The sequence below is a fragment of the Pinus tabuliformis genome, chromosome J (assembly GCF_031772625.1).
Source record: "Pinus tabuliformis cultivar Carrire ecotype Pingquan chromosome J, CPIR1, whole genome shotgun sequence".
NCBI lineage: Eukaryota > Viridiplantae > Streptophyta > Pinopsida > Pinales > Pinaceae > Pinus > Pinus tabuliformis.
In genome coordinates this window covers 316591299-316663387 of record NC_142295.1, presented here as the reverse complement: position 1 = coordinate 316663387, position 72089 = coordinate 316591299, and positions in this window count along the sequence as shown.

The window sequence follows — 72089 nt, the reverse complement described above, 5'->3', positions numbered from 1 at the left end:
TTCAACCAATAAAAATACTTCTACAACACTGCCACTATTTTCTCTACCCCAAAATGTCCAGCGACCCGACTGTAGTGCGCCTCCAAAATCATCTTGGCACACTCGCTTGAAGGAACATAGAGGTGTCCCAAGTGGCATAACAGTGCATCTTGGAGGTGAAAATTTGGAACTTGCTTTCCTTTCAAGAGCGTCTGGTAAGTGTTGCTGAATTCTGGATCGCTCTTGTAAAGATGTGGCCACCCCACAATCTTGTGCCCATAAGAGTTAAGCATAGTGGTCAATGCCATCACCGGTAGTTAGTTGAGGTAGTCTGCAACATTGTTGGTGTTGGTGTTGCCCTTCTTGTACTTAATGTTTAAATGGAATTGTTGCAGGTATGTGGACCATTTCTGATGGTGATCGTTATGCAACTTCCCTTGTGTCTGTATGAACTACAGGGGTTGGTGGTTTGTGTGGATGACCGTTTCCTTGCCCAAAATGTAATGCTTCCATTGTCAGTAAGCCTGCATAATGGAATACATCTCTTTGTCATAGATGGGATACTTTCAGACTGTGTCTGAAAGTGGCTCATTATGATATGCCATTGGATGCCCCTGTTGAGTAAGAACTACACCAATAGCATAGTCAGAGGCATCTGTCTCGATCTCAAATGGTTGTTGCAGGTCCGGTAATGTGAGTACTAGTGCAGAGTAGAGCCAATGCTTCAACTAAGAAAATTCCTTTTGTTGTGATTCAGACCAAAATAAATTTTCTTTCGCTCCTCCCTTGGTGACTTGATTCAAGGGCCAAGCGATATGACAGAACCCCAACACGAATCTGCGGTAGAAGTTGGCAATACCCAGAAATCTGTGGAGATCTATTAGAGTGGTTGGGGTTGGACAATCCCGAATGACTTGTATCTTGGTTGGGTCCACATGCACACCCCAATCATCAATGATGTACCCCAGATGTTGAACCTGGGTCATACCAAAAGTGCATTTCTCCAAATTGGCATACAACTTATGTTGTTGCAAGGTTTGGAGCACCTATCGAATATGGTGGAGGTGGTCTTCCCAAATCTGGTTGAAGATGAACTTGGCCTGATGTGACCTTTCTACAACAACTCATGAATTTTCCTCTTGATTTCATTGTTCTCCAAAACAGAGCGTCGATAGATCGATCCATTGGGTAGCGACACGCCTGGGATTAGATCGATGGGGTGCTTGACCTGACAATGTAGAGGTACCCTGGTGGGTGACGTGAATATGTCCCTGTAATCCTCCACAACCTTGTCCATCTGTTGCGGCCATGCTGAGGAGCCCTGTCTGGAGGTCATGGCCACAATCTTCTTCTTGTCCTAAGGGCGAATCATAAGGAATTTTTTTTTACCGGTTTAGGAAATGATCTTACTACATTGCTTCGCAGTGATCAAAGAAATGGTGGTAGGCATGCTACCTCTGGTATCCTGTACAACTTATCACCCAAAGTAATAATAGTGTGAGGCCTAGACTCATACACAACATGTCACTTCCACAAGTATGGTTGGCCTAATAATACATCACAAATTCAAGAGGAGCAACATCACACAATACCTCATCCGTGAAGGGCTTGATGCTGTAGGGAAGTCAACATTATTGGCTGACGCAGAGATATTCCCCTTGGTGAAGCCACTTGATGGTCTATGGCTGCAGGTGTGGTGTATTCGGTAGGCCCAACTGCTTCACAACCTCTGTTGAAATGAGGTTCTTTTGGTTCCCGCTATCGACAATGAACTAAAACTGAGAACACTTCACCCATATCTGTGAGTGGAAGAGTTTCTCCCCCTCCTATGGATCTTCGGGCTCATCCTTCTAGATCTTGGTGGTGGTAATGGTGGCACTAGGCTCCACATTGATAATTTTCTTCCCTTTTTAATTCCCCTTGTTGGTTTCTGACTCAGAGTCAAAACATGCATCTGATTCGAAAGCCTTCATCTTGGCTACCAGCGACAGCTTGGCTTGGCACTCACCTATGTCGTGAGTGGGGTTCTTATGGAACTCACACCATTTCCCTGTGTCTTTTATCTTTGTGGTGTTGTTCTTCGGTTGCGGATTCATCGGGTTGTCCCAAGTCACCCTGCCTTGGCTTTATCCTTTGTTCTATGGCTTTGGGGCACCTTTCCCTTGCTTCGGATTCGCAGATCCAAAGTCTCACTTCTACTATTTAAATTTTTGCTTGACCTTAATAACGCATCGATAGGTAGCACCAAGCGAGCAGATGTCTAGGAACTCCATCTTACCTTGGATGTACTTGTGTATACAGTCATGGTACTTGAGTACCAAATGCCACTTAAAATCCTTGATACCCAGCTTCATACGAAGGGTATGGAAAATGTTTGTGAACTTCGGCACATCTTGGTTCCTTCATTGTTGCAGTGTGGTCCACTTTATGTATTTATCTTCATAGCTCCCGAAAATGTAATATTGTTCCTTGGTGGCATTTCAGAAAGAATTCCAAGTGGGTGCGGCTAAAAATAGTGAGGATTCTCTCTCATCCTTTTGTTCACAGTAGGTTTCCTACTAGTCCTTGACGTGTGGGGTGGCTTTGAGAAGTGCAAAAGTAATATTTTCCCGATTGGAAAAGTCATGAACTGAAAAATATCCTTCCAACAGATTTAACCATCTATCTATCACGTCTGCATTTATCTGGCACTCAAATATGAGAATAGCAAAGTTAACTTGTACCTTAAAAGGAGTGGCGCCTCTAGAGTGGTTGTTGGATGAAGATGTGTCGCCTGTGGGTAGCTTTCGAAGGATCTGGGAAAAGTTATCCATCATCATGTTCCTCTATCGTTTGAGTGCTTCCTCGAGCAATATTTTGAAAGAATCTACTTCCCCCTCATCTTTCTTTTCTTCCGCCATGGGAGGTCATTGGGGTTTGCGAGGTTGGTCTTGCAAAGGTTCCACCAGTTCAAGCCCTAACTCCTTATACCCTGACCTCGTTGGAGATATGCAAAGAAAAATAGAGAAAGAGAAAACCATTCTGATACCACTAATCCATACTTATGCAAGAACACAACAAAATACAGAGATACACATATACATAAAGATGTATCAGAAATAAAATTTTATTTCATTAATATCAAAGAATTGAAATATGCTTACATACAAAAATAGAAATAAACTAGCTCGGGCGATGGTAGCTTATCTCTAAGAAGATATGTGGCAGCTACATGCCTCTGAATTGTGTTACAATGAGGCTCGAAGGCATATTTATTATTGAGAAACAATGAAAAACCTAAACATCCAAAAACCTAACCCTAGGGGATGAAGCACCAAAACTATGGGCCCTGTTTGTGTAAATTGATACATCAACTTCCCGGGGTTGTAACTTTGGCATACGATCTTCGTTTGGCACACACAATACCTCGTTAGAAAGACCTATATGAGGAATACGAATTTCAACTGCAACCATGAGTCAAAGACTCATGTTTGCCTATTTTCCCCAAAAAAATGCCATTTAGGGCCTCAAAACGGCACTAGAAGTTCAGGACCCAAAAAACTACCAAAAATAGTAAATTGTGCTACAATTAAGGAAACTGAAAAATTGAAAGAAGCAATGGTGGGGTTCCAAGTGGAATAGGAAGGTGGCCACCAATATCCACTTGGATCACTTTCCATTTTGAATTTTTTTTTACTACCCACCTCCTTGCTTCGAATCTTCTAACACTCAGGGGTTGTATAATTTATCTTGTAGGCTATACAACTTGCTATAGGTAACTTTTCCCTATATATTTCTTGAAGGATTGCTCTTTAAAACAAGTTCTACTTGAGACCTTGCTCACGGGCTGCTCCATTTTCTTGCTTTTAGGTCCTAAACCCTGTCAGCTAGGTCAGGGCTACCCATAATTAAAATCCTGAAGAGTTTTCCTTGTGTAGTAGTTATTCTAGCACAGTCGATTCGGGAGAGGGGTTCTCGCTGTGTAATTTTTTTTTTATTACAACTTAGTTTAACTTGAGAGAGAGGGTGCCTCTTTGTATATTTTATTTAAGAAAAAAGGTTGCAACCATTAGGTGGCCTCTAACCCTGTTCTTGGCTTATTAAATACTGAAATAAAGAAATAAAGAAACAAATAGTTTTTAGGCTCTAAGTAACTACTGTAAAAAGGACTCTGCAACTATGTGACTCCTCCTCCAGTTCACTATGGCAGATTGACATTGCAGGTGAGGCCTTCTTCTTCTTCTTTTTAGCCAGGTCCATTGCAGTCTCTCCTAAATTGCTTAGGTTTTTTTTTGCATTCTTTCTAGGGTTTTCATTGTTACCGTACATGATACAGTGGTTGGTGTGTCATTTGGTCAAAGCGCCGAGTAGTCAAGGTATTTCCTAGCGACTACCTGGCTACCAGTTTACTCCCTCCTTATGAATTTTCGATTGGAAAATGAGTTCCTCTTGGTGTTTGCAGGTTTGGTACTTCAATAGAGGTGCAGTTAGCCGAGTGCTATGAAGTATGAAAATACGATGCACCCATTATCTCTATAACGTTTTGGAGCCAATGAAAGAAAATACTAAGCTAAGACAACAAACATGTTATATCCCACTACATTTTTCTTTTAACATTACAGATGTTGTATTTGTGGTTAATATATTTTTCTTTTAACATTATTGATGTTGTATTTGTGGTTAATATAAGCTTCTTTTAATTCCAGATAAGAACATCTCTTCAACGAGAAGAAGCTCATGCACTATATGAATTTCTTTGAAGAGGAAGATGCAGATGGGATGAATACAATAAAGAATTACTTAACTGTAGCTTATGTAGAGCTCATTCTTGTTGTTAATTTTATTGTTTATTATGGTTATCATGGAAGTATTAGTATTTGAGTTACTATATGAATTTCTTTGAAGAGAAAGATGCAGATGGGATGAATACAATAAAGAATTACTTAACTGTAGCTTATGTAAAGCTCATTCTTGTTGTTAATTTTATTGTTCATTATGGTTATCATGGAAGTATTAGTATTTGAGTTAAAAGAAGAATGCGTCTCCTTTTAACGAAGACAATAACTAAACTCGGATGGAAGAGAGAAAATGAACCAAAATATTAACTTAGATTGCATGGTTTACAAAGATTGACTTTGTTCATAATTTTTAGTAAGTGCATTTAAAAAGTTAAGGGAGTGAAATAGTTAATTGGGTATGAGAAAAGAGTTATATTCTCTTAAGCCATTTCAATTTCTTTTTTGAATACCATTTAAAAAAAAAAGTGTTGGATAAAATTCTCCCAATTAAAAGAATACTTTATTGTATATTCTCAAAACTATTTACTCTTGGATTTTTTCTTATTAGCAAGGAATCTTTCGAACATATAATTTGTTTAGTAATTATTGACTGTACATATGTAAAATTCGATTTTTTTATTTAATTGCTTTTTTGCATGCAACGGATTTTAGCAGAGATTACCTAATATAATCTAATGTATCCACTTGTAAGAGTTTATTGCCATTCTACAATGTTATGCCTTATGGTTGTAACTCTGCTCTCTTCTTACAGATCTCCATTATGATGATGAAAAATATTGATTAAATAAATCTATGATCTATGATGATGAAAAATATTAATTAAATAAATCTATTATTGTTTAAGATTGATGTAGTGATATAATTAGGAATTTCCTGCTTCAATATATATGAAAAGACTAATCTATTGCTTCAATATAATATTAAAAAATGGGAGGTGGCATTATCAATGTTTAAATCATAATTGTGATTATAACTTTGGTGTATTACTTTGTTGTTATTTTGATGATGTTTGGGACTACAAGATCTGGTGGGTTATCTAAATCTTCGAGATCACATGAATTTGGAAGCACTCAACTCATCATATTAGACTATCTTATGGTTAGATTAGCACATCATATTATTTTTCTAAGTTTAGAATGAAAAATGAAAAATGTGTCACAAATTGATTGGATGTCTTTCCAAAGAAATACCATTTTATAACTTTGCTTAAATTTAATTTATAACATTTTATGTTTTAGAAATATGAAATTAATGAAATACTATGATTGATAAAATTTGGTAACAGGGAAGGGGTTTGAAAATCTCAGGTTTTTGTTTTTTTTTATAAATATCATTATTTTTTTTCAATAACAATTATAAAACATGATAATAGGTAAATAACTAATTTTACTTTGGGATAGTTTGGTATGTGTTTACTTGAGTTTTATTTTTGTATTTGTTTAATGAGAGTAGTTTCTTTGCTAGTAATATTATATATTGTAGTGGAATAAATTACTTTTGCTTTTTAATTGAAATTAATATTACTAAATTATAAATATTTAATTTGTTTTTTATTTTGCTGCGGTTTATATTATATAGTGTATAATTTAATTTTAATTGAAATTAATATTTATAACTATATATATATATATATATATATATAATTTTAAAATTATTTTAGTTATATAAGTTAAATGGTTGATGAATGTTGAAAGTTTGAGACACCACTGAAAATAAGAAAAACCATGGTAAAAATAAAGTTCACAAAAATTCAAAAATTTTAGTATTAGAAATCAGTATTTTTTGTTATTTAAAATTGTTTTTAATAAATTAATAAATTTTTCTTTTAATTAAGGTGAGATCAACCACTTTAACTATTACTTCAAATTATTTTTAGACATTTACCCAAAAAAAATAAAAAAAAAAACTTTTACTAAAAGAAACAGTCGGGATCAGTGATCAAATTTGAAGGGCATGTATTAATTTCATTTAGAAGGGCACATATTCAGGTCGCACTTCTATAATGAAAAGCATAAAAAAAAAGAGCAATTCAATTGACAACAGTAAATTATTTTCAAATTTCTTTTTATTTTTTCACAGGAGAATGGTGGAACAACAACCATGGATGTTGTGTATAAGGCAAATCTGATATGAGCCGCAACTAATATATCGGATGCATTTACCATTAATGGATAAACAGGAGACCTATATTCCTGCTCCAGTTCAGATAAGGATTAGTTTTGTAGGAAATTTTTGTGACCAGAACATTCAAGCCAATATACAAGCAGCTCAATCAAATTTAAGTTTATTGCATGAATGAAAAAATTTAGTAAAATTCTAAACAGGTTTAAGATTCAACAAAAGAGTGTACAAAGGTGTATATGTTTTTGGTATCTCCTTTTTTAATATTAAAACATACCAGGAATTGAGAATCCACAAACAAATCAAATCCAGTATGTTAGTACGTTAGGAAGCCTCTTGAATGTGCTCCTCTCCAAGCATAAATCGTGCTTAAACCTTGCGTGACAGGCGTTTGCTGAATGATGAATCTATGCTCCTCTCCAGCTTAAATCGTCGTCAAACCTTGCTTTGGGCAGCCTTCAGGCACCACCCAGTGATATTACAGACCTAAGACATGGCCCATATTGACATCTAATCGATCTCAATTGAAACCACCAAATGTAATGGTATCAAAGGGTAATTGTGACATAATAATTAATAAGAACTTCCATCATATGCACAATTAGAAAAAACAACTCAAAAAGAAACTGTTGTTTTTGAAATGAGAGCAATTCAGAAACTACCAAATGTAATGGTATCAAAAGGTAATTGTGACATAATAATTAATAAGAACTTGCATCATATGCACAATTAGAAAAGACAATTCAAAAGGAAACTGTTGTTTTTGAAATGGGAGTTTCTGAAATGGGATTTAAGTTTTAACATAAAAAGAAATTTACAAATTCAACATTCCTAAAATTCTAATTTCAGAAAAAATGAAATTTTAAAAAAAGGTTGACAATTTGACAGCACTTCTTAAAATTTTTTAAGATATTATTCCAATTTTTTTTAAATGACAAAAATCAATTAAAAATTTTTTTTTGACTGGTAAAATTTTCTCCCTACTTCTCTGACGTGGCAGAGACCCTTTGAAGGGCTCTGACGTGTTCAATTTTGATCCCTGGTCGGGATACCTGTAACTACAAATTAGAATTCGAATAAAACCTGGGCTTCCGAGAGTGGGACCCGTTAACTTTAGTAATTGAAAAATGGCTGAGTTTAAACATTTGAAGTTTGTTATTATTACTCACACTTATATAAAAGTGGTTATTTAATTAATAAATATTTTTATAGTGATATAATAAGTGAAATTTTTTTTGTTATTTAAAATATATTTTGAAATGTAAATAAATTCTGAAACTTAATAAAATCTTAAAATTTTAAAATTTTATAGATTACACAATTTAAATTCATAATTTCCTATATTTTGTAAGAATTTATAGATTATATAATTTAAATTCATAATTTTCTATATTTTTATTATTAAAGAAAAATAAACTCTTAAATTATACAATCTCATTAATTAAAATTTACAATTTTAAAAATAAATAAATTTTAAAATTTCCAATATAAAATTGATTGAAAAAATTCCAGCTTCCAGTGCAAAAATGAATATATATAATAAATGAAACGGTGGGAGTGATAAATTCTTGAAGAAAAGCCATAATCTTCCTAAACAATTGATAATAATAATAAAAACTTGATGACTAAAATTAATAAATGTCGTAGTCTAATTAGTTGGAGGAATTGTCCGGAAAGTTATGGAAATTTGGGTCATATTTAGAGAAATTCTGGCAAGGATTTTTATAAATGCAAGTTATAGTTGTTAAACTTCAAAATTTTAGGTGACTTAAATGTTTTTGATGGTGCTGAATCCATTCCCACCATCAAAAACAACATTCAAACATTGCCTCTATAAAAAATTTTGAATTTTTTTTTTTCAAATTCTGGCTCTTTTTGACCATCGGGCAATTCCTCTATCGAGGTAGACGGCTCCTTAATAAATCTATAATTAAAAAAAATCTTGTTGGCCTTTAATGAGATTGTTTCTCTACCAAATAATTGAAAGAGACCGGAAATTACTTTCCGCATCTATTTTTATACTATTAATTCTTCAAGCAATTTTTCAATTTAGAATTTAATTAAAAAAAATTATCCAATCACATAAGACAAATGTAGTATATTACTAAATATAATATAAATTTAAATTATTATTATAATGTGTTTTTAAAGTTAATAGTTATTTATATTAATAAAGTATAAAGTAGAATATAGTTAAGTATGCAATTTATTTTTTAAAAATCAACATTTAAAATTGGTTAAAGGATTTAGATATCATATATAGGTTTTCAATGTTAAGTATGGTTATATGATTAAAAGTATGATTTACTAAGTGAAATTTAGACAATTTTTAAATGAGACTTTTTTCATTTAAAAAGAAATTATAATTTTAAGTTGGGTTTATAATATTAATTTTTTTGGTCTGAGACAAAGATTTTCTCAATATGGAATATAATTATGGTCAACCATGGTCCAATGCTATATTGTGACAAACATTGTCTTAATATGAAATTCTCAGTATGAAAATCAATAATAGTATATCATGGTCAACAATGTTTATTTTAGGGTTTATAATATTTATCTAAGGGTTTTTGTACCTTGAGTTTATAATATTTATCCCTTGGGTTTAATATTATTCTCTTGGGTGTTTAATCCATTGGGTTTTTAGTATTAATCCCTTAGGTTTATAATATCAATACCTTGGGTTTATTAATCTAAGGGTTCATATTCCTAGAGTATAATATTATTCATAGGGTTTTCAATATTAGTCTTTGGGTTTAATATAGATCCATTGGGTTTATAATCATGGTCAACCATGGTCCAACGTCACATTGTGACAATGATTTTCTCAATATGAAAATCAACCAATATCGCATTGTGACAAGGATTGTCTCAATATGAAAATCAACCATGGTCAACCATGTTCCAACGTCACATTGTGACAAAGATTGTCTCAATATGGAAATCAACCATGGTTAATCATGGACAACCATGGTCAATAACCATGGTCACATTGTGACAAAGATTGTTTGTTGGTCCTATGTCACATTGTGACAACCATGATTCAACGTCGCATTGTGACAAAGATTGTCACAATATAAAAATCAACCATGGTCAGCGATTGTCCAATGCCACATTGTGAAAAATGTTGTATCAATATGAAAATCAATCATGGTCAACCATAGTCCAATGTCACATTGTGACAAAGAATGTGCCAATATGAAAATCAACCATGGTCAACCATGTTTATTTTAGGGTTTATAATATTTATCCATTGGGTTTAATATTATTCCCTTGGGTTTATAATATTTATCCCTTGGGTTTAATATTATTCCCTCGGATTTATAACCCCTTGTTTTTTAGTTTTAATCACCTAGGTTTATTATTCCTTTGGGTTCATAATGAAATAACTTTATTAAATTTTATTAAAAAATAACAACAACAACAAAAACCAAGAAAATATTGAATTTGTTTTTTAAGTAAAGAATTAAATTATATGTTAGATTTTAGACTTCTGTGGGAGTTTTTTGATTCATGATCCGGATTAAGGAAATTATAATTTTAAGTTGAAATTTTGAAACACAATTTTAAGTTTTAATAAAAAATAATAATTTATTTTTTAATCATGCACATTCATATTCATTTTAGAATTTAAATATTTATAATATAAAAATTTTGCAAAAATAGTTTTGAAACTATTGATCATCTATTCCTTACTTGTCCGATCATTGTGGACCTCTGGAACTCCACCCTTTTGGCCATCAACTCCCACTGCACATGGCAGGGCAGGACTGTGCTAGATGCTTGGATCGCATGGTGGACCACAACGACCCTGATCAAAGCTAGGAACCTTCCCCTTCTCATTTGTTGGGCAATCTGGATCGCTTGTAACCGCTGCATCTTTCAGGAAATCATTCCCCATTGGCCATCCATTATCACCCGCATTTTGGCTGACTATAACTCCATCCCTGAAGATGATAATATTCCACCCCCTAGGAACATTGTCCCCGAGGACATTAACCGAGAACAACCTTGGGCATACTTCGATGGCTCAACACAGGAAGCTGGGTGTGGGGGGGGGTGCTATACTATACCTTACAGACTCTCATTATTATAAAATACAAATGGGCCTGGGAAGGGGTACCAACAATTATGCAGAGTTGATCACTCTAAAACATCTCATACATTTTGCTTTGGAAAAACATTGCAGGAATATTCAAATTTTTGGGGATTCAAAAATTGTATGCAATTGGATAAACAATACAACTAACTACTCTGCATACTCTCTGAGACCTATTCTGGAAGAGGCGCATAGACTCATTGCACAATTTGACCACTTTTTTTGTCGCCATATCTATAGGGAACACAACCAAACTACTGATCAACTTTCCAAGGAAGCTGCGAACGGCCTCGTGGCACATGGTTGATCCTGGAGCAGAGGGATGGTGTACATTACCAGTACTATCATCATCCATACATGGATTATATAGCATAACTGGCTCAGAAGGAGCCTGTCTTTTTTTACATGTTTATAGTTTTTTGCTTTAAGTTATCAGCTGTACATACATGACAGACATAAGTACTCCCTGCGTGGAGTCTTTTTTTAATCTCTATTATGAACAATACAGAAGATATATCCTCCCTACATGGAGAACATAGATCTATTTTTTGATACTCTCTTTCTTGATAGGCAATAGCCTCACATACAGCATATGCGGAATGCATCTACAATATGTAATTTTCCTTTATTAATGAAAATTACGATTTTTCCAAGGGGATTTATAATATAAAATTTAAAAAATTTATATGTAATTATTATATAATTAACTTAAAACAATTATTTAATATTAAAATTTTGAATTTATTTCACAACTCTAATTTACCAGTTACTAGAAGTTTTTCAAGTGTATTATTTGTAAGTGAATTATTTGAAAAAGGCTAATGTTTAATAATTGTATTCGGGTGGAGTGTTTAAAGTTGAGTTTCATATCAACCACATTTAAATTGTTGTTTGATTTTTATTAAATATTTATTTCATAATTACTTCATTATTATTTATTAAATGATTATTAATAGAATTTTTGTTATTATATTTATTTATTCTTATTATTATAATAGTTATAGTATAATAATAATTATTATTTAATATAATAGTAATTATTATTTTATGGTCCAACGTCGCATTTTGACAAAAATTGTCAGAATATGGAGATCAACCATGGTCAACAATGGTCGACCATTGTCCAACGTTGCATTGTGACAAATGTTGTCTTAGTATGAAAATCAACCATTGTCAACCATAGTCCAACGTTGCATTGTAACAAAGATTGTGTCAATATGAAAATCAACCATGGTCAACGATGTTTATTTTAGGGTTTATAATATTTATCGTAGGGTTTATATACCTTGGGTTTATAATATTTATTCCTTGGGTTTAATATTATTCCCTTGGGTTTATAAACCCTTGGGATTTTAGTATTAATCTGTTTGGTTTATAATATTTATCTTAGGGTTTATATACCTCGGGTTTAATATTATTCCCTTGGGTTTATATTATCAATCCTTTGGATTTATTAATGTAAGGGTTCATATTCCCAAGGTTTATAATCTAAACCCCTTGGGTTTATTGATGCCTTCATTTTATTATATTAATAATCACTTACATTTATAATATCAATCTCAATGGTTTATAATAATATTAATCCCAAGAGTTTTGAAATTTATTAATCTATTATTTATTAGAAAAAAATGAATTAAATAACTATTATTATAATCAAATTCAAGCTTCTGTGATCCATATTTTGATTTCAAAACAATTTCGGAAGAAATCACATTGGTATATTTAGGCTGACGCTTTTCGAACCAACCAGTGTGGATCAGGACAAGAAAATTCAGATCATAATGGAAAGTTAAATAGGGAGTCAAGACCTTCTAACAACTAAGGGTAAAAACGGCTAGATAACGACTATGGATAGGAAAAAATGCCAAAATACTAATTTATTTAATATTATTTATTAATTTATTATTATTATTATTATTTATTTATTTATTTATTTTACTTTATTTTTATAACTGAATCAATAATAAATACGTTATATAATAATATCTAACTAACCTGACCCTTAAAATAAAAATAATAAGATAAGGGAATAAATAACCAAATAAAACAACAACTAAGTCAAAGGAAAAATATAAATTATTAATTAGTTATAAAAAGAGAAAAAATAATTAAAAAGGTTAAATATTAAGTTTAAATGAAATATAAAGGAAATAATTAGTTATAAAAAGGAAGAAAATAATTAAATTGGTTATACATTAATGTATAATCAAATTTTATTTTAATTTTACTTGTTTATTATTATATTATTTTATAGTTATTAGTTATTCAAAAAAAAGTGGGAAGGATAATTGAACAAATTCCAGGTGGGAAAATTAAGAAAAATAAAAAACCGAAGGGAGGAGAAGGAGAAACGAAAGGAAGGAAGCTAAGAGGAAAGGGCCAGAATCCAACAGCTACTGATTTTCCACCCATCGTCCCTATTAAGATAATTATGCCACCTTTTAATTTCTATGGCTTCCCTAAATTTACGGTGATGAAAGTGAAAAATATTCGCAATGACCTTCACCTCCTCAATGCATATATGATGATTGGTCTTCTCAGCATGCTCTGCTAAGGTTTAAGAGCACGTCCTTTCATGCTTGATATCAACAACGTGTTCCTTAATCCTTTGATTATGGATCAACATGTTTCACCAATGTATGATGTTCCAAAGGAGCATGGGATGACATAAATGCCTTTCAAATCCTTAGGGTCCACAGGGGCTTTAGCTGATTTTAAGGAACTTCTTATGGTGTTAAGGGGTTGAAAGGTTGAGGGAACATTGTGTTTCCTTCAGTCATCCCTTAGTTGAAGGGGAGGTGAAATGAACTTATAGGTGAAAATAAAAGGAGATTTACAGGTGTGAATTGAGGTTACAAGTGAAAGTAAAAGGGGAAAGTAAAAATGGCTTTACCAACCATGGCAAAAGATGACATGGGTTTCAAAATCCATGGGAAAGAAAAATAGGACATGGTTTTAAAAATCCATGGGAAAAGAAAACAAGGCATGGATTTAAAAACAACACATGGATTTCAAAACAAGATGGTTTATTAAATCATTCAAATAAATATGTTGAAATTTTAATTATGAAATTCATTTACAGGTTTAATCAAAATATTTGGAAATATTATTCAAAATATATATTTTTCCCCAATATTTTGTGACAATAATGAAGTATTCAAAAGATGATGAAAGACAAAAAACGACAGAAATATAACTCAAAGGGACAACTAGTTGATACAGGTGGTAGAGTTAATCAAATTTGAGAGGGTAGCTAGCAAGTTTTGTGAAGACAACTTCAACCTTTCTAGATTCCAAGGTAGAGGATCAACATTAATGAACCAATTTTCAGATTTGAAGGCTGAATATTTTCCAGCAGTTCTAGATTTCTTGCAGTTTTCCAGTGATTGATTTTATTTTTAGTTTATTACTTAAATTTTTTCCAGAAATTGTTAGATATTATTTTGTAATTATTTCCTTTTTGGAATCTGATATTAGTTTAGCATAAAGTATATAAATATATTGTAATAAATTTGAACAAGGGTTGGAACTTGTATGAAGAAAACAAACCTTTTGATGTAAGTTGTGCATGTACTGAAGTGATCAATTTCATCAATACAAAAAGTTTGTTCCAGGATTCCTGTGTTAGGCAATTGGTGATGTCTCCTCTCATGTGAAATTGTTATTTTCCCAGTTTTCCATATGTTTTTCTGTCTCTATTGTTTAAAGAAGATTAAGGGCTGAATTTGTTTAAATACACTATGCTCTGGCTTATAAACAATATTTATGTTTTCACTATGATATTAAGTATAGAATTCATCCTACCATGCTCTATATTTAATTGAATCTAAATATTTTCATCCCATTCACTCCACAAATACTGTAAAAAGCCAAAAGCTTACCTACCTCTCCCTGTTACATCTGTTCTGTCATTTTTATATTTGATCATCCACACACTCATGACTCCATGCACAATGGACTTTCTTTGTATTTTCCAACCAAATCTTTAAAAACCAAACTTAGAATTCAATAACTAGCTTAATACCTCAAAACAGAAATCTAAATCAAATATATATATCCCTCTTTGAAGCTAGAAGGGCTAGATCCCACCTTCGCAATTGGTTTTATGGTTACCTCTGGGTTTCTCTCCACAACCTTCGGAAATTACAGAGTGATAACATTGAGGCAACCATACTAGGGATTGAAAGGTTTCATATTCCCTAGGGAAGACTATCAAGTTTAAGATCTGGTTGCTGATGGTGAAAAACAGTCAGACACATGAAGGTTAAAACATTCACCCAATGACTCCAAAAAGTTTCAAGCTGATCTAAAGAATCCACTGGCAACAAGATCCAAAAATCAAGATGAGTTCTCAATCTATAAGGTATGATCCTATGCATTGCATTCATATTCCAAGCTTTCCATATCATATGCCTGGTGTAAGTTGGCAGACTTATTTACCTACCTTCAAAGATAAAAAAGGAGATGATGATGTTTTGCATCTGATTAGGTTTCGTATGCGCATTTGTAAGTTTAAAGTTAAATTTCATGAAGATTGTCTTATGAATATGTTCATGGTGTCCTTGGAGGGAAATGCAAAATCATGGTATGAAAGCTTGCCAAGTAATTGTTTATATTCTCTTAGAGATTTTCATACAATATTTTATGAGAGATATAAAAAACATCATCCTTCTTTGTTGTTGGTCAAATATTGTTGCACACATGTTGATAATTTTATTGAGGATTTATGAAGATGATCAATTTATGGATGATGAGATTATAGAGGCTATTCATGAGAGACCTTTCAACCATGAAGAAGATGAAGAAGTTGGTTGCTATGACACTCAAGAAATTTTTTAGCAAGTAGTTATTTCTCCCATGATTGAAAATGAAACAAATATGCATTTAAATGACCTACTTTCTCATGAACTTGTTGATGACATTTCACAACCTTTATACATTTCAGAAGAACAAGAGAACAAACAACCCAGTTGTAATGAAGAAACAAAGCTTATAGATGATAGTTTGCAACAATCTTCTCAGATTTTCAGAAATGAAAATGATCATTCTAGTTGCCTTGCATTCCCTTCTTCTCTTGAGTTTTTAATTTAGGAAAAAAATTCTGAAAATCAGAATTCTGAGTTTGCTAACATAGAAACTCAGGAAAGCCATGATCCATCCATTATTTTCAGCAACAATATGCATCAAGTTTGTAATATTAATGTATAAATTTTTGAAGAGCAGATTTATGAAACTACATGCACAAAGATTCTCAACAATGAAATTATTTAGAATAATTATGAAGTAGAGAAAATTGTTCTAGACACCATGGGTGTAGACCTTTTTTTAATTCAAGATGTAGTTGCCTCAATTGAAAATCAGCCTCCAGGTTTAGATAATGAAGAGTTTGATGAAGAAGAGTAGGTCAATCTGTTGCATTCATCAAGGAAAATGGTTGTTCTTATGTTTGGGGATAATGGTCAACAACTTCAGTGGCAGTTTGGGTTTCTAGTCTCATATCTTTTCTGCCTACTCATGAGAAGTATGAGAAGAACTCAGTCAAGTAGCCATTTACTTGATTGGATATATTGGAAAGAAGAGATCACATAGTGTATATACTTTCAGTATGTGCCGACAACTATCACCAACGTTTGAAGCAAAAAGAACAAGGCCCTAAGACTTTGGTAATGTGCTGTCAAATTTATGATTTAGCTTTAAAGTTTGCAACATTTTTTAGTTTGCAGTGTACATTTCAGATTCTAGTTTGAAGAATGGATTTGGTTCAGTTTGAGGATTGGAACAAATTACCAATAGGTTTTCAGTGGCAATGGTTTTAGGGTAGAGCATGTTGCAGGTTTGGGATCAACCCAATAGACAAGGCTACTGATCTACGATGTTCTTGACACCTCATAGGGAGGATGCCATCCCCATTGGAGCCAATGTTAGGTTCCTATAAATTATAGTGATCAATTGATGATTATTTGGTTATTTATTTTGGGAATCTGCTGATAAAATTTAGCCTACAAATACACCAGGTCTTATAGTCTAAATTGTCTTTGTACAGAGGTCCCTAGGAGGTCATCATTGAGATGTCATGAGTCAGTTGTTAGAATCCACCCTTTCCATTGCTAAAAGATGAAATGTCCCTAAAGTTATTTCTAATAGTTTTGATTTTAAATGAGTTTTAATTTTACAAAATATATATGTATTTTGTAAAATTATTTATTTGAAATATTAAACTTAAATCTAAAATAACTTAGAAAACCCAAACTCTAAACTATGGAACCATATTTTCCTTCATGCGTCACCCAAAAATAAATTTTGAATTAAAAAATCCAAAATTCAAATGAATGGTTGCATCCCCACCCACACTTAATGCATTAATTTTCCCTAATAAAAATTTTCCTCGAGATTTGTGAATATTCACATGGATGGATATGATGCATTTCGGGGGGTCTCTTCTTTGACTTTTAACTTCCCCCTCCCCCAAAAAGTTGTTTTGTTTTATGAAATGATTTTTACGGATGGGAGGCTAAGCAAAAATGATACTAATGTAAATGAGTTTTATGGATAGGAGGCTAAGTTAAAACAAGACTTACAGGTGAAATGAATTTATAGGTGCAAGTGAAATGAATTTACAAGTGAAAGTAAAAGGATATTTACAGGTGTGAAATGAGGTTACAGGTGAAAGTAAAAGGGAAAAGTAAAAATTACTTTACCAACCATAGCAAAATAAGACATGGGTTTCAAAATCCATGGGAAAGAAAAACATGACATGGTTTTAAAAATCCATGGGAAGAGAAAACAAGGCATGGATTTGAAAACAAGGCATGGATTTAAAAACAACACATGGATTCAATACAAGATGGTTTATTAAATCATTCAAATAAATATGTTGAAATTTTAATTATGAAATTCATTTACAGGTTTAATCAAAATATTTGGAAATTTTATTCAAAATATATATATATATATATATATATTCTATATATATATATATATATATTTCCCCAAATATTTTGTGACAATAATGAAGTATTTAAAAGATGATGAAAGGAAAAAAATGACGGAAATAGAACTCAAAGGGACAATTAGTTGATACAGGTGGTAGAGTTAATCAGATTTGAGAGGGAAGCTAGCAGGTTTTATGAAGACAACTTCAACCTTTCCAAATTCTAAGGCAGAGGATTAACATTAAATAATGAACCAATTTTCATATTTGAAGGCTGAATATTTTCTAACAGTTCCAGATTTCTTGCAGTTTTATTCTCCTCCTCTGGATCTTTGGGTTCCTCCTTTTGGATCTTCTTGGTGGCAACTGTGGCATTGGGTTCCACATCGATAATCTTCTTCCCTTTGTCATTCCCCTTATCAGGTTTTGACTCAGAGTCAAAACATGCATCTGATTCTGAAGCCTTCAGCTCGACCACCAATGACTACTTGGCCCGACACTCACTTGTGTTGTGAGTGGAGCTCTTATAGAACTCGTAGAATTTTTTTTTTAATATTTATTACTCAGATTTTTTCGGGAAATTATTAGTATATTTTGTAATCAGTTCCTTTTTGGAATCTAATATCAATTTAGCAGAAAGTCTATAAATATAGTGTGATAAAGTTGAATGAGGGTTGGAACTTGTATGAAGAAAGCAGACCTTTCGATGTAAGTTGTGCATGTACTGAAGTGATCAATTTCATCAATACAAAAAGTTTGTTCCAAGATTCCTATGTCAGGCAATTGGTGATGTCTCTGCTCATGTGAAATTTCCAAGTTTTCTATATGTTTTTGTCTCTATTGTTTAAATAAGATTAAGGGTTGAATTTGTTTAAATATACTCTACTTTGGATTATAAACAATATTTATGTTTTCACTCTGATATTAAGTATAGAATGATTCCTAGCATGCTCTATATTTAATTGAATCTAAATATTTTCATCCCATTCACCCCACAAATACTCTAAAGATCCAAAAGCTTGCCTACCTTACCCTGTTATATTTGTTCTATCATTTGTGTATTTGATCACCCACGGACTCATGACTCCATGCCCAATGGACTTTCCCTATAGTTTCCAACCAAATATTTAAAAACCAAACTCATAAGTCAATAACTAGCCTAATATCTCAAAACAAAAATCTAAATCAAATAGAGAGATCCATCTCTGAAGCTTGAAGGGCTAGATCTCAACTTTGTAAGTGGTTTTGTGGTTACCTCTAGGTTTCTCTCCACTATCTTGGGAAATTACGGAGTGGTAACAGGGGGGTTAGGAGAAATCCTAACATTGCTTGAATAAATATTATTTTCTCTTGATGTGATAGTTGGTATTCCCAAGAAGCTTCTAGCAAAATATTGGGAAGATGAAGGGTCAAGGTGTGATTATAAAAATAATAAGGACAAACCATCAAGGGGTTCTTGGTTCTTAATTTCTCCTTAGAATTTCTCTCATTATCTCTCACTCAAAAATTCGATTTGGAAAGAAAAATGGTGGCAGAACCCAAAGAGGTTTATACCTTGTTGGATAATATAAAATGAAGGATTGGTTGTTTCTCAGTGGGTGTAGCCCAAATTGGGTGAACCACGTATAGCTGTGTCTCTCCCGTTCTTTTATGTGTTCCATTGCTCTATTAATTAATTTTTGATGATGGTATTATAGCCAAAGATCTATTTGGCTGATAAATGCGCATGAAAGAAGGGTTCTTGTTTCGAGTGGGAGCAATGGTGAAAGATGGTAGGTTCAGGGTTAAGAAATTCAATGGTCAAAACTAAAAGCTATGGAAGATGCAAATGGAGGATTATTTGTATCAAAAATATCTTTATCTACCATTGAGCACAAAAGAAACGAAGCCAACAAGTATGAAGAACAAATAATTGGAGATTCTTGACAAAAATGCACTAGGAACAATATGGTTGTGCCTGACAATGTTTGTGTCCTTCAACATTTAAAAGGAAATGACAACAGAAGGTCTAATGACGACATTTTCCAATCTATATGAAAAACCCTTGGCTTTAGACAAGGTATTTCTTATGAAGCATTTATTTAATATGAAGATGTCAAAAGGTGGATATGTTGTTGATCATTTAAATGAATTTAACACGGTTACTAGTCAGTTAAATTTTGTAGAGGTAAATTTTGATGATGAAGTTAGGGCTCTATTATTTTTGTGCTCATTGCCAGAAAGTTGGAATGACTTAGCCATGGCCATCAGTAATTACGTCTCTGGATCTAGTACTTTAAAGTTTGATGATGTTGTTGGTGCTATCCTTAACGAGAAAATGTGACGGAAAATCTCACTTGAGACAACATGTAATGCTTTGACTATAATACTAGGGGAAGAAAGGTAGATAGAGGAAAGAGAGCGAGACATCGCAATAAGTCAAGAAAAGGAAGATCCAAATCCAGATCGAGGATAGTGTGCTAGAAATGTGGGGAGAAATGACACCTAAAGAAAGACTATAAATCTTGAAAGGAAAAAGAAGGAGATGGACAACAAGAGAACAATCATGAAGTAAATGTGATAGGTGATGTGTTACAATATGCTTTGATTATTTCATTAGAAAATATTATTGATGTCTAGGTGGTAGATTCAAGGGCTTCATTCCATGCCACACTTGATAGGAAACATTTTCAATTCTATGTCCAAGGAGATTTTGGACAAGTTCGTTTGGGTGATGATAAACCCTGTAAAATCATTGGAATGAGTAAGGTGCTTATAAATAAACAAAATGGAAACCTATTGCTATTAAAGGAGGTAAAGCATGTTCCAAATCTAAAGAAAAATCTAATTTGAAGAGGGAAATTAGGAGGTGAAGGATGTGTAACTACATTTATAGACAAAACCTAGGAGGTCACAAAAGGAGCCCTGGTAATAGAAAAATGAGAAAATGTTGGTACATTGTATTTATGATATGGTATTTCTAATTTTTTTAATGCTTTAACCTCCACAACAATAGATATGGAACTCTGGCATCATAGGCTTGGACACATGACTAAGAAGGGGAGGTAGATTCTTCACTCAAGGAATTTATTGCCAAGTTTGAAGAATGTTGATTTGGATTTATGTGAGAATTGTGTTTATGGAAAATAGAAGAGAGTCACATTTCTTAGAGTTAGGAAAGAAAACAAGAGTGAAAAAATAGAGCTTGTGCATACAGATCTATGGCGTCCTAATTAGGTATCAGCTTGCAGTGGATCTTGTTATTATGTTACTTTTATTGATGATGCCACTAGGAAAACTTGGGTATATTGTATTCAAAATAAATCTGATGTCTTTTGCGAACACAGATAATTACTTAAGACATGCATAAATATGATAGATTCATTAGATTATCGCAGCATTTATACAATTTTCCACAAAAAACATATTATAAAGCGACAGATCACAACATACACGTAATAGACAATAATACTCAGATGCATGATAATTCTTCAAAATTTGTCTTTATTAAGATTCAACGTTCAGATTACAGACTTCTTTACCATGCACACTCAGCTGCAGGGGTCTACACACTCAGTTGGGGACTTACCAAGGCCTCCTGCGCACTCAACTGTACGAGCCTTCCCCTTTCGCCGAAGTACAGGAACAGAGATTCCTACCTTAGGACTTGCCTAAAACAATATATATCTTGACTTACTTATCCTTTCTTCCTCTTAGAATCGATATGACTCAACTATATATAGATTTATTTAATACATACCATTGTCCGCAAACCATGGGTGAGTCTCAAAACCAACCTATTTACTTATCTAAACAAGGGGTTAAAACCCCTTTGATTCCTATCTAGCTACACACTCCACATCCACATTTCGTGGAGACTTTACATATTTTACAAAACTTATACAAAATTTGGGTTAACTAAGCCCAAAACTGACCCTAGGGACCCTATCCCAACACCGTTGTAGAAAATTCTCTACAAATCCAGCTACAAATCTAGCTCTTATACCATGTAGAAAATCTGTTGTAGGTTAACTCGATAATGCAATATAAATCAAAGCAGAATACTATAACCTACTTCTATTATCAATTTGTGGAAGCTTAAAGATCAAGCTGAACAATATAACCAGAAGAAGAAGAATCAATGCACAATACACATGAAAATAATTTGGGGAAAGCCTCAGCTAAAAACCACACTATCTGTATTATCATACAAGGTGGAAATACATAGGAATTATACATAGCCTTAGCTCTCGTAGCTAGCCAGCTCTCAGTACAATCCTCACAGATGCTCACAGGCAATCATGTCTTCTCTCAAACCTTCCTCTCTGCCCTCCAAGCTCCTATTTCCTTGCGCTGTTCCTCTGGGATGATTCACCTTCAACCAAGTGGAACACTGCTCTCACACACTGTGAAACTGCACAATCCTCAAGGAATTATCCTTCTGCATGCATGAGTTTTCTTTATAAGAAAACACATGCAACTGATAATACATTGTCCTTGACTTTAATCTCAATTGGGTCTTTATCAGAATAGACATGCATGAGTTTTCTGATAAGGGAATCTTTAGTTAACTGGAGTAGCACTAGTTGAGTGCATGCATGCATCAACTAACTGTTAACTCACCATCAGTTCCTCAAACAGTTTGGAACTAATTTAATTGGACTTAATTCAATAAACTGAGTTAACTAATTACAACTCAAATATAACTCAATCTTATCTCCTTAATTAAGGGATAATCTCCTTAATTTAAGGGATAACTGTTGCATGACTTTAGAAAGACTTCTAACTTGAATTTCTCCAACTAATTAATGCATAATGAATTAATTAATTATTTCCAAGTAGTTGGTGAGAGTAAATTCGATTTTAATTCAAGGACAAATTAAAATTGGAATATTCTGGATTCTATTTTTATCATTTCTTGTTGTTATTTTCAACACTCCCTCTCAACAAGAAAGGAATTCAACTCGATCCTAATCGTGAACCTTTGGAATGTTATGAATGAAACACTTCTCTCTAGTATTGCTGCTCCAGCAACTTCAAAAACAAAAAAACATCCAACCTGAATCAGTATGATGCATCTGTCATCAAAGTCTCTGACTGCTATTGCCTCTGTCAACTGAAAACTTTGCGCTTCTGTTGACTCTGCCTTTATGCACTGTTTTCAATCCTTCTCTTCACTCTTCAGTATCTAACTTCTCTAGCCTCTGTCACTTTGATCTCTGATTGCATCAATCCCATTGATTCCTCCCGCTACTATATACTTTGGGTTCCCGTAGCAAGGTACAATCCATGAGATAAAAACTCTCAATGGACCCTACCCAATTTCAGCCTTCTTGGGACTATCACTTCACATCGCCCCACCTCACACATGGAGGTATGGCTGCATGTGATCCCTCTGCCCACTTGGGTCGAAATTCCCCCCTAATGGAGGTATCTGCATGAGTGGATCTCTTCACTCGGTCTCCTCTCTGCTTCTCCAATTGTGGCTCCTCCACAATTATCTGAGACTTCTTCTAGGACTGCATGTTGAGAGGTAATTTAATCTCCCTCTCAACCACCAAGTCTCTAACATTAGCCTTGCTCCTTGAGGCTTTGCATGCATCTTGAACCTCAAGGGCATACAGGTTCTTAACTCATGAACTGATTTGTTTCACCTGTCTCGTGGTGATGTGTCTAAGGAAAACCTTTCCCTTACTAAAGACAACATCGTAGCCTTTGTCCTCCAACATCGCAACCGATACCAAGTTCTTCTTTAGTCCAGGCACATACTTCACATCTATCAAGGTGATAGGAGCTCCATGCTCCCTCTGAAAAGAAACTGTGCCCACTCCTGAAACACTATACTTTCCATCGTCCCTTGTCTCTATGCGCATCTTGAGGTCTTTCTCCTCCAAGGTACTGAATAACTTTTTATCACCGATCATGTGGAATGAGGCTTCACTATCAAGATACCAAACAAAATCCATCATCGATGACACCATGCATGCGATGAGGGTAAAGTCCATTTCTAACTGAGAGGCTAATGCCTTACCTTTCGATCCTTCCGAGGATCCCTTCTTGGACTTCTTCGATGGGAATTTAGTCGCATAATGTCCCATCTCGTGACAATTAAAGAATCTTACTTTAGATTTGTCACCCTTCTTCCCTCCATGAGAAGAATTTGATTTGGAATGGGAAGCCTTCCCCTTCCCTTTCCTTGCCTTACTTTCTAAGGCCAGTTTTTCTTCATCATCATTCTTGGATGAAGAACCATCTCGTGTGCTCCTCCTGATCTCCTCCTGCATAAGATCCGACCAAAGTCATTCCCAATCCGACAGTTTATCACTTCCATTCACAGAGTCCTGGTAGCTATTCCAACTCTTTGGAAGGCCAAGGAGAGGGAGGCTCACCATATCATCATTGACAGTAGTTATTCCCACACTGCTAAGATCATCTCTGTAGGTGGTGAGCTTGTTCAGATATGTGGAAATAGTATCTACCTTCTCCATCTTGATTCTTCGAAGCTTATCCTTGAGCGCCAATTTCCTCTGGTCGCCACTGTTTTGGTAGAGGTCCTTCAATGTCTTCCACATTGAAAATGGAGTATCCTTCCCATGGAGACTCGAGACAATATGGTTTCAAACTCCCTCAAGAATAATTCGTCTCGACTTCGCCACACACTTCTTACACTCAGCCAACTCATGTGCATTAGTTGAAGTTGGCTTTGGGATTTCTTGATCAATGAATTCCTTCAAGCCATTTTCTTCTAATATAGCCTCCATTCTATCTTTCCATGCTATGTAATTCGAGCTATCTTCCAAGGCATACTTGAGTCTCAAGCCATAGAATTCCATTGGCCAACCTTGAAGTATGATATGAATTTGATTTGCACCTGCAACCCCGAACTTCAAACTTCAAATTCTCTTCTCAGTATACTGTTCATAGTTCCGATACCATGTAGAATAATATTTCTACAAAACTTTGCTCTGATACCATGTAGAAAATTCTCTACAAATCCAGCTACAAATCTATCTCTCATACCATGTAGAAAATATGTTGTAGGTTAACCCGATATTGCAATATAAATCAAAGCAGAATACTATAACCTAATTCTACTATCAATTTGCGGAAGCTTAAAGATAAAGCTGAACAATATAACCAGAAGAAGAAGAATCAATGCACAATACACATGAAAATACTTTGGGGAAAGCCTCAGCTAAAAACCCCACTATCTGTATTATCATACAAGGTGGAAATACATAGGAATTATACAAATCCTTAGCTCTCACAGCCAGCCAGCTCTCAGTACAATCCTCACAGATGCTCATAGGAAATCTTGGCTTCTTTCAAACCTTCCTCTCTTCCCTCCAAGCTCCTATTTCCTTGCGCTGTTCCTCTAGGATGATTCACCTTCAACCAAGTGGAACACTACTCTCACACACTGTGAAACTACGCAATCCTCAAGAAATTATCCTTCTGCATGCATGAGTTTTCTTTATAAGAAAACACATGCAATTGATAATACATTGTCCTTGACTTTAATCTCAACTGGGTCTTTCTTAGAATAGACATGCCTGAGTTTTTTGATAAGGGAATCTTCAGTTAACTGGAGTAGCACTAGTTGAGTGCATGCATGCATCAACTGACTGTTAACTCACCATTAGTTCCTCAAACAGTTTGGAACTAATTTAACTGGACTTAACTCAGTAAACTGAGTTAACTAATTACAACTCAAATATAACTCAATCTTATCTCCTTAATTAATGGATAATCTCCTTAATTTAAGGGATAACTATTGCATGACTTCAGAAAGACTTCTAACTTGAATTTCTCCAACTAATTAATCCATAATGAATTAATTAATTATTTCCAAGTAGCTGGTGAGACTAAATTCAATTTTAATTCACAATTTTAATTTTTAATTCAAGGACAAATTAAAATTGGAATATTCTAGATTCTATTTTTATCATTGCTTGTTGCTATTTTCAACAACCATCCCATAGGATCTCATAGCTACCGAGTGAGTTACGTGTACCCATCTGCTAAGATAATCTTCCACCCTATTCTCTTTACCTTTGATGTACCTGATCTCAAAATCATACTTGTTGATCGTGGGCAACCATCTAGCCTACCTAGCATTCAGATTCAGTTGGTCAAAAAAATACCTCAATCCAATGCGATCACTCATAAGTAAAAATCTCCTGCCAAGAAGATAGTGTCTCCACATCTTCAATGCATGTATGATCACATCTAACTCAAGATCATGTGTCGGGTAGTTCTGCTCGTGCTCATTTAGTTTCTGGGACTCATAGCATACCACTTGTCCATCCTACATAAGGACTCCACCAAGCCCTCTCTTGCAAGCATCTGTGCATACGACAAACTCTTTTTTCTGGATCTACAATCTGTAGCCCTGGTGCATGTGTCAACAACTGTTTAAGTTGCTTAAAGCTAGCTTCACACTCCTTAGTCCATTCAAACTTCTTACCTTTCCTTTGCAATGATGTGATAGGATAAGCAATCTATGAGAAGTTACTCATGAACCTCCTATAGTAGCTTGCCAAACCCATGAAAGATATCACCTCATCCACATTCTTAGGAGATATCCACTCCATGGTGGATTTATCTTTTTTGGATCTACTACAATTCCCTCCTTGGAGACAACATGTCCCAAGTAATGTACCTCAGCCTGAAAGAAACTACACTTGCTAGGCTTAGCATACAACTGATGCTCTCTCAACAACCTCAACACTGCTGCTAAATGTTGGACATTCTCTTCCTCATTTTTAGAATATACCAGTATATCACCAATGAACACAATAACAAACTTAACAAAATATGGATGCAACACACTATTCATGAAGCACATAAATGTAGCTGGAGGATTAGTTAAGCCAAATGGAACAAAAACAAACTCATAATTCCCATACCTGGTCTAGAAAGTGGTCTTGTAAATGTCCTCGCCTTTGATGCGTACCTTATGGTATTCAGATCTCAGATCAATATTCGAGAACATTGCTTCTCTCTTCAGTTGATCGAACAAGTCATCAATCCTCGAAAAAGGGTACCTGTTCTTGATGGTCACTTTGTTCAACTCTCTGTAGTCAATGCATAATTTGAGTGTTCCATCTTTCTTCTTTATAAACAATATCAGTGCGCTCGAAGGTGATACACTTGGCCTAATGTATCCCTTGTCCAACATTTCCTCCAAATGCAATTTTTAATCAATCAACTCAGGTGTGCTCATCTTATAAGGTGATTTTGCTGCTGGAGCTGCCCCTAGCACTAACTCAATAGAAAATTCGACCTCCCTGTGAGGTGGAAACTCTGTAATGTCTTCAGGAAATACATCCTTGAATTGTTGTAAAATTGGGTACCTTCTCAACACATTTGCATCCTCAACTTCCTTACCTTTATCACTAGAAATGTGCACTGCGAATAACTTACACCCTTTCCTATGGCTACACTTTGCTTGCATATATGTCACCATCCTAACTGATGTGGCCTTCTTCTTACGCTATAAGAATCTTGGTTCTCCATTGTTATCAACACACTCAATGACTTTATCATAACAATCTATCTTGGTTCTATGAAGATACAAACAATCCATGCCCAACAACATATTGTATGAACCCAACGGTAATAAATGTGTTGTGGTAGGCATACCATTTAAATCAAATGCACAAGCTCTCACCCAATGATGAACTTGTTTCTTTGTACCTATAGCCAACTTCACTAACCAAAAATTTGCATGCAATTCCTTACTCAAACCACACTTTTCCACCAAGTCAGGACTAACATAGCTATAATTAGATGCAAGTTCAATCAAAATAGAAATAACTTGATCACTAAGCTTACCTTCCATTTCAATGATAGATGTCTAATGCTCTTCATGTTTGTTATCCAATGCTGCATAGATACGTGGAATAATCTGACTAACATCTCCAACAGTATGTGCCTCCTGCGCAATGTATATCTTAGGCCTACCACTCTGGTAATGTGGACAGTTTCTCCTGCGATGATCTCCTCCACAAATCCAATACTGCATGGGCTCCTTATTTTTTTCCTTAGATGGGTGTTCCTGTCCTCTTTTTGATGCATTGAACTTCTTAGGTGGTGTGACATTCTCTTTGTTACTTGTATCTTGAGGCCTTGCTCTCTTTCTATCTCATTTGCCTTTGTTCTTTGCATTACCTCTTCAGTCTAGCTTATTCTTGGTTATGCGCTTCGATTGTTCATAGCAATGCCTTAGCTTCCAAATGGCCTCCTCCAATGATCTAGGCTCATCGAACTCAATTATATCTTTAAATGCAACCAGTAACCCACTAATGAACCTTTGAATCTTGGCCTTTTCCTCTGTGAGATAAGGCACATACCTTAGTAACTCCAAGAACCTACTAGTGTACTCATCATCTATCATAGATCCCATCTTTAGCTCATAAAATTATTTCATCCTATCATCAAAGTATCTTTCTGACAAATACTTCTTCTTGAATAATCGCTCAAACTCACTCCAAGTCAAATATTCCTCATGAATACATCTAACATTCTTCACATATTCCCACCAAATGTTTTCTTTACCTTTGAGACTGAATGTAGCCACTCTAGCTTTCATGTTCTTTGAATAGTCATGCAACCTAAAGAATTTCCTCATGCCAAGCAACCATGCCTCTGCATCTTGTGGTTTCTTCATCTCTCCATCAAATGTTGATGGCTTTGCTTTCTTAAATTCATCTGACAAATATCCCCTGCCACTCCTACTATAAGGATGATATCGATGACGATCATAGTGCTTATCTGAATCAGAACTAGAAGCATATCTGTGTCTTTTCCCTCTCCTATCCTAAGTATTCAACAATATTTCATCTCTAATTGTGTTATCTTTATATGATCTGTGACCACCATGCGACCGAATACCATATGCCCCGATAGTTCTATCCTCCTTCTCATAGTTGATCCGACGTGGTCCCTGTCACTGCAAATTTGACCAACTCTGAAGTATTATTGCATTTACCTTTGCTTGTTTCTCCTATGCGTGTATTATTCTATCATTATCTGCCTTACAACTCCTTATTTCATTGTTTAAGATTATCAGTGTAACTGCCAAATTGGAATGGTTCCCAACACCATACTTCTCTTTGGATTCATAGGAGAGTCTTTGTAGTCAACCATCTTGCTAGCCATTTGATACTTCTTCCTGCAAGGTATATCATGTTAGCTAAACCAAATCACAATAAACCAATGTACCTAAGTATAGGTTGGGGAGGATACCTTGTCTGAGAGATCAAAAAAGAAGTATGATACATGTATAGCATAATCATAACATCATATAGAGACATAAAACATAAGCATATGACCATGCAACGCCATTCTAGCTAGGGTCCAATCATCAATGCATGACCTCAACAACAACACACACCACAACCTCATGCATGAAAACCACCATCGTTACATAAATATACACTTGACCACATGCAAAAATGAATATGCATAAGCGATACATAACCATCCACACATAAGCATAATCACATATGACCAAGCATGAAAGAACAATACTTGAAATCAAACCTACAAGAATGATACATGCAACCAAGAATACAAGAATTTGACCAAACATGTAAGAATGTAACCAAGCATACTATAACGATATATGTAAGTGACATAAATAGAAATGTAACCAGTCATACACTCACAGCGATGCATTTCACAATAACACTTCAAATTCCACATGAGTATATCACTACAACCATGATCAACATCATGCAAATGCAACAAGCACATGGAATGCAAGTGTGAGAGACACACATGCAACTGACATTCATGCATTACCAAAACATAGCTGTAGGGTGATTTAATTGTCTATAAAATCCCTATTATTTAATTATCAACCCGGGGGTTTCGTAAAACTAAGAAGCAAACCAAAATATATGGGACCTCAGATGCAACTATAATCAGCTTTAGAAGATAAGTTACAAAAACTGAAGGGAATGCAATTATAAACTAATTAGAAGTTCATATTACAAATATAAAATTTAACTAAGTAATTTCTAATTCATTATGTAATAAGCAGGAGAAGTGGCTCCTAACTTAGGAGAACCAGATTTGTCCTTCTTCTAGAATACTACTTCATGAACAGAAATCAAAAACCACTAATGGACAATAGCTTAAGATGCATAAACAAATAATAGAAGAGGCTCCTAACTAAGGAGGTCCTTGTTGTTCTTCATTACAAATTCATTCATCATTAATGTCATTGTTGGAAAACTAGAAATTCAGAAAATCACTTGAAACTAGAAAACGAGAATGAATTTCAATTATTACTCATATCAAATGGAAGAGAGCCTAACTTAGACCCTTGTTGTCCTTTCATATGCTAATAAGATTTAAACTAAAATTCATTCATTAATAATGAAAAATATTCAAACATATAAGTAATTAAATGAAAATAAAATCTATAATGAAATAAAATGTTTCTTTGATCCTTTTAGAGTGAGCTCAATTCTCTTAAGAACAAAGTGACAAACTATTCCATAAATTCATATACTACATTAAGACAATTTATATCTAAAACTATAGAAAGAAAACTTTATTTTATTCCATCATAAGTTAGGATACATGCTCCAAGAGTCCTCCCTTTGGAATGGAGGAGGTACTCCTATTTATACAAAAACATAAGCAACTAACTCATTAATGGAGATCCACTAATCCCTCCTAGATCCACAAATCCTTCATATGGTTACAACCAATATGAGACACATATTCCTTTATCCATGATTTTTCTCCATGAGATATGCTTGACCCCTATCCCAAATCTCCTTCAAACCTTCAAGAGAATTCGAATTTGAGTCTTGAAGGCCACATAAGAGTGTCTTGAAACCTTCCAAACCACCTACACATGTCACCAAACTCATTCCACCTTTAGGTATAAGCAAATGCATGTTATGCTTCTAACTTTTAATCATAAATTCACTTTAAATACATAAAATAAATAACTTTGGCAAATGAAAATATGAACCCATATGGTAATGGAAATATAATGATAATGTGATGAAATCAGGTGACAAAATGAGGATAAAGGTGAAATTGGAGTGAAAGTGTATGCTAATTTGGCGGCCCAACATACCCCCCAACTTAAGTTATTGCATGTCCTCATGCAATCTATTGCATTGGTTTACTTTAATCATGATTTGGTCTTTTGAATTGTCTTCCTTTTATATGAACTTTGGCTAATGTTAATTCTTCTTTCATCTTCACATAATCATTTGATAACTTTGTTCCTTTTGCAAAGAGTCATTTTGAAAAATATTTGATTGCAACATATTACTTTGGTTGGTTCTTGTGTGACAACCAACTTTTATTAGTATTGGTTCTTGGGTAAAAGCATGTTAATGTGTATCACTTTTTCCCGTTTTGTGGCAAAGAAGTTTTATAAAAATAAATGGAGTTGGAATGTTTACTCTTAAATTTACAAAATCATCAAGAATTAGGTGGTGGTAAAAGAAGACAAAACATGTCAAATTAAATTCAATTTCATGTCATATGTTTTCTAAAATTTAATATATATTTTTTATCTAATTTATTCATTTTCCTTAAAATATATTCATTAATATTTTACATAAATTTTTAGGTAGTGACAAAACTGCGACCCCCCATTTCTCTATTGATTTATGCTTTTAAATTCCAATTTCTTTAAGAGATGTGTTGTAAACATTCTAAAGATTGCTAAACAAATTTAAAAATAAAAAGTAAGAATATTTTTTAATTATTATTAAAATACTAGTAAAAATGATAATTGTTTTGTATATATAAAACCGCGACCCAAGAAACTATCCTTTCAAGTTTATAAAATCAATTTTTTTTAATAGAAATTTGAAAATAACATATAACAAAATGTTAGAATTATTTTTTGAATTTTTTTAAAATATATTTTAAATTTTTTATAATAACATATTTTATATTATTCAAAATATAATATATAAAATTATTTGTTTAGAAATTCTAATTCTATTTTTATATATATATTTAAAGAGTTTTAACATTTCATTTAACTTTACATATTTAAATCTGCATATCAAAAAAGTTATTTATATTTTGTGAGTGATTAACCATAGCTTTTACCAATATTTACTATGAGTTGACTTATTTACAAATTTAGTATTTGCTTTTTATAACATTATTTATATTTTTTAAAACCATTAAATAGGTTCACTATAGCTTTTACTAAAATTTATTTTTAGTTAGCTTTGTTACAAATTTAGAATTTATTTTTTATAATTAACAAGTATGAAACTCAACTCATTTAATTGATATTTTTATATTATTTTTTTATCTTTTTTCATTTGAATACTTTTTTTCTTTTGCCATATAATGAGACACATTAACATTCTTTTACCCTCTTGTGTAACAATACTTTTGTTATTTTTGTGTTGCATCAAAAGACTTTGAAAACATTTAATCAACCATTCATTCTATGATCATCCTTTCCAAAACATGTAACATTTTGAATCATAATGCAATAGTAGTTGTTTGGAAAAGTATGTTGGTTAGGGTGGCATGTGTATAAAGGACATATATGACATATGAAAGGTGATAATGGAATATGAATGTGATATATATCGCAAAATGGGAATATGAGGTATGAACATGAATTCCCCCTCCAAATAGAGATATGAAAATGTGAAAAAGGAAGTGAGAAACTTTCCAAAGTTACAATCTTAAGCATTTTAAGGAATTACATGACTAAAATTGGAAAACCACATACCTTTACTTACCCTCAATGTACATGAGTTGTGGATGTTGAAGAGTGTGGCTACTGATGTTGTTAGATCATGGAGTATGTAAACAAAGGAATTTGGATCTTCTTCTGTGTTCTCTTTGCTGATGACAAGGTTTGAATCTTTATTGCTGCTATAACAAATTGATCTACTGCAAACTATTAAAATGATATAGTTTTCAATCGTTACAACACCTAATGGTACAATTCTAATCATGTGAATAAATGTGTCGATGTTAAGAATGAAGAGAAGTCATTGGATTACCGACCATTAAGCATGTCATTAACCAATGCGAGGCAACTCACCATTAATGTCAATGAGTGCCAAGGTACCTAAGTAAATCTTGCGAAGGGCGAATAGATGAGTTGATTTTGAGCCACTTGCAATATCCAACGATCAAGGGACATTGGTGTATTCCCATAATTACTAGCGAGAGAGCTTGTCATTAAGGCATACAAGCCTCAAGGTACTACTAAGGACTCTAGCCTTGAACCTAGATAATGTGCTGATGTCGATAGGCGAAGACTTGTTAGAAGGGAGGCTTTAAGGAATCCTCCATCATCTAACTCGAGCATGAAACCATAATTTTGAAGGATTATGGATGAGAAATTTTGTAGTAGATCAAGGTTTATTTGGAAAAATTAAAAGGAAATGGAATGAATCAGGTTTGTAGAGGAGCTAAATGTTTTTATTGATGGGTTACAGGTTAGTGAAAGTGAGGTAGGAAAATGATTGTAAAGGAAAATTTATTGACTGAAAAAGTGAGAATGCAATGAAGGGTTTATTTACTAAAAAAAGAGAAATACAATGATGAATTTAAAGGCAAATGAGGCGAATGTTTTATTGACTGAAGAAGCATGGATACAATGGAGACACTAGCATCTGAAAGGCTTGCAAGTGATGGATCTGATCTGACATCATGTGCTCATGCATCGATGTTTCATCTTTGTTGTTGCTTTGATCATTTTCTTGTGAAAGAAATGTGGTCTTTGAGAGGCTTTTCATTGATTTTATAGATATGATGACATTCTCCCCCTTGGCTTACCCAAAAGCATGTGCTCATGCTTGAAATGGGGTCTTTAAAAGACAATTTTTGCTTGTGGTCATTTGTTTATCTTCCTGGAACCTGCAAAAACTTAGTAATTTTTCTATAATGAAATGTAAGTTTATCATAAGAGAGAGGTGATCAATCTCTCTATTTATGACATTTACAAAAAAAACTGAGAATTGGTACTAATAAAACAAATTCATGAAAGAAAAACCGAAAGAATTTATACCTGTGTCGAAACTAGTGCCTCATTTTACCTGTTATATCTTGTCAGCAATTTATTCATTCTTTAAATGTTTCAAATTCTGATGATATCTTTCTCATTATGTATATCTTGTCGAGATCTTTCCAACGACGCTTGAATTGTCGAAATCCGATGTCGTATGAGAAAGTTGTGCTTATTTGAAATTTGGGTGAAACAATGAAAACTGCCATAAGGTTTCTCAGTTGCAGGATTGCACCCTTCCTACATATAAAAATATTGTCTATCTTCTTTGGTTGAGCCATGACATAAAATTTTTCAGTTTGTGATGTCGTTGGCTTCTGTACCTGCAAGACTCAAAGAAACATGATCATATAAAAATACTTTATGAAACGAAAACACATGTCTACAGGATTCAATCTTCCATCTACAAGATTCTCTTCAAGGCATTTTGCAAAATAATAATCCTATAGATGAAACACCCTTATACCCTTATCGTTCTTCTTCTTGATCCATTTTTCAGTGTTGAAAATTGAGTTGGCAGATGGAGGGTGATTGTGTAATAGTGATGTGGCAGTGGGTGACATGGCAAATGGATGATGTGACATGTTGACTGTTTGACTGATGATGTGACGATGAATGTGCAATATTGGCCAATGTTGTGCTGCCATGTGGTGCCAAAAATGTTGTTTAATTAATGTTATGTCAAAATTGTAGAATAATTAACAAATTTCAATCCCCACAAAATTTGAACTCATGACCTCCATTATGCAATTTGAATGACTTACCAATAGGTCATAAATCACATTTATGAATTTAATGGAATTTTCGAAATTTTAATTATTCTAAAAATGAAAATTGAAACAACAACTTGACAAGTGGTCAATCTAAATCCAAGATTTTTAGGAAAATATAATTCCAAAATATTTGCCAAATCGTTTTTCATATCCTTTGAATTCATCATTTCCAAGATTTTTAGGAAAATTGAATTCCAAAATATTTGCCAAATCATCTTTCATATCTTTTGAACTCATCCTTTTTGCTCAGAAAGTGGATTTTTTTTAACCAATTTTTATTCTATAAAAGCTTGGGAAATGTTTATGATTCTTTTATATATTTTTTTGTTGCAGGTTGTAAGCATGGAGAAAATATTACTGCTGAAAATTTTTGTAGTAAGAATTTTTTTCTTCTTAATAATTAATATTAGTTTTATCAATAATTATGATTAATAATAGTATTTTTTTATTATGCCGTAGGGCGTTTACCTCTAAAATGAACTCCCCCAAATGCCTTTCTGTCCTAATCGTATCCATCAGATCTTTTGATAGACGATTGAACAAAAATCAGCCGTCTAATTTAATAAAAAATGTTTTAAAACATTAAAAAACCCTTAAAAAACGTTATCGTATTAGTTATTAGTTAATATATTAGTTATTAGGCTGTAACTATAACCTATGGAACCATTTACCCTAACCACGTTATGGTTATCGAACCCCTTCTGCGTGCGGATATCTGCGTTTGATGCGGAGGAGGGCGGCAGTGTTGAGGAGGGCGCAGGCGGAGTCGCTCCAGAGGAGGGCGGGGACTTGCAGAGAAGGGTTCATGCAGAGGACAGCGTAAAAATGATGACGAGGGCCGTAGAGGAGGCTGCATGAGGGCCGCGTAGGCCATTTTTCCTACAACATCGTTTTTCCCTCTATCAGAATATGGCGCGCTCTGGTTATGGTGGTAGTTATAAAGTGTTATATATATTCGGGTCACCATTCTATGTAACCATACGTAATTGCCCATTGTTAAGGAGAATGCTGAAGATTATTCTAAGGTTATGTTGTGCCAAGAATATTCAACGCTGCAAAAGCACCCAAGCTAATATTGATTTTCTCACGCAAGCTATTGGGTTCCTGCGAAAACCTGACTCTTATGGCAATACCGCCGCATGATCGTTTGCAGAATGGTTTATGAGATGTAGGCTTTCTTTCTGGGTGATTCAACTTTCAAGGACATTTCTGGACGTTTCTAGACGTTTCTGGACTACTTCATCTACTGTAACAGTCTTAATTTCCTTTCTGAGTTTTTGTTTAATTTCTTTCTCATCCATGGACCTTTATCTGAGAATATCTTTTTAAGATCTCTTACACCTCTGTTCACAATCATATCATTGAGGGGCAACGATTTTAACTTTTTTCCCTCTCTGTCATTTGTCATCTAAAGTTCTAGAAACTGAACTCATTATGTTACTATCGAGTTGCATTAACACTCTGTTACCTATCATAGTTACCTTTATAAAGCCGTGTTTGAAACTATAAATGTTTCTTTCCATCAATTATGAAATTAGATAGTAAATTCGTGGGTTAATAAATGACGCCTAAATGTTTCCAAAATAAATGAATGGCTTTATGCCATTCAAACTAGTTGATATGCCATTCTTCATTTTATCCTATCATCTAGCTTTCACAAGAGCTGTCCTTTCTTTGTCTGTGAATATGTCAACTAAAGGCCTGGGTTACTAGGAAGGCCAACATAATATACTTTCTCTCTTAGAGAATGATATAACAAAAATTCTGCAAATTTCCTTGCATTCTTCTATTGTTTCTTAATGCACAAAGTCATTGTATTTATTCTTCATAAGCATAGCCAAGAGTGAAATGAAGTTAGACCAGACCACCTGCGTTATGTAGGAAATGAATAGCCAGATTTGGGATTCCTCTTTTCTCATTTTATTAAGATATTAGTCTTGGGAACCTTATATGGTAAATTCCTCTCAGATTTTATACAACAATTTTAGCATTTTAATGTGAGATTTGGGACTGCTTGACACCGATGCATTGTATTTGTAGTTTTTTCATATTGTTCATGATTTTATTTTATGAACTTATTATGAAGAGCCCAATCGACTTTTGTATGTATTGTTGATTGAGAAACAATGCCTTATGAGACCTCCAATACTCAGAATTACAAAGACAACAAAAACACCCAAACATTAATAAAATAGTATTGGATGCATTGATGATAATTTCTCTCATTCATCACTGGATGAGTTTCTGAATTTCTCATTTGTATCCATTGAGTATGCAATGCCACCATTTACAGAATCATCCAAGCCGCTTTCCAAGTCTTTCAAGAGCATCTTGAAGTGATAGAAAATCCTCTGCCATAAAATTGGAAATTGATTCTTTGACTGTTGATATCCTGCCTGCAAATTTGAATCTGTTGTAAATATTCCTGAAAATCTATCGACCTCCCTTTAAACAGGGTCAACTATGCCACCTGTTATCCAATGGTCCTTTTATCCAATTTTGAAAGAGAAAATTTTGTCATCTGTTGAAGTATGGTTTACAAAACCTTTTGTTTCATATAACACACCACTGAAGCCATCTCTATTATCAACATTTTGCTGCTCTCTTTTGAATCCATGACGAAATTGCAGAGGTAGCATCTTTTCGTGCCTAAGAAACTGCATATATTGAGACTGATGGAAGCCATCATTAGCTTACATACATAAACTTGTAGCTAACATACACAGTATACAATATTAAATATTGAATATTTCTCCATAGACCTTGACCCCATAGTAGACTTATAAACAAAAACCTCAATAATATGTTGTCCAGATCAACATCAAGATGATACCAAACCAAAGCATTCTCTTTAGCTTCTTTGGAAAAACCATCAGTAGTCTCAGTACATAATTTCATAACAGGCTTCGTTGTTTTCTTCCAGTAAAAGTTTGTAGTGGGTTGTTGTTTTTCATTCAGTATCTTGGTTCATTTAGTAATTAAAGGTGTTCCTTTCTTGCACTACTTTTGGCTATTGCATATTCCTTTATTCTTTTGACCGACATACTTCATTTTATCTTGTCATCTAGCTTTCACAAGAGCTGTCCTTTCTTTGTCTGTGAATATGTCAACTAAAGGCCTGGGTTACTAGGAAGGCCAACATAATATACTCTCTCTTAGAGAATGATATAACAAAAATTCTACAAATTTCCTTGCATTCTTCTGTTGTTTCTTAATGCACAAAGTCATTGTATTTATTCTTCATAAGCATAGCCAAGAGTGAAATGAAGTTAGACCAGACCTTCTGCATTATGTAGGAAATGAATAGCCAGATTTGGGATTCCTCTTTTCTCATTTTATCAAGTTATTAGTCTTGGGAACCTAATATGGTAAATTCCTCTTGGATTTTATACGACAATTTTAGCATTTTAATGTGAGATTTGGGACTGCTTGACACCAATGCAATGTATTTGTAGTTTTTTCATATTGTTCATGATTTTATTTTACAAACTTATTATGAAGAGCCCAATCGACTTTTGTATGTATTGTTGATTGAGAAACAATGCCTTATGAGACCTCCAATACTCAGAATTACAAAGACAACAAAAACACCCAAACATTAATAAAATAGTATTGGATGCTTTGATGATAATTGCTCTCATTCATCACTGGATGAGTTTCTGAATTTCTCATTTGTATCCATTGAGTATGCAATGCCACCATTTAAGGAATCATCCAAACCACTTTCCAAGTCTTTCAAGAGCATCTTGAAGTGATAGAAAATCTTCTGCCATCAAATTAGAAATTGATTCTTTGACTGTTGATATCCTGCCTGCAAATTTGAATCTGTTGTAAATATTCCTGAAAATCTATCGACCTCCCTTTAAACAGGGGTCAACTATGCCACCTATTATCTAATGGTACTTTTATCCAATTTTTAAAGAGAAATTTTTGTCATCTGTTGAAGTATGGTTTACAAAACCTTTTGTTTCATATAACACACCACTGAAGCCATCTCTATTATCAACATTTTGCTGCTCTGTTTTGAATCCATGACAAAATTGTAGAGGTAGCATCTTCTCGTGCCTAAGAAACTGCATATATTGAGATTGATGGAAGCCATCATTAGCTTACATACATAAACTTGTAGCTAACATACACAGTATACAATATTAAATATTGAATATTTCTCCATAGACCTTGACGCCATAGTAGACTTATAAACAAAAACCTCAATAATATGTTGTCCAAATCAGCATCAAGATGATACCAAACCAAAGAATTCTCTTTAGCTTCTATGGAAAAACCATCAGTAGTCTCAGTACATAATTTCATAACATGCTTCGTTGTTTTCTTCCAGTAAAAGTTTGTAGTGGGTTGTTGTTTTTCATTCAGTATCTTGGTTCATTTAGTAATTAAAGGCATTCCTTTCTTGCACTACTTTTGGCTATTGCATATTCCTTTATTCTTTTGAGCGACATACTTCATTTTATCCTCTCATCTAGCTTTCACAAGAGCTGTCCTTTCTTTGTCTGTGAATATGTCAACTAAAGGCCTGGGTGACTAGGAAGCCCAACATAATATACTTTCTCTCTTAGAGAATGATATAACAAAAATTCTACAAATTTCCTTGCATTCTTCTGTTGTTTCTTAATGCACAAAGTCATTGTATTTATTCTTCATAAGCATAGCCAAGAGTGAAATGAAGTTAGACCAAACCTTCTGCATTATGTAGGAAATGAATATCTTTGGCCCCACTTCCCCCCTGAAATTGTATCTTTTGGAGTCAAGATTGTTACGAATACTACAATAACTACCTGTTGATGGAGAGCCTCAAAACTTTGTTTCATATTTATACTACACTGAAGTGTTTTTTCACTTGCTTCTACAGTATACAAACCTGGGTTTTTAACACCAAAATCCAACCTCCCTTACATTAGATGTTATAAAATTATATATTACGGAGCAATGGAACACATGAAATATTGCAGAAATATAAACACAGAAAACACATAAAACAAGAGAGACACAGATATACGTGGTTCACCCAGTTTGGGCTACGTCCACCCCGAACAGCCAGTCCTTCCTTTCTATTATCCAGCAAAATGAAGAGACACAACCTACAACAGATCCATTGTAATATCCTCTGTTTTCTCTCACAGTCTCACCTCTCTGTTTCTTGTTCATAGTCTACACATCTATTGCACAACCTCACATACAATTCCCTCATACAAAGAGAGGGGTTGCCTTCTAGGGAAAAAAACCCTAAATTAAACATAAGTTCTACCGTTACATCATCTGCCTAATGAACGGCCTAGATTGACTAGAAATTACTATACTTTTACAAGGCAATTTTACATTTGTTTTTAACTTCGGGGGGATGTCTTGCTCTTAGATCCTCCAAGGAGGTGAGAAGCTTGAGTTTATCTGCTTGCTTTTGAGGTCCATAAACATTTGTAATCATGTATATCTCCTTATCCCCTACAGGTTGACATATCAAGGAGAGATGAAGCATCCAGGATTCCAAATTTCTGTGGATCCCAAAAAATGAGAATGCCCCCCGCCTAGTTATTTTGCTTAACCTCTAAATACTCATATTTGATTAACCACTTATTATGAATGTCTCTTATCTTATCCATCGAAAATTTTGTCTCCTGAATAAAAACCATGTCTGGTTTTTCTTCTTTCATTCTGTTACTATGAATTCTTTGTTTCCTTCTATTCCCTATGCCTCTAATGTTCCAGGTTGTGAGATTCATTAAGAAAGATTAGTAAAGGAATAACTGGTAAGATATTTCATCTTACCCGAGTTGATCAAAAGTTTTCCACATTCGTTCAGCAGCTCATTCTGTCTCTTTCTTCCTCTCTTCCTACCTGAGTTCTTTGGAGATTGTGCCTGTGAATTCTTCATCATATTGACCCCACTTGGCTCCTGGCCTTCATGATTTCTTTTGACTCCAGCTCCCTTCGCTTGTGACCTCCATAGAAGGATTTGTTGTACTCTGTCATAGTCCTCTTTTGGCAGGGAGTCCATTCCTATGTTTTTTCCTTGTTCTAGAAATTTCTCTAGATCTAGATTTTCCCTATCCAGAATCTTCTGTAGCTCATGGTCCCCACCGGGGGACCGTTGGTCCCCGGACCCCCCAGCCGGGGGGGATCGGCCCCCTCGGACCCCCGCTGGGGGGACTAGTCCCCCCCGCACCCCCCCGCGTGGAGGGGTGTAAAAACTTCCTGGGGTATACATCTGGCTGAAACAAAGACCTCTGAACAATCATGCTCCACACAAAACAATCTCCCACTTGGAGAATGATTGTAGCAACTCCACCGCTGCTTCATTTACTGGACAATGACTCCTCTTTGGACCTGGCTGTTTCTCATCTTCATCATCGTCCTTGAAGACCAATTGAAACTGAGCATATTCTCAGTTTCTCCCTGGTTACAACTTTTGTTAGCATATCTGCAGGATTCTGGCTAGTGTGTATCTTTTCCAGCTTCAACTCTCCATCTTCCAACAATGATCATATGAAATGGTACTTTAGGTGTATGTGTTTAGTCCTAGAATGAAATAATGAGTTCTTTGCAAGATGAATGGCACTTTGGATATCACTGTATAACGTGCCCATATCATGCTCCTTACCCAATTCACCCATAAACCTTTGTAACCAAATCATTTCTTTACTAGCCTCTGTAGCAACAACATACTCTGCTTCTGTTGTTGAAAGTGCAACAACACTTTGGATTTTTGAAACCCAACTGAAAGTTGTTCCACCAACAGTGAATACATATCCTATAGTGCTCCTCCTGTTATCTCTGTCACCTGCCATATTTGCATCAACATATCCCTGTAGAGAAATGTTTGCACCACCAAAGCATAATGCTTGATTTGTGGTACCTTTCAAATATCTGAGAATCCATTTCACTGCCATCCAATGTTCCTTTCCTGGATTTTTCATGTACCTACTTACAACTCCCACTGCATGTGCAATATCAGGCCTTGTGCAGACCATTGCATACATTAAGCTTCCAACTGCTGATGCATATGGAACTTTAGACATATAATCCATGTCTTCTTGGGTCTTTGGGCACATTTCCTTACTAAGTTTGAAATGGCTAGCAAAAGGTGTACTAACTGGTTTTGCATTGTGCATATTAAATCTTTTCAACACCTTTTGTATGTACTCATTTTGAGACAATGTTAATTTGCAATTTTTCCCGTCTCTAGTGATTCTCATACCAAGGATTTGTTTTGCAGCTCCCAAATCCTTCATTGCAAATGAATTTGCCAATTTTCTTTTGAGAACATTTATTTCCCGCATGTTAGACCTTGCAACAAGCATGTCATCTACATACAATAACAATATAATATAGCTGCCATCATTTTGCTTTTTCAGATAAACACAATGATCAGAGTGGCATCTAGTATAACCTTAATCAGACATAAACTTGTCAAATTTTAGATACCACTACCTTGGAGCTTGTTTTAAGCCATACAAGCTCTTCTTCAACCTGCACACTAGTTTCTCCTTCCCTTTCACCTCATATCCTTGTGGTTGCTGCATATATATCTCTTCCTCCAAATCCCCATGGAGAAAGGCTGCCTTTACATCTGACTGCTCAAGATGCAAATCTTCAGCGGCTACTAGACTTAAAATAGTTCTGATTGAAGTCATTTTAACAACAGGAGAAAATATTTCATAAAAATCAATACCTTTCTTTTGTGTAAACCCCTTCACCACAAGTCTAGCTTTATACCTCTGTTTTCCTCCGTCTTCTTCCTTCAGCCTGTAAAACCATTTATTCTTCAATGTAGTTTTTTCCTGCAGGAAACCTGACTAAGTCCCAAGTCTGGTTATGCATTAAGGAGTCCATCTCTTCTTCCATGGCTACCTCCCACTTCTTCCTGCTTTCAACCTACATTGCTTCTTCATAACATTCGGGTTCACCAGAATCAATCAACAATAAATAATATAATGAAGGAGAGTATCGTTCAGGGGGTCTACTTATCCTAGTAGATATTCTAACACCACTTTCAGGTGTTTGGGGTGCCTGTTGCTGTTGTTGATTATTATTATTTTCAGGCACCTTTACTTTTTCAGTGATTTCATCAAGAACTACGTATTCCTTGTTTTATTTTTCCTGTTTCTTTTCCTGCAACTGATTCTTATACAAGACCTTTTCATTGAATACTACATCTTTGCTCCTAATGATTTTGTGATTTTCATAATCATATAGGCGATAACCAAAATCATTAACACCATATCCAATAAAGGTACATTTCTTTGACTTTGCCTCAAGCTTTGTTCTATTTTCTTTATCAATGTGGACAAAGGCCTCACAACCAAAAGGCTTTCAAAAAGAGTAGTTTACCTTTTTACCTGTCCATGCTTCCTCTGGAACACCACCATCCAAGGAACTTGAAGGCCCTCTGTTTATTAGATAAACAACAGTATCTACAGCATCTGCCCAAAACTGTAAAGGCAATCCTGCATGCAATCTCATGCACCTTGCACGCTCCAGGATTGTTCTGTTCATCCTTTCTGACACACCATTTTCTTGTGGTGTTCTTGGAACTGTCTTCTCTCTACAAATTCCATGCTCTGAATAGTACCTATCAAACTCTTTGCTGCAATATTCACCTCCATTGTCTGATCTAAGACACTTCAATTTCTTTCCTGTCTCAATCTCAACCAAAGCTTTCCATTTCTTGAAAGTGTCAAATACATCAGATTTATTCTTAATATAATAAACCCAAGTTTTTCTAGTTGCATCATCAATAAAAGTAACATAATAACGAGAGCCACCGAGAGATGATACATGAGCAGGTCCCCATACATCTGTATGCACAAGCTCTAATTTTTCGTTCTTCTTTTCTTTCCCAACTCTGAGAAATCTAACTCTCTTCTGTTTTCCATAAATGCAATTCTCACATAAATCCAAATCAAAATTCTTCAAACCCGACAATAGGTTCCTTGAGTGAAGAATCTTCATCCCCTTTTCACTCATGTGTCTGAGCCTATGATGCCATAATGTTGCATCTTCTCCATTGGAAGTTAAAGCATTAACAGAGTTAGAAATACCATTGCATAAATACAATGTACCAACCTTTTCGCCTTTTGCTATTACCAGGGCTCCTTTGGTAACCTTCCAAGCTTTATCTGTGAAAGTTGTCACACAACCTTCACTGCCTAACTGCCCTGTTGAAATCAGATTTTTCTTTAGATCTGGAACATGCCTTACCTCCTTTAGTAGCCATTGGTTTCCACTCTGCTGTTTTACAAGAACCTTACCCATTCCAACAATTTTACAGGGTTTATCATCACCCAAACGAACTTGTCCAAAATCTCCTTGAACATAGTCATGAAAGTATTTCTTATCAGGTGTGGCATGGAATGAGGCCCCTGAATCTACTACCCAGGAATCAATAATATTTTCGAAAGAAAGAATCAAAGCATCTTGTAACACCTCACCTGTCACATTTGCTTCATGATTGTTTTCTTTCTGTGCATCTCCTTCTTTTTCTTTCCGAGATCTACAGTCTTTCTTTAGGTGTCCTTTCTTTCCGCATTTCCAGCACACTATTCTAGATCTGGACTTGGATCTGCCTTTCCTTGATTTACTGCGATATCCTGAGCTCTTTCCTCTTTCCATTTTTCTTCCCCTAGACTCTGCACTCAAAGCATTACCCGATGTCTCACCGGAGCTTTTCCGTCACATTTCCTCGCTAAGGATAGCACCGACAACATCATCAAACTTTAAAGTACTAGATCTAGAGACAGAGTTACTAATGGCCATTACTAAACCATTCCAACTTTCTAGCAATGAGCACAAGAATAACAGAGCTCGAACTTCATCTTCAAAGTTTACCCCTACAGAACTTAACTGACTTGTAACTGTATTAAAATAATTTAAATGATCTGCAACAGATCCACCTTCCAACATCTTCATATTAAATAACCGTTTCATGAGAAATACCTTGTTTGAGGCCGAGGGTTTTTCATATAGTTTCAACAATGCCTGAATCAAACCTCTGTCGTTGTTTCCTTCGAAATGTTGAAGGCGACTGACGCAGCGAGGCACAACCGTATTGTTCCGAGTGCCTTTCTATCGAGAAGCTTCCATTCTTCATCTCATGCTCCACACACAACATTAGAAATATATATTCTAATGAAGGAATATATAGGAAAAACATAATCCTCAAGCTGTTACAAGATTTTAGGAATAAAATCCTAACAGTAAACTAAAAATAAAATAAATTTTAAGTTGCTACAAGGAATACGGAAATTATAGAAAATCCTCTGCCATAAAATTGGAAATTGATTCTTTGACTGTTGATATCCTGCCTGCAAATTTGAATCTGTTGTAAATATTCCTGAAAGTCTATCAACCTCCCTTTAAAGAGGGTTAACTATGCCACCTGTTATCCAACGGTCCTTTTATCCAATTTTGAAAGAGATAAGTCATTACCTTTACAAAGTTAGAATTTGATGAAACTTCTAAAATGATTTTACTTTAAATATATTGTGCTTTTCGATAGGGAATTTGTGCCAGATTTGGGATTCCTCTTTTCTCATTTTATTAAGTTATTAGTCTTGGGAACCTAATATGGTAAATTCCTCTCAGATTTTATACAACAATTTTAGCATTTTAATGTGAGATTTGGTACTGCTTGACATGATGCATTGAATCTGTTGTAAATATTCCTGAAAGTCTATCGACCTCCCTTTAAATAGGGTCAACTATGCCACCTGTTATCCAACGATCCTTTTATCCAATTTTGAAAGAGATAGGTCATTACCTTTACAAAGTTAGAATTCGATGAAACTTCTAAAATGATTTTACTTTAAATATATTGTGCTTTTTGATAGGGAATTTGTGCCAGATTTGGGATTCCTCTTTTCTCATTTTATCAAGTTATTAGTCTTGGGAACCTAATATGGTAAAATCCTCTCGGATTTTATACAACAATTTTAGCATTTTAATGTGAGATTTGGGACTGCTTGACACCGATGCATTGTATTTGTAGTTTTTTCATAGTTTTCATGATTTTATTTTACAAACTTATTATGAAGAGCCCAATCGACTTTTGTATGTATTGTTGATTGAGAAACAATTCCTTATGAGACCTCCAATACTCAGAATTACAAAGACAACAAAAACACCCAAACATTAATAAAATAGTATTGGATGCTTTGATGATAATTGCTCTCATTCATCACTGGATGAGTTTATGAATTTCTCATTTGTACCCATTGAGTATGCAATGCCACCATTTAAGGAATCATCCAAGTCGCTTTCCAAGTCTTTTAAGAGCATCTTGAAGTTTAATAATCAATTTTTTGCAACTCGATAGGGCATAACTTTTTGTTAGTAGTTGCAATTTGTATTCCTCCAAATGATTCTAGGAATTCCAATTGAATATTGACTAAAAAACCAGCAAAAAAGTACTCGTGGCAAGACCAAAAGTATTGGAGTATGCCATTTCCAAGCCAATTATCCCACCACCCAAACTTTTGTTCGTGAGAATGAGAATGAAAAAACATAGCAATAGACTCCATAGAGTATTTGTCTTTGTTGTAGCGGTACTAACTATGATGACTATAGCAGGCACTGCATGAAAGAAGACAATTTATTATCGACTGTTGATTTGGGATAATCTTCCTCATTTTGAGCAGTTATCAATGTTTGCTAGAGACATTTGTAATCTACTGGTTAAAAAGCCAAATGAGGAACCTTTGAATATAACTTTTCATGTTGGTAGTGTTCCGTGTGCTTTCTCAATATCAGTGTAGTATCTGGCACATCACTGTTGTAGGAAAGGTTTTTAGAGCTTCAAGGTTGCAATATCTCACAGCTTCTTTATTCCATACAACGAAATGCTAACTGATCCTGAGGATTAAAAACTTCTAATTCATTGAACAAAAGGCAAGAAAATAAGTTTGTTGAAAGGTTGTGCTTTCTCAATATCAGTGTAGTATCTGGCACATCACTGTTGTAGGAAAGGTTTTTAGAGATCCAAGGTTGCAAACCATCTGCACAGTAATGATCCATTTGATATCTCACAGCTTCTTTATTCCATACAATGAAATGCTATTATCATAGATACCTTTATAAAGCCGTGTTTGAAACTATAAATGTTTCTTTCCATCAATTATGAGATTAGATAGTAAATTCGCGGGTTAATAAATGGTGCCTAAATATTTCATATATGTCTTCCTTAGAAATAAAATAATGTCGTTTAGCAGCAAGGATATGTAACAAGACTGATTTAGTCAATGCTTTGTTCAATTTCTCAGTCAGTCAAATTCTGATGCACTCATTGGATGAATGTAGGCTTTGTTTCTGGGCGATTCAACTTTTAGGGACATTTCTGGACATTTCTGGACTACTTCATCTACGGTAATAGCCTTAATATCCTTTTTGAGTTTTTGTTTAATTTCTATTTCATCCATGGACCATGATAGAAAATCCTCTGCCATCAAATTAGAAATTGATTATTTGACTGTTGATATCCTGCCTGCAAATTTTAATCTGTTGTAAATATTCCTAAAAATCTATCGACCTCCCTTTAAACAGGGTCAACTATGCCACCTGTTATCCAATGGTCCTTTTATCCAATTTTGAAAGAGAAATTTTTTTCATCTGTTGAAGTATGGTTTACAAAACCTTTTGTTTCATATAACACACCACTGAAGCCATCTCTATTATCAACATTTTGCTGCTCTGTTTTGAATCCATGACCAAATTGTAGAGGTGGCATCTTCTCGTGCCTAAGAAACTGCATAGATTGAGATTGATGGAAGCCATCATTAGCTTACATACATAAACTTGTAGCTAACATACACAGTATACAATATTAAATATTGAATATTTCACCATAGACCTTGACCCCATAGTAGACGTATAAACAAAAACCTCAATAATATGTTGTCCAGATTAGCATCAAGATGATACCAAACCAAAGCATTCTCTTTAGCTTCTATGGAAAAACCATCAGTAGTCTCAGTACATAATTTCATAACAGGCTTTGTTGTTTTCTTCCAGTAAAAGTTTGTAGTGGGTTGTTGTTTTTCATTCAGTATCTTGGTTCATTTAGCAATTAAAGGCGTTCCTTTCTTGCACTACTTTTGGCTATTGCATATTCCTTTATTCTTTTGAGCGACATACTTCATTTTATCCTCTCATCTAGCTTTCACAAGAGCTGTCCTTTCTTTGTCTGTGAATATGTCAACTAAAGGCCCGGGTGACTAGGAAGCCCAACATAATATACTTTCTCTCTTAGAGAATGATATAACAAAAATTCTGCAAATTTCCTTGCATTCTTCTATTGTTTCTTAATGCACAAAGTCAATGTATTTATTCTTCATAAGCATAGCCAAGAGTGAAATGAAGTTAGACAAACCTTCTGCATTATGTAGGAAATGAATATCTTTGGCCCCACTTCCCCCTTGAAATTGTATCTTTTGGAGTCACGATTGTTACCAATACTACAATAACTACCTGTTGATGGACAGCCTCAAAACTTTTTTGCATATTTATACTACACTGAAGTGCTTTTTCACTTGCTTCTACAGTATACAAACCTGGGTTTTTTACACCAAAATCCAACCTCCCTTACATTAGAAATATATATTCTAATGAAATAATATATAGGAAAAACATAATCCTCAAGTTGTTACAAGATTTTAGGAATAAAATCCTAATAGTAAACTAAAAATAAAATAAATTTTAAGTTGCTACAAGGAATACGGAAATGATAGAAAATCCTCTGCCATCAAATTGGAAATTGATTCTTTGACTGTTGATATCCTGCCTGCAAATTTGAATCTGTTGTAAATATTCTTGAAAGTCTATCGACCTCCCTTTAAACAGGGTCAACTATGCCACCTGTTATCCAACGGTCCTTTTATCCAATTTTGAAAGAGATAAGTCATTACCTTTACAAAGTTAGAAATCGATGAAACTTCTAAAATGATTTTACTTTAAATATATTGTGCTTTTCGATAGGGAATTTGTGCCAGATTTGGGATTCTTCTTTTCTCATTTTATTAAGTAATTAATCTTGTGAACCTAATATGGTAAATTCCTCGCGGATTTTATACAACAATTTTAGCATTTTAATGTGAGATTTGGGACTGCTTGACACTGATGCATTGTATTTGTAGTTTTTTCATATTGTTCATGATTTTATTTTACAAACTTATTATGAAGAGCCTAAGAGACCTCCAATACTCAGAATTACAAAGACAACAAAAACACCCAAACATTAATAAAATAGTATTGGATGCTTTGATGATAATTGCTCTCATTCATCACTGGATGAGTTTTTGAATTTCTCATTTGTATCCATTGAGTATGCAATGCCACCATTTAAGGAATCATCCAAGCCACTTTCCAAGTATTTCAAGAGCATCTTGAAGTTTAATAATCAATTTTTTGCAACTCGATAGGGCATAACTTTTTGTCAATAGTTGCAATTTGTATTCCTCAAATGCTTCTAGGAATTCCAATTAAATATTGAATAAAAAACCAGCAGAAAAGTACTCGTGGCAAGACCAAAAGTATTGGAGTATGCCGTTTCCAAGCCAATTATCCCACCACCCAAACTTTTGTGCGTGAGAATGAGAATGAAAAAACATAGCAATAGACTCCATAGAGTATTTGTCTTTGTTGTAGCGGTACTAACTATGATGACTATAGCAGGCACTGTATGAAAGAAGATAATTTATTATCTACTGTTGATTTGGGATAATCTTCCTCATTTTGAGTAGTTATCAATGTATGCTGGAGACATTTGTAATCTACTGGTTAAAAAGCCAAATGAGGAACCTTTGAATATAACTTTTCATGTTGGTAGTGTTCCATGTGCTTTCTTAATATCATTGTAGTATCTAGCACATCACTGTAGTAGGAAAGGTTTTTAGAGCTTCAAGGTTGCAATATCTCACAACTTCTTTATTCCATACAACGAAATGCTAACTGATCCCGAGGATTAAAAAATTCTAATTCATTGAACAAAAGGCAAGAACATTCATGGACCATGATAGAAAATCCTCCGCGATCAAATTGGAAATTGATTCTTTGACTGTTGATATCCTACCTGCAAATTTGAATCTGTTGTAAAAATACAAGGAACTGAAACTTTTTCAATACCAACCAAGTTTGCAAACTTTTGAATTATGAGTAATTTCTCTGCTTGAAGATTGCCACTATACAAAGCCTTAAACTCTCCATAAAGCTGTACTCAACTTTTTTCATTTCTTCCCTAGATGATACCAAACCAAAGCATGCTCTTTAGCTTCTATGGAAAAACAATCAGTAGTCTCAGTACATAATTTCATAACAGGCTTTGTTGTTTTCTTCCAGTAAAAGTTTGTAGTGGGTTTCTTTTTTTCATTCAGTATCTTGGTTCATTTAACAATTAAAGGTGTTCCTTTCTTGCACTACTTTTGGCTATTGCATATTCCTTTATTCTTTTGAGCGACATACTTCATTTTATCCTCTCATCTAGCTTTCACAAGAGCTTCCAACAAGAGTTACGAATGTACCTATGACAACATCACTGGCAGTCAATTCCCTCATATATGGCTCTGTATGTGCTTCAAGGAAAATAAGCTCCTTCATGTGAACAACTTGGTCATAGACACCACTGAAGCCATCTCTATTATCAACTTTTTGCTGCTCCGTTTTGAATCCATGACCAGATTGCAGAGGTCAAACCAATGATAGAACTTGTCGTTTAGCAGCAAGGATAAGTAAAATATTGATTTAGTCAAAGCTTTGTTCAATTTCTCAGTCAGTCAAATGCTGATGCACTCATTGGATGAATGTAGGCTTTGTTTCTGGGCGATTAAACTTTCAGGGACATTTCTGGATGTTTCTGAACTACTTCATCTGTGGTAGCAGCCTTAATCTCCTTTATGAGTTTTTGTTTAATTTCTATTTCATCCATGGACCATGATAGAAAATCCTCTGCCATCAAATTGGAAATTGATTCTTTGACTGTTGATATCCTGCCTGCAAATTTGAATCTGTTGTAAATATTCCCGAAAATCTATCGACCTCCCTTTAAACAGGGTCAACTATGCCTCTTGTTATCCAATGGTCCTTTTATCCAATTTTGAAAGAGCTCTCCAAATTATCTAAACAGCTCCTTGGATTGGCAAGATCAAAAATCCATATCAGCATCAAGATGATACCAAACCAAAGCATTCTCTTTAGCTCCTATGGAAAAACCATCAGTAGTCTCAATACATAATTTCATAACAGGCTCTGTTGAATCCCCATGGCAAAGGTAACTTCATTTCCATTCATTCCAAATTCATTTTAACACAACTCACCTGCAAATTATTACTAATAAATTTCCACAACTGATTTACATATTACAAATTCTAACAAAATATACATTTTGCAGGTTCATTACTGCTTCTTCAGGTCTTTGATGCCTCCAACAATTTTTTATGCAACTTCAAATATGGAATGACAAGCACAATGTTCTTTAGAATATTATATTGCTTCTCAAACCTCTTATGTTACAATTCACTAGTTTTATTTTCCAATTGAAACTTGAAAAAGGATGTTTCAAGATCAAATACCATTTTGATAGTTTATGTCTTCACAACCAATTCATTATCAATGGGTTTTAACATATTTTTTTTAACAAAATCTATTTATTTCAATGAATATAATACACGTTTTAAATATATGTTTTAAGGTGTCTAAACAAGTTCAATGGATATTTATGATTACATGTATTCCATTTTTGTAGCCACTTTAACCCCCAAATACGGTTTTCGGCATGGCTTCCTCAAATTAAAACTCAAAATCATCGACACTTGCTTTCAAAAAAGCCCATTAAAGGCCATTCACATTTCAATATTCTTCCACAATGCCTTACGACGTTTCCTTTGCAACATTAGGTGCAAATGCTAGTATATGAATATTATATATTTAATCTTTATATATATATAGCCGTTAATGAGTTGTTAAAAAAAAAAATAAATATTATTAGACATTTCCCCTTTTCCTCCCCGAGTCAAACATTAGTCGTTTTCTTCTAGCTGTTAGGTTGACATGTCTCCCTATTTAACCTTCTTCCTAGATCTGTTTCTTCATCGTGTCCTAAAGATGAACCACACTTGTTGGTTCGAAATGCGTCAACCAAAATCTTCAATGTGACTTCTTCTAAAAAAATCTTTATACATTAATATTTTTTTTGTTATTTATTTATTAATATATATATTTTTTTAATTATTGATTGTTTTCTTTCTCTGCAGCTTGGCAACGCTGCTGGGTGGCTGTCCATGGCTCTGTGGCTGGGTCGTTGGATGGCCGTGGTCTTGGCCTTTGCTGCATTTAATTGAAAACCTTTTTTTTTCACGCAACCTGGCAAATAAGGCTCTAGAGAACCCTGAAAATATCTCAAATGGTTACAAATTTTGAGGAAATCATTATGATAAACATAATTCACCTCGTTCTGAGAAAAACCCATGTTTTATATTTTTGAGATTCATTTTCATTTGGTCACAAAATGCATTTTAAAAATGACGTTTTTAACCTCTGCGTATTTGGCCTCTGCTCAGGTAACTGCCAGGTGAAATTCGTTTTTTTTTTTCAAAATGAAGAGAATGCACAACTATCTTTCATTTTTTCAAAACCACACATAACATTTGCAGCAATTCGTTTGGTTGGCTTCCAATTTTTTTTTATTTGTTTAAATTTGCTTTATTCTCATTTTCGTTTTTGTGTTTTTATTTATTTTTATTATTTCAAATTTGTTTAAATAAGATTTATTTATTTATTTTCTCAATTTACATGTGTTCCATTCACTTTTCATATATATATATATATATATATATATATATATATATATATATATATATATATATATATATATATATATATATCTATATATATATATATATATATATATATATATATATATATATATATATATATATATATATATATATATATATATATATATATATAAAGAAACATTAAATTAATTTTTTGTATGTTCTATTTTAAAATTACATATATAAATATATTTTAAAAGAAACAAACAATGAAAGAGAAGAATCATTTTTTTTTTCTTTTTAACAAAAGATATACTAGCATGAAAATTCTTTTTTCTGATCCTCTAGGTCACACAAAGTGTAGGAGGAGAGCATACTCAAGTTTTTATTAGTTGATTCCTCTCTTAAAAATTTGGATGCAAAACATAAAATGAAAAGAATCGATCTCTTACCTGAAACTATCTTTCTTCCACCTTCGCTTGTGCTCTTTGTTCACAATCGTTTTTATTGAAATATTTCCTGCCAAGGATTAGTAGATGTGCGACTCTTATTGTACCACAAAATCGCAAATTTATCCTAAAAATCACAAAAACTTGTTTTTTTATTTGTTAGTCCTATTCTATTGAAAAAGAAATTAAACATTCTCTTAAGTATAAGAGAATTTCCAATGCATCCATTTGTGTAACAAGATCATGAGTAAACTCATATCCAAGTTTCAAAAGTAAACCCTATTGAGTTCTTGTACATGATCATGAATACTGACTATTTGAAACCAAATTTGAATGCGATCTTTAGGTTTTTCTTATTTTCTTCAACTGTCATAGCACGAAGCTCTTCAGATCTTGTTTTTGCAATTGGATTTTTTGTTTTTTTTTTTTAATGAATGGGGCAAATAAACTTAAATGAAAAATGCCTAAATACATCTAACCCCAAATGAAAATGACCTTAAAGAAAATGTTTCTTAAACAATCCTCCTAACTTAGTTACATCTAAGTTTTCTTCCCCAAAAACGACGCTAAAATGTAGGGTGATTTAATTGTCTTTTAAATCCATATTATTTAATTGTCAACCCAGGGTTTTGTAAACCTTAGAAGCAAACCAAAATATATGGGACCTCAAATGCAACTATAATTAGCTTTAGAAGATAAGTTATGGAAACTGAAAGAAATGAAATTATAAACTAATTAGAAGTGCATATTACAAATATAAAATTTAACCAAGTAATTTCTAATTCATTATGTAATAAGCAAGAGAAGTGGCTCATAACTTAGGAGAACCAGATTTGTCCTTTTTTTAAAATACTACTTCATGAATAGAAATAAAAAACCACTAATGTACAATAGCTTAAGATGCATAAACAAATAATAGAAGAGGCTCCTAACTAAGGAGGTCCTTGCTGTTCTTCATTACAAATTCATTCACCATTAATGTCATTGTTGGAAAACTAGAAATTCAGGAAATCACTTGAAACTAGAAAAAGAGTCTGAATTTCAATTATTACTCATATCAAATGGAAGAGAGCCTAACTTAGACCCTTGTTTGTCCTTTCATATGCTGATAAGATTTAAACTAAAATTCATTCATTAATAATGAAAAATCTTCAAACATCTAAGTAATTAAATGAAAATAAAATCTATAATGAAATAAAATCTATAATGAAATAAAATGTTTCTTTGATCCTTTTAGAGTGAGCTCAATTCTCTTAAGAAAAAAGTGACAAACTATTCCATAAATTCATATACTACATTAAGACAATTTATATCTAAAACTATAGAAAGAAAACTTTATTCTATTCCATCATAAGTTAGGATACATGCTCCAAGAGTCCTCCCTTTGGAATGGAGGAGGTACTCCTATTTATACAAAAACATAAGCAACTAACTCATTAATGGAGATCCACTAATCCCTCCTAGATCCACAAATCCTTCATATGGTTACAACCAATATGAGACACATATTCCTTTATCCATGATTTTTCTCCATGAGATATGCTTGACCCCTATCCCAAATCTCCTTCAAATCTTCAAGAGAATTCGAATTTGAGTCTTGGAGGCCACATAAGAGTGTCTTGGAACCTTCTAAATCACCTACACATGTCACCAAACTCATTCCACCTTTAGGTATAAGAAAATACATGTTATTTTTCTAAATTTTAATCATAAATTCACTTTAAATACATAAAATAAATAACTTTGGAAAATGAAAATATGAACCAATATGGTAATGGAAATATAATGATAGTGTGATGGAATGAGGTGACAAAATGAGGATAAAGGTGAAATTGGAGTGAAAGTGAATGCTAATTTGGCGGCCCAACAATAGCCCATCCAGTTCGAGGGGTGAACCATGCTTTGACCACTCTGTAACACCTCCTCCCACATCTACCCAAGAAATTGGCCAACCGGGGTAAATATGCGATGAGAGGCGACTATGATATGATTTGAACTCCTATGTCATGTTAAGGAAGTGTAACTGATGGAAACACACCATACAAACATTAATTATTCATTGCAATACCTTCAGGAACCAATCCAATTCTTTAGATAGCTTGCCTTGGGGTCCCACTTGAGATTTCAGAGAATTTAAGGCACAATCGCTCCCATGCTATAGGCATGAAGGCGGCCAGCAACCCAAAGTCGCTCTCACAGGCTTGCCTACCAGTGACCAGAGACCAAAAATTTCAATGCTATGCTAGTGACTCCGAGATTTGAGCCACTTTTTCAGGCCCAGAGCCCAGGTCACTACCCAGAATTGAACCATCTCCTTAGATCAATAAAATAACATGGAAATGATAGTACTAAAGCAAATACTTATTGAATACCTTGAGTGGACCCCTACTAGCCATGACAGGCATTTCATCAAACATATTTCAAGTGTGTAATCTATAGGTGTAATTAATAGTTATGAGCATAGGGATATCATACTTAGCTGAGAATCACTAAGAACCATTGATGCCTCAACACATCAACTACTATTCCATACATTAGGTCATAGATACATTGATCATTCAATCACAAGTAAAAACACGAGGGAATCCATACATGGTTGTTTTCATAAAACACATACATAACCAACATAATAGGGACATAAATACTCATGAAAGTACAACCATATAGACCACATACAATCCATCAAAATGCTTATAGAAATACAAGGAGAAATAACCTTTCATTAATAAAGAAAAATCCAAACTCGGGATGGGACTTCCAAGTTCCACCCAATCATAGAATGGTTGAGCCAAATCTCTCTTCACCCATTCACCCTCATGCCATATTCCAAGCATGAATGTGGGATCTCATAGAACACATCAATCAAAATTCATCTAAGGCTTCCAGAGGCCATCTACCTCAACCTATTAAGCAATGATTTTGCCTCACAGTTGGACATCACAAAACCATCATCTGATCAGTCTCTATCCCAGCCATCCAGGGCTCCAGAGTATATGTTTCAACCAAGGCTCCATGAATAATAACTCAACCCATAGTTGCCACCGGGCTCCAGAGCGTTTGTCCAACCAAGGCTCCAGGAATAGTAACTCAACCCACCAAGGGCTCCAGAGCATTTGTCCAACCAAGGCTACGGGACTAGTACTCAACCCAAGTTGTTACAGGGCTCTAGAGCATTTGTCCAACCAAGGCTACGGGACTAGTAACTAAACCCAATTTGTTACAAGGCTCCAGACCGTTTGTCCAACCAAGACTCCAAGCACTAGTAACTCAACCCAATCTAAGGAAACATGAGGACCAACTAAAAACAAACAATGAAGGTAAACCCACAATCACCATGGCTATCCAGGAAATGGCAAGGCTAGGCAATCCACTATCAATTCAGGCAATCCTCTATGCCAATGATATATCACAGCCAAAAAACCACATGCATGTGCCATGCATGCCAAAACTAGTGAAGGAAAGATACATGCAATTCGGTACCTGCAAGAAAATATGGTGTAACTGCTGATCCCGATGCCCTCTTGCACTTTGCTACTGATCCCGAATAGAAGAGAGCTCTAACACTGAACTGACAAAAGGTTACCAACTGATCCTCTGAAGCCTTTTTATGAACGAGGCCTCTATTTTCTTCATTTTTCGTTATTTTCCTTCATTTTCCTCCTCACATGAAACCTGTGACCTTTCACTTCCCTTTTCTCCTAATTTCCATTATTTTCATAAATAAATGTGCCAAAATGCCATTTTGCCTTTCCAAAGCCTTAGCCATTGCCTTTGCCAATTTACTTAGCCATAACCAATCACAAGTGATCCCCATCACAAGGATTCTTCCCAACATTTAGCTTGGAATAAGTGTCCCATCATCCATGGTTATTGTTTTTAACTTTTATTACATGGAATTTTCACCAGGGTTATTACATTAGACTTCTTGATGTTTATATATGCATGCACATCTTCTAAGTCCTCAGGGAATGTGTTGTAGATCTTGCTCTAGGTAACCTCTATCGTCTTGTCAATAAAAAACTGAGTGTTTTCATATATAGGTATATTGGACTTTGTAACTTTAAGTGGCTCATCAACACTTGCTCGTGAGAGTTCTTTAGATGCTACTTTTCACGGTGGCATGTCTCCAACATATGATGACACAATAGTAACACTTGTAGCATGGACACATGTTTGTGGAATCATAGTCATAGAGACAAGATCAACTTCAAAAAACTATCTATGCAACAATATTTGTAATTCACATTAAAAGCGTCACCAAAAATGATAGAGCATCAAAAAATATGAATGAAATCCAAAAATAACCTGCATGGAAGAAAAACTACGTATGCAAACTAAGAGGGTGTATTCTCGAGGCACAAAGAGATATGCATGGTCATTCGGGGCTTCGTAGTGTACTAGTGTACTCAATAAAGAGGAAAAAACTAGCTAGGCTGCACTGTAGCACCTTGAAGGGTCGAAGGAATGAGAAAATCTGGCTGCAAGTCTTCCCTATGCGTGCTTGCGCCCTAGGAGACAAGGAGACATTGCCACACTCTGAACTAGAAAAGGATGAGGAAAAGGGATTTTTAGGTCTTCCAAGTGTTCCTTTGTGCTCAAGACAAAGGAGGGCGCACTGTCACATGTTGAAGGGTTGAATCATGAGGCTTCGTGCCTTTGTGTTGCACCCATGTGCACTAAGGAAAAGAGGGTGCATTGTAGAACTACGAAGGGCTGAAGGGAAAATCTGCATGCCTTCGTGATGCATCCATGCACCTAGGAAGAAAACTGGGTTGAACATGGCACAATTTTTGAGACTGAAGGATCTTCGAGCTCAGAGAGTGTGCTATGCCATTAAAGAGCTCAGAAACAAGTACAAAAAGTAGAATTCGATGCTAAGATAGGAGAGGAATGATCTGCAAGGCTATATAAGTTGTTGTCGCATGCATGGTGGAAGATGAAGAGTTTCAGGAATGTGAAAGGTTTCTTGCATGCAATAATAAATGAACACTTACAAGATGAAGATCCAACTAAAATTCCAACAAACACACTGCAAAACAAGAAATCGACAACAAATAAAGCAAGATTTGATAGTGAAATGATAAAAAGAAGTAAAGATTTGAGCATGCAAACTTACTTGTTACACTAGTTGATGAAGGGCTTGATGATTTCTAGTTTTGCGCTTAGATGAAATGATGATGAAGGAATGATTAGCTAATTTTATTTAAATAGATCAACATGAAAAACTAACTCATGCATGAGTGCCACTTGTCATCAAATGAAAAGATCAGTTAAGAAGGAGTTAAGGTGGTTCCTATTTTCTAGGAGTGTGCCCTCATGCAACAAGTTGGATCATGCGTTCAACTATATAGGGTGCAAGTATTCCTCATGAATGAGTTCTCCTAGGTAGGACACACTTGCTCAACCTAAAGGAGTCTGCTCAAGTAGGGCACACTTTCAAAGCACAAAGAAACTGTGCTCACCTTAAGTGCAAGCCTTCGTAAACTCAAAGTGTGATTTTTCTTTTGTGAAATATTTTCTTTCCTTTTGCTTGCTTTTTCCACTTTTGTGTGTTTTTTTAGTGTGTGCATGGCTAGAAGGAAAGTTTCTAAGTCAAGAAAGACCGTGAGTTCACCTAACCACAACTTACTAACTCAAACACTTCTAATGTTTAAGTGATGATGCTTGAGACACATTGACTTAGGAGGATGGAAAACTAAGAGAAAACACTCAAATAGAAAATCAAACCACATGACAATGCATGGGGACTTGAAATGAAATTTATCCTAGGCTCCAAAATCAACATAGGAAAACATTTTGGAGGGTTGTTGATGCAACGACAATAGGAACCCAACTGGAAATAACCCCTCCTCTGTTTGTATTATATCATATGAGAACAATGATCTATTACAATGACAACTTCAATGCTTGAATCTCAATCTACACTGCAATTATGATATCCTCCTAACTCTGCTATGGAAAATACTTAGCCAAAATAGGCCTTCTGTTTCCTCCTATTTCCTTGCGCAATTACTACTCCTAAAGAATAAGGAAAACTCTTATTTTCATGTGCATTTCCCAAGAGAATAAGCTCACTTGCTTGCACAAACTATGTACACTCAAAATAGTATAAAATATAATTAAAATTGTGCCTTTTCCCTCCACATCATTACGAAATTTGAATTGCATGCATGACTAGGGATATTTTAGTAAATTGACTAGTTAACTGAGAGTTCAATGAGTTAACAACAATTACAACTACTCATTTGAACTAATATTGACTCTATTCTAGACTAGATATAAACTAACTAACTTTTACTAAAGATAACACCTCTAGACAACTAGATCTTAGCCACCAACTTGCACACAGCTCTACTACTAGCCCACAAACTCAAATTGATTGAATTAATTCACTGATTTGGCCATGTCACTCCTGTTAACTGCCTACCAACTCATCCTGTTAAAGTGGAAATTCTAATTTCCTCATTTAACTAAGGAACAAGTCAAATGAAGCCTTTTACTGCTACAATTTAACACTCCCTCTTAGCAAGAAAAGCATTCTAAACAAACCCAATCCCGCTCCTATGGAACTCGAACTTTCCTCTTGACAAAGCCTTTGTCAAAATGTTTGAATATTTATCCTTTGTAGGAAATTCCTATAGCATAATAATCCTCCTTTGCAAACAATCTCTAACGTGATGGTACCTAATGTCTATTTGCTTGGATCTGTCATGAAACACTATATTTTAAGAGAGATTTATACAACTCTGCTTTTCACAGTTGATAAATGTAGGCTCCATCCCTTAACTGAAGAGACCAACCAAAATCTTCCTCATCCCAATAGCCTCACATGTTGCTTGACTAGTAGCCATATACTCAACCTCTGCTAAGTTGAGTGCTAAAATTCTTTGTTTCCTATTGTACCAAGAAAATGTTGCTAACCTAACAATGAAGATTGCTCCCGATGTGATCTTCCTATCTAAGGGAATTCCTACCCAATCTGCATATGTGAAGCCTTGGAGCTTCAATCCATAAGTCTGTTTATACCATAAACCAAATTCTGTGGTGCCTCTGAGGCATCTTAGAACATGTTTTTTTCCTTTCTAATGAAGCCTGGTAGGCTCCACCATGAACTGACTAAGCTGGTCCACTGTAAATTAAACAAATCTCGATCCTTGTGTTCACCAAGTACACCAAGGACCCCACCAACTATCTTTGATAGTGCCATCTATTTCCTCCCTTGTAGAAGCATCTTCTTTCCTTTAGTTAGTACCTAGAGGAGTATAAATGGATTTTCAATCCTACATCTGGAATCTATGAAGGATTTCATAGGTGAACTTCCCCTATCCAACAAATATATCTCCATCTCCTTGCCACACCTCCTGGTCAAGTAAGTAGCACATTAGACCCATGTCCTTCATCTAAAAATATCTTTCAATTTCCTCCTCGCAAGACTGGATCAACCCATCATCTCCTGTTAGTATCAAATCATCCACATAGAGTACTAAGATGAGCAGGATGTCATCTACCATACTGTAGTAGAGATTGGCATCTACTTCACTCTTAGTGAAGCCTAATCGACTGAGATAAGAATCTAAGCAAGTGTACCAAACATGAGATGTCAGCTTGACACCATAGAGGGCTCTCTTAAGCCTACACACATGTGTCTCCCTGCTAAAGGTCGCGAACCCCTCAGGATGCTCAATGTAGATCTCTTCCTTAACCACTCCATTAGGGAAGGTATTTTTAACATCCATTTGGTGAATCCTCCAACCAAACCATGTTGCCAATGCAATTATGGTCCTGATAGATGAGTATCTTGTCACAAGGGTAAATTTATCCTCATAATCAATCCCCTCCACTTGTGATAAGCCTTTGGCCACAAATTTGGCCTTGTATTTCTCAACACTACCATCAGCTACATGTTTCACCTTATACAACCACCTAGAACCAACAAATGACTTATTCTTAGGTCTGGGTGCCACCTCCAAAACATTGTTCTTCATGAAGAAGTTATGATCCTCCACCATGGCATCCAACCAAACTTGTTGGGAAGTTTCCTCTTCGAAATAAGATGGCTCAGAATAAATCAACTCTAACATGAGCAAGGATAATTTTAGGGGCGAATGTTCGCCCTTTGGCGAAATTAAGGGGTTTTAAATTTTTAGTCGGCGAATATTTTGTATCATAGTATATTTTTACAAATCACCTCAAATAGCCCACCTTATTTTAAGGGAGAGGGTAAAAAAGGTAAATTTAGCCCTTGAAATTAGGACTTACAACCTTCCATTCGCCCATTTTCAAGAATAGGTTTTATTCAAGTGAATCCATTCGCCCATTTTCAAGAATAGGTTTTATTTAAGTGAATCCTATGGGCCAAATACCATATTTATAAAAGAGGTATGGTAAATTAATAAAAATATAAATAAATGAGAGGTATGGTAAATAAATAAAACATTTTTTATATTTGCTCCATAAATCACCTTATATACATGTAAGGGTGTAAACAAATAAAAATATAAGTGGAGGTATGGTAAATAAATAAAACGTCTTTTTATACTTACTCAAAAGGTATGGTAAATAAATAAAAATATAAATAAACTAGACGTATCATAAATAAATAAAACCTCTTTTTATATTTAGTCCATAACCCTCGTTCTATTTATGAAGGCTCAAGAAAGAGGTTTTATTTAAGTGAATCCTATGGGCCAAATACCATATTTGTAAAAGAGGTATGGTAAATTAATAAAAAATATAAATAAACGAGAGGTATGGTAAACAAATAAACCATTTTTTATATTTACTCCATAAGTCACCTTATATTTACGAACACTCAAAAAATGGGTTATATTTAGGTGAAACCTATGGCCAAAATACTATGGGACAAATACCATGGACTAGATTGTTATTAATACCATGCAAAAAACCATTATTAACCCTAATATTAGAATTAATAAAAATAAAAATGGCACATGGTATTGACCCATGGTATTCACCTGGAATGTAACCTATTTAAATGGGGGAATTAAACCAGCATGTAGCCCATGCTAAGATTCACTAGGACTTTCGCCAAAAAATTATATATACATATTATATTATTAATAAAATCGCCTTCCATTTTTCCTATATACCATGGAGATTCGCCCATTTATTATATTTATAAATTTATGGGGGGTTCTTAAAATTTTCCCTGAACATGAGTACCATATATGTTGTATAACTAATTGGTGATCTCCTCTATTTGCACAAGGAGCTAGGAGATCCCACCTGCTCCTGAGCTTCTTGCACCAACCTGACAACCACCTTGGTCCTCTTCTTGCCTTCTTTGGAAAGATCTGTGTGAGTGGGTGCCTCCACTCAACCTTCTCTCTTCTCCTCCACATGTGGCGGCTCCACATCAACCTCCTAGAGTGTCCTCTTTCCTTTGAGTAAGATCTGACTTTTTGGATATGATTGAGGCTCCTCCTTCGGAGCTAGAAGATCCTCCTCTAGTGGTATTCTCAAATGTCACTATAGATATCTCCTCATGGCTATATCCTCATCAAATTTCACATCATTCCTCATAACAGTCATCCTGAGTGAGGGCATGTACACCCAATAATATGAGGTGTCTCAGAATAGCCCACAAAGATCCCCCTCTTTGCAATGGGTTCCAACTTTTTCTTGCTATCTTTGGAGACATGACAATAGGCTATGGATCCAAAAATGTGAAAGTGGGAGACATTTGGATTCCTCCTAGAGAAAGCCTTTTCAGGTGTAATCATTCCAAGAATTTTGTGAGGGCTCCTATTTTGCAAGTAAACAACTGTATTGCAAGCTTCTGCCCACAAGGATAGTGGAAATCCCTGGTCATGCAACATTTATCTAGCAACTCCTACAATACTTCTATTTTTCATCTATGCAACTCGATTTTTTTGTGGGTTGTGGGGTGTAATAAAATACCTTCTAATACACTCCTTGTGACATAATTTTTTGAACGAATTAAACACATACTTTTCTCCATTATCACTTCTTAGGGATTTAATTTTCTTTCCACTCTCCTTTTCAACTACGCACTTAAATTCAACAAACTTTGAATAAACCTCATCTTTCTTCTTCATGAAATAGATCCAAAATGTGTAGGAAAAATCATCTATGAAGATCACAAAATATTTGTCCTTTGCAGTTGATACTGTGGAAAATGGTCCACACACATCTGAGTGAAATTGCTCCAAGATGGCCCTAGCTCTACTATATTGGCCTTAGAAGGAGGATTTAACATATTTTCCAAGAGTGCATCCATTGCAAAGATCATGTTGATAAAGGGTGCATTTTCGAAGTCTAGTGGTGATCTGTTGCATTATCTTCAAATCCCCATGGTGTAGGTGTCCCATGAACCTATGCCAGAGCTCTCCAACATCTTGGCCCTGAACATGTTCTGCGTTGCTACTCAATGTAGCACATGCATCAACCTCCAACTTATAGATATTTTTAATCCTAACATCAATCTTCTTAATATGTCTAGTAGCAACATGCTTTAAACAAGCCTTCCCTTTAGTCAACACCACATCATATCCTCTTTCTTCAAGTACAATTATAGAAACTAGATTTTTCTTGAGACCAGACACATACATTACATTATTTAGGTGAAGATGGGAGCCTGAATCCATCTTAAAGGTGGCAGTTCTAATCCCTTTGATATTATATATTCCATCATCTCCAAGCTCTATGTGTAATTGTAGGTCTTTCTCCTCGAAGCTGCTGAAGAAATCCTTATTTCCTATCATATCAAATGAAGCACCAGAATCTAAGTACCACACACTACCTCGAACAATTCTTTTCATACAAGAAATGAGGGTGAAATCCAACTCTAATTGTGATGCGAGAGCACCTCATCATGTTGTTGCTGCAGGCTTCACTTGGTTGCATAATGTCCATACTCATGGAAGTGAAAGCATCTAATTTTACTAAGGTCTTTCTTCTTGCCATGGTTCTGGTTGGATTCTGCCTTGCCTTGGGCCTTCTTTCCTTTATCTTTATTTCCTTTTCTAGCTAAAGAAAAGTTTTCTTCCTCATTAGTACTAGATGAGACTCCATCTCTAGTGTTTCTTCTAATATCCTCCTATACCATGTCAAACCAAAGTCTCTCTTAATCTGGGTGCTTGTCTCTTCTATTAACTACATCCTGATAACTATTCCAGGACTTTGGAAGAACAAGGAGTGTTGAGCTCACAATATTAGATGGTTTCACGGCCTCTTAAACTCCCCCAAGTTCATCTTCGACTAAGTGAATCTTGATAGGTATTGAACAATAGTAACATTTTTATTCATTCAAATGTTCCTAAGATTATCTTTCAATGCAATCTTCCTAGAACCACTGATGCTTTCGATTAGCTCTTGAGAGTTTTCCATATTGCATAAGCAGTCTCCTTTCCATGCAAATTCATGGTATCTGACTCCCTCTAGGATAATCCTCCTGGATTTTGTAGTATCTTTCTTCCAATGAGCCCACTGTTGTGCATCTGATGCTGATGATTTTGGAATATCTGTGTTTGTGTACTCTAATACTCCATTTTCATTTAGCACAACTTCCATTCTGTATCTCCAAGCACAAAAATTCAAATTACCCTCCAATGCATACTCAAGCCTCAATCCATTGAACAATAATGTTCCTGCACTGAAGAAATACCTGCACCACAAACTCTGCTATTCGAAATTTCTTTGAGAGATGATCAAGAACATTGTTTCTATGTAGTTTTCAATACCTATGATACCATGAAGAAATAACTCAAAATTTCTAGTTTCTAAGGAAATCACATTGAAATCAATAGACACAAATTTATTCTACTAAATTCTACGAAAGGAAAATTGGCAATAAAAACACATGCAATCATTCAATCACAATGCACAAAGTTTTTACTAGGGAACCCAATTGGGAAAACCTTTGTTTTTATTATATCAGATGAGAACATTGATCTATTACAACGACAACTTCAATGCTTGAAGCTCAATATGCACTAAAATTCTGATGTCATTTTGACTCTACTATGGCCAATACTTAGCCAAAGTAGGCTTCCTTATTCCTCCTATTTCCTTGAGAAATTCCTGATCCTAAAGAATAGGAAAATCTATTATTTTCATGTGCATTTCCTAAGAGAACAATCTCACATGCTTGCACAAAATTTGTACACTCAAAATAGTATACAATACAATTACAATTGTGCGTTTTCCCTCTACATCACTAGGCAATTCGAATTGCATGCATGACTAGGGCTATTTTTAGTAAACTGACTAGTTAACTGAGAGTTCAATGAGTTAACAACAATTATAGATACTCAATTGAAATCATCCTAAATATATTCTAGACTAGAGCTCAGCTAACTGACTTTCACTAAAGATAACACCTCTAGACAGCTATATCTTAACCACCAACTTAATTGAGTGATTTGGCCATGTCACTCATGCTAACTACTTTCCAACTCATCCCGCTAAAGTGGAAATTTGAATTTCCTTATTTGACTAAGGCGCAAGTCAATCAGAATCCCTTTGTTGCTATAATTTAACAAGGACCAAGTTTTAGATTATGGAAAAGCCTTTCCTTGGGAATACGATATTATTATTGGTGAATTCCATTGATTATGTGGTTGATTTAAAGAAAAAATTAGAGCTTCTATAGGGAATCCATGTGGACCAATAACATCTTTTTTTAGGGTAAACAAATGGAAGATGATCCTACATTATTAATTTATAGATTGTGTGAATATTCAATCACCAACTTGGTGCTATGAATGTTTGGATGATTAGTAAGCCTTGGGGTTCTTTAGGTTCAAAGTTATTTGCCTCAAAGATGTGGTGAAAAACATGTCTTCTAATTCGACTACTTTGAATCACCCTCTGTCTAGTGCATATATTTGGAGAAATCTAAAACAATACCAAAGTTGGAGGTCTCTAAGTTGTGTGTCAATGAATTACATTTGTTTTACAAATCCTCTTTAGAAATATGTAGATTCAATGGTTTCTAGCCTTCTACATTAGATTTGTACCAATGGATTTATTTGACCTAAATAAAGTATTTCTAATTGTATCTCAACACTAAGTTTCTTTATTTCTTAATTTTCCAATCATTTTTATTATCAAAAAGTATTAGAGGAGTGCCATTGGTTTTGAGGAGAGTCAACCTTTTTCTTAACCCCATGGTTTCCCTTTTTTTTTATCTTACCAATATGTAAATAAAAAAATACCAATTTGGGTTGAGATCTAAATTTTCGACTTCATTTTTGTAATTTATCAATGTTTAACAATATAGACAATACTTTGTGTAGTTACATAAAATAGATCTATAGTTGTGTTGTAGCTGCTACAACACCCTCCAAATTTTCACCTTCATTCAAATTTTGGAGCCCCCGTAATGTCATGTGAACAGTCATTTTGAGTCACCAAAGTCATGTGTGGTCGTGCTTCTCTAAGTGTTCAAGTATTCCCTTAGGAAATATAACTGTTAAAGCTACTTTCTTTCACATGCTTAGCTCATGATTCCTTCATAGAGCACTTCTTCTAAGCAAGCCTAACACACTCCCTGTTGACAGTTAGTGCACACTCTTATAACTCAAGAAAGCACACCTCTTGTTGATAGACATTGCACAGTTCCCAAAGACAATCATTGCGAAGTTCCCAGAGACAGTGAATGTGCACTCCTTGTTGACAATGACTACTCACTCCTTGTTGACAATTGGTGCACAATTCTTTTTGAAAGCAAGAGAAAACTTCCTTAAGTTATTGTTGTCGCACTCCACAGTGGTAATCATCTCACTCTTATCTCCTAGTTTTTTGACATGCGCTAAGTGAACTTACAAACCCCAACCTGAATTGCATGAGTGCTCTCCCTATATAAGGAGTCCAACCCAAAGCTCATTTTCACATTCATCATTTGCTTTGGAGCTCTACGCATTTTTTGAGCACAAGGAGCCTTCTTGGTTGCAAGAGTGCCATTCTTTGGGTAAGTTTCTCAACTGTCATTTTTGCTTGCTTTTACTTTCCCATGTGTCATTTTCGCTTGCTCTTTCTTTTGCAAGTTTCACTTTTATTTATTTTCACTCTTGCATGTGTTGCTTTCACTTGATTTCACATATCCTTTTAAGATCACCTTGGCACACCTTCTATATGCATCTCTAGCACACTCTTTTGCATTAGCTAAACTTATCGGTCATAAGAACATGCATTGGATACACTTAACACACTTTCTGATTGCAGTCGGCACTTCTGTCGTAAAGACTTGTGCCCTAATTGTCATACTTGGAGATATGTGTCCTTTTGTTCTCACTTTAGTGTATACATGTTGGTCTTGGTTAATGTGCATATTCTTGTCGTGAGTTTGAATGTATATGTGTGTGTGATCTTGTTCAGACCTATCATGCATTATCTTGCTCTCTTATTTGTTCCATTGATATCTTACTTAGTTAATTTTGGGATTCTTTCTTGTATTCCCATCTTGTGCAAGCTCCAAACATGCTTACCTTTGAGCTCAAGCCATGAGCGCACTGTGCACTACCAAGACCTAGAAATCACTCTCTTGCATCTTACAATTATTCCCTGTGCCCATCTTGAGGAAAACTCCCTTCATTTCACATTGTGCATTGTCATAGCATAACCACTCAACTAGGGAAAATTTTAAGGATGGAAATTTATCTTAAAGTTTAAAAACCTTGGCGAATCCCACTAGTCCATAATATGAAATCTATAAAATGTTATTTTTGTAAAAATATTCAAATTTATAATATTTTTTTATAGTATATATATAATTTTTGGCGATTTTTAGGGTAAAATAATTTCATTCTATAAAATTTGGGCGAATCATTTTTACAAAAAAAGGGAAATTAGCTAATCTTTTTTTTGGAAAAAGTATAGAAAATTAGCCCATGCGCAAATATTAGCCCCTAAAATTTTCCCTGCACTCAACCCTTGCTACTTACACTTGCATACTGCACAAAACTTTGATCATCCCAGACTTGTGTTGTGCACTTCGTACTCCTAGTAGATAGAGAGGCCATCCCTTGCCCCTTGTAGTGGCAATCTACCCTCAACCTAGAAGCTCCCTCTCAATAACTACACACTGTGCATCCCCAGTGAGCAAGCCTGTCACCCTTGCCTCTTGGACCTGCTCTTTGCACCAAAGCTTGTCCCTCTCTCTCTTTCCCTTATGTAGTGCACACTTCTAGTGCCCAAACCTCCAACTCTTGCCTCCTGAACATACCCTCTACGCCCAATAATACCTCTCCCTTAGTCCTAGTACACTGTCCCATCACAACAATCATATTGCAAGAGAAAACAAAGATAAAATAGATTTTAGGACTGATATTTTCCTTCCATGAGTGAACTTCATTTGCAAGTATTATCACCTTAACATGGAAGATGATGTTCAAGAATGTCATCAAGAAGGGGTTTCAAAAGGACACTTGTGGAGATAAGACGCAAAGATTCTATCATACAGGAGTAAAGGAATCTTGGACAACAATAGAGATATGGAAACTCATGTTGACTTAGAAGGTTCCAATACTTATCTAGACCCTTTGGAAGGTGAATATGAAGCACATCTCAAATAAATCATGACACAACAAAAAAGAGAATAACTTGGCATTGATACATTACAATGAAGTATCATGTCACAGTCGTCAAATTGTAGTTTCTGAAAGTGTGAACACAAGAGTGTTTTTTTGTTTTATGTATTAAGTTTTGCGCATTATTGGTGGAGCGTAATTATGTAGTTTTGAAAATTGGAAAATGTAAAATGTGTGGAAGCCCAAGGGTCACACATGGAATGTGAATAGTCACTAGGAACTCCAAGAGTCATGTAGGAGCTCAAAAGTAATATGGAAGCTCAAGAGTCATGAGGGAGGTCAAGAGTCACATGGGAGGTGAAAGGTAACCTCATTTGTTACAAATAATCCCTCATAACTCAAGCAAAATACTTTTCACCTTGACTTCTCAAGTGAGGCATAGGGGAGAAGATCATTCTTTTGAAGAGAAAGTAGTGGATTAATGTTCCTGTATTGGGGCTAGTGATGCATCATTGTAATTGTGTATCTTGGAACTCTCAATCAATATTTTGAATCTCTCAAATCCAATGCACTTTCATGCATGTATCGTGGATGTTGTAAGGCTATTATTTTAATGTTATGATATATGTTTGTGTTCATATGTACTAAAAAATTGAACTATTACCATTGCTTTTGTATACATCAAGTTGAATGTGTGTTCTTACTCGCTTTCATGATTGTTGTTACTTTGCGAACTATTTTGCAGGTTAACTAATGATTATTTCTATGCTTTTGTGTGTCTTTATTATGATAGTACTATTAATTTTCTTCTAAAGTCTCACTTTGTCTTTTCCCATATGTGAAAGTACATTATATACATTGCAATTGATGTTTCACAAAGTCAATTCACTTTTTTATTTCAATGTTATGTCGATACTCTCTTGTGTTGTTGATTGTAGCCAAGTAAGATATTTAAGATCAATATAATGGTGGTCGGGCCAAATTCCCAAATGGGGCTCCTATCCAAATGATGCGAGGTCTAGTTGGGACTTCATACCAGGGAGACCCCCTTGTGTTGGTAGATTTCCAACACCATCAAAAAATGGTGCTAGAAGTAGGGTAGATGACAAGCTGACCTCGTGGAGTCTAGTTTTAAGTCTTTCATCTTGAAATGGCTCCTCCCCATATCTTTATTCGAGGTTGTTTTTCTAAAAAGGTAAATATTTCAATACCTAGTAAGTTTTTCAATCTCTTGTTAAAGAATGAGTTTGAAGGTGAAGGGGAAATATATGTATTTGATCATATATTACGATTTTTTGATATTTATGTTGATAATTATGTTGATGATCACAATGTCATATGTAGATGTTTTTGTTTCACCTTTCAAGGTCACATCAAGTCATGGTGTGATACATTGTCGTGGGATTCTATTCATTATTTTAAACAGTTCATAGATGAGTCTATATCTTCCTTTCAAGATTCTACTCTTGAGGATTTATTTAAGGAAATTGATGAACTCAAAAGGAGACCAAATGAATGATTTTTACAAAATATTTCGCAACATATACTATAATATTCCTAAGAAGGTAAGAAGGATAAGGAGTGGTGTCATCTAATAAGAAATTTTCCATGTGTAGTTTCCCTTTATGAGATGGAATCTAAATGTGAAATAAATTTTGATAGTCATAAATTAGAGGATTCAAGTATTTTGTCCCCTAATTTCATCATGCCTACTTTTGTTTTGGGTATGAGCCAAACAAAACCTCAGATTTTGGAGGTGGGAATGATTCCCCCTTATTTTTCTTATCCTCCACCTTTAGTACCAAATGAAATTGACTCTTGTCTTGACATGCAAATGTTTGTTTATAATGAATCAGGTAATGGAGAAAATTTGCCTGGGAAGAGGCAGAGTTGTCTTGATTCAAAAATTGAAATAAATTGTATTAAGGTGGAGAAAACGCAATCCGGTAATCATATTGGTATACCGTCCTTTTATTTCCATGTTGATGAAATTTATTTTTATTTAGGAAATCTTTCATCTTCCCATGAAATTCTCTCACTTTCGCCTCCTTGCCATGGCAAAGGCATTGTCTTGGGTGAAAGTGGATATTTAAATGACCCTATAGAGCATAACTAATTTGAAATGGGGACCTAAAGGCTTCTTGTCAGCTTACAAGAACCTCTCCCACTCCAAAGCTTATATATTCCCAAGATCTATGCTTATGCTTAACAATTTGTAGAATTAAAAGTGCTTGAAATGGGTGTATGCTTGTGTTTGTCCTTAACTGATCATATGCCTTAACTTCATTTGCTTAAACTGATATAAAATACATATAACAGTAAATAAAGCAGCAAATAAGAAAACAAATTAGACAATAATATAATATGGAGTTCACCCTAATATTTTGGGCTACATCCCCTTGAGCTCTAATCAACTCGATTAGGCTCTTTGGGATTATGGCTGAATTCTTTTACAAGCTCCCCACTCAACTCCATTGGTTTACAACTAAACCTATGGGTTTAGAATACCATCTTATCCCACTGGCTGTCCATACTCTATAGACAGATCTAGGCTTCTCTGGACTAGATTCCTTCAATCAACACTCTGAGCTATCTTGAGCTCTAGTTTGCACCAACTACATCAAAATTCTCTTACTGTCTCTGGAACTCCTTCTTTTGTCTTTAGCACACATCAGACACCAGCAAAAACTAGATCATTTGATCTCTTTGTTGTTCTCTCTGCTCTGGCTTTGGCTCTGGCTTTGGGCTCTAGCTCTGGCTCTGGCTCTTGCTCTAGCTCTCGGCTCTGGCTCAGGATCTAGCTCTGGCTCTCGGCTCTCTAAGCTTCTGGGATCACTCGACCTCCAAGCGATCCTTGTTAATTGTGCTCTCTAGCTTTTGTGAGGCATCCTTCCGGCTTTGCGATTTCCTGTCCGTTTCTTTATGTGTAATCATTCCTATGTGGCTCTGCAACTGGCCATCTGGCTCTGTGGCTCTCTGCGTATAACACATTCCTGTTACAACGCATCATTGTTACAAAATTCCTGCTTACAGCGTGGCATAATGATTTTAGAATAGGGACAGTTACAAAGGAATCGACGACCTCTTTCCATGACAAAATCCGCAAAATAACCATATTTCCAATACACAGAGAATATACATGGAAATACACTATCGGGTGCAAAAATCGGACTTCAATTGGAATGCAGCCACTTCTATAAACCTATCAGGTCTTTTTCCTTATTGCATATCGCCAATCGCACGTCGTAGGCCAAAACAACCCAATACACAGGAAATACATAGAAATCCTGTAACTCCAGATTTCAAAATTAATGAAATCGCTTCCCTAATTCTATTGGGTTCGGGCTCTTTATAGCAGATTGCATGTCGCACGACGAAATTCTTAAAACCCATGAATTTGACAAACACACGGAAATACAAAGGAAATCCGCTATCGAGCGCCAAGCCGGATCTCAAACGGTATGAAACCGCGTCTATAATTCCCATCGGGTCCACCTTTTATCGGCATATCACAAGTCACATATTGCAATGTGCATTGGCCCTTTGTATCCGGGATCACTGGTCACCGATCATCGATCAAATGAGGACCGTTCATTCTTTTTCCGATTCGACAGTTGATATCGCACATCGCATATCGCTATCGCTACGGCCTGGGGGTTCTTTCCAT